A 51,179-nucleotide genomic window follows, 5' to 3' on the forward strand; every position below is an offset into this window, starting at 1 on the left:
ATCATTTTTATTGTTCCTGTTGTTGTTGTTCGAGTGATTCCAACAATCTTTGTTAAAGTGCCCACATTTTCTACACTTGAAATAATTCAGTTGGGAGGTTGTTGCCTGTGGCTTGCAGAATATTGGACCATTTTTCTTATCAAATTTGCCATTATTTTTTAAAGACTTTCTTTTGAAATGTGGATGCTTGGAAGGACTATGGCTGCTGCTAGGAACATCTTTAGCGAAATATAATTTGTTCTTCTTGTCTAGCTGCATATGTTGTTGCTCAATTTTCAGCTTAGTTGGCAGCTCTTTCAATATTAGCTTTTTAGAGTTCAACCAAAGAGCACTTTGGACAATCTTTCACAAAGATGGAAGGCTATACAAAATAGTGGATATTTGTATACGATTAAGGATTACATTCCCAATAATGGCCAAGTTCTTTGTTATTACCAACATTTTATTCACATGGTCAACTACATTTTCATTTTCTTGCATCTTACATGAATTATATTGCTCCAAGAGCAATTGAATGTGGGTTTCTGAGGTAGTCTTATATTTCTTTGAAATAACTTCAAATATAGATTTTGTAGTAGGGTAATCCTCGAATACCCTAATAAGATCATCATCCATGTATGTGAGCATGATCGTTCTAGCTAATATGTTATCATTTTTATATTTGATATGAGCATTTTTATCTGCTTAAGAAGCTTTGTCACTAAGGTCTCTCAGTTTAGTATTTAGGGCATTCTCGATGTCCTCTAAGGTCAAAACAAAAGGAATCCTTCTCTTTCAGATATGAAAATTGATTTCATTCAGTTTATCGATTTTTAGCTAACTTGGTAGCACAAACCCTACTAGACATTTTTCTGATATTTGCTATTATATATTGGCAAGATATGATAAAAATATATTCAACATCCAACAAAAAAATACACAACATAACATTAGCCATAAATATCCAAAATATCACATTCATAATCAAGAAATAAATTATATAAGGCATATTTTATCATGCAAATATCAAAAAATATGGAAGACAATCAATTCCTAACTTATTTCAGTCAAAATAAGATTTTATGGGGCAAACTGCATAAACTAACTAATTTCTTGCAAATTTAGAAAAGTCATCAATCAACTTTATGAAAAAATAGAAAAATAGAACCCTTAAAAATAATAAACAAAACTTTCTGAGTTAAATAGAAAAGTTCAAAGGTCTTTCTGTAATTTTTAGAAAATTAGGTCTCAGTTATTCTCCGACTTTTTTGGAATTTACCAAAAAATGAGGCCTCTATTTTGTGAGAATAGAGGACACATAGGTAATTAACAGATAAGAGTAGGGGCACTCTAGTAATCTTACGATATCAGGATATAATCAAAATTTACAAAAAACAAAAGGGCAGTTATGTAAATAAACCTTAACAGAGAATGGAAATATTAAAAAAGAAAGGGGCATAAAAGTACTTTTAATCATAAAAGGGTATAAAACCAAAAAGTCGATTTTCAAAACCCTAATCTTAAAAAAAAAAATTGTTTCCTCCATGTTCCGCCTTACCCTCCATCGATTCCTCTGCCTCCCCTTGCGAGTCTGGCGATTTTTTTCGATCGGTGTTGTGATTCTCGCCGAAGAAGGGCATTTTAAACACTCAACGTCGAAGAACTCATGCCCTTTCTTGGAAGAAAAGGGGGGCAGATGTTCCCTGACGCCGGCGAGTAGAGGGAAAGGTCACAAAGCAAGAGTTAAGGGGTTCTTCCGGTGGATGCCCCTCGACTAGAGCTGATTCTCACCTGAACGTCTCAACAAGTGATTCCCTCAGCACCGCCTGACTTAACGAGTGAAAAAAGATAACGGCCTCTGCCCTTAGGCTCAATGTCGAGAGGAAAACAGTGAGGGGATCTCCTCCACCTCCTCGTTTTAGGTTGCAAACAACATGGGTTGCCTTTTTTCGGTAACCTCTGAAACCTAAATCAGAGAAAGGATAGAGGTTTAACCTCCTCCAGCGTCTGTTGCAGGAATCAGACCTACTCCTCTGAGGGCAGTAATAGCCACCCGACAAAAGAGAGGTTGACTCTGCCCCTTGATGTCGGCAGCCACCACCCGGGTGAAAGGGCTTTTCTTCTGCCCTTGACGTCGGGTAGGGATCGACTTCTTTTGAAAAAAAATAGCCGACCAAAAAGATAGGTAAAACTTTATTTTGTTTTTAACTTTTTTGTTTTTTTAATATATATTATGGTTCACGGAGGGGGTTTTGCCTCCTCCGCCATGAGTCAAGAAGCATATCTTGATTCGGGGTCTACCTACACCTTAGAAAATGGTGGCAGACACCGACAACCACCTGATTAAGGTTTTTCCAGTCGATTCGGGGTGTGCCTGCACCAATCCACCTCTCTCCTCAACGCATGAATCCATGCGTGAACATGGCCATCCATGGTTATGTCTGACCAACAATCTCATGAATGAATGATACCTTCAGAGGTGCTTGTGACCTAATCTTTGTTCTCTTTTGTAAACACACTTGAGGCATATTTAGAAGAGAGAAAAACTCTCATAGGAAAATAAAAGTTTTCCTATGAAAGCTTTTTATATGAGAAGTTTTTAAAAAAGAAAGTTTTTAATTTTTTTTTGTGTAGCATGAGAATAACATAGTGAGAAAATGTGAAAAATGAGAGAGGAGGAGGAGGGGGGTGGGTGGTGATGGTGGGTAGTGGAGGGTGTAAACTAATTTTTTTCTTGTTTGAAAATATTTCTTCTGTGGAGGAATGTTTTCTATCAAAAAGTATACTTAAAAAAAACTCTCAGCTAAACAATTTCTCAAATTTGGAAGGGTTTCATTTCGCACTAGTTTTCCTGCATCTTTCTGGCTTTCAAACGTACACACGATGCCAATGTGCCATACGTAAGCCCTTGACAATGTGTCTTATCAGGCCATAAAAAAAATGTGTGCTAAACAAAAAATGAATAGGATATTCTTGAAATTAACAATGATAAAATAATTAATTTAAGAAGCATCAACAACAGAAAATCATGGTCATGGTTTCACAATGAATGGTGAGGATTGAAGTCATGGACGGTGGTAATTTCAAATCACAAAAATTAGTGTTTTGTCAAATCATCTGCTCCAAAAACGTGTACCTCTAAAGGAAAAAGAAAAAATTGTTGGCAAAGGTGGTCTTTGCCCAGGAGAAGCAAAAATGCCAAACAGCATAGACTGCTTTGCAAGATGGATGGCTGCTTCGCATGCTCCTACAAATTACTTTCACAAATTCTTAAACTGATTTTTGATGCTTCAAGCCATGTTCACAAATATGACAACACTGATGTGTTTTGATCAATTCACTAGGAATTGGGCTGTTGAATCACGTCTTTTTCTTTAAAAATATGATTAAACAGTCTTTAAATTTATGAAAATTTTAAGTCATTGATTTTTTAAGCTTTATAAAAACTTACATGTCACAATTGGGTGATTTAAAAACTTATTTTTACTAAATGTACATCACATCTGTGGAGTCGGATTCCAAAAAGATGAGTAAAAAACAAAAAGACAAAAAAAAAATGGAAAACCAAGACCCTTCACACCATTACCATTAAGAAGAACCAATTAGTCTTTCCTTCGAATGCATACTGTTTTTTCTTATGAATTAGTGAATCCTTCTCTCATAACAAAAAAACCGTTGTTTTCCATTAAAAACATAAAAAAAAGTTTTTTTTTCTTCTGAAACAACCTTTAGATGAATTATAAAAAATAGTTTTCCCCCCCCTTCTGAAACAACCTTTAGATGAACTATCACATTCACATTGAAGCACATGGACAAACAAAAGGTAGTGTGTAATTTTTTTTTTCATTTTCATCTTTGCTTTACCCCGAGCTTTTTCTTTGTTCTCGGTTGTATTCCAGTTTCATCTTCCTCCTCTCATTTCTTTTCTCCCATCGTTTACCCCACGCACCATAAAAGAGAAAAGAAGAACACAAAAACTTCCCAGACGAAGAAGAAGAAAAAGAAGAGACTACAAAAATTCCCTAGACGAAGCAGGAAGGAGGAAGGAAACGAAAGAAAGAGAAAGACCGATCACCCACGACGCGGAACCACCAAAATGGAGTTGATATAACTCTTCACCTCTCTCGCTATCACCTCCCTCAACATCTCCAATCCCTTCCTCCCCATCACCCCACCACCATTTTCCGATGACGCCCCGCTTACCGGCAGGGACAGGCTCAACGCCGTCGCCGAGCCCGGCACGTACTCCCTGAAGGCCGATACCCTCGCCCTCTTTTTATTTTCCTTGTCGACCTCTGGTCTCGCACCACCACCACCGCCAAAGAGGGCCTTCCTCTTGGGCGTGGACCTCCAGTGGTTCTTGACGGAGTTGTCCGTCCGTACCGGGAGGATCCCGGAGATGGCAGGATTCCGGTCTCCATAGCGCGCATTGGCATCGGCGGTGGTGCGGTCGTCGTCGTCCTCCTCCTCCTCCTCCGAGAAGGGGCGGAGCTCCGCCTGTGTGCTCAGCTGGTTGCACCACCTCAGTCTGCCCCCCTCACCTCCGATCAGTTTCTCGCTCCCGTCCGAGCCACTGCATGGCTCAGTGCCGCGCCCTCCTCCGCGCTCCGCGGCCCCCTCCCCGTCTCCGCCGATCGCCATGACCACCCGCTCTTCTTCCACCAGAGAGAGAGAGACCATGAGCGCTGATTGGACGGACCCGGTGGGCCCGCAACAGCCTGGACGACTCTTCGTGAAGAGCAAGGGGCGTTTTAAACTGTTGGACGGCCACGCCAGCTTCTTTAAGCGGCGCATCCGCGACCGTCCACGTGAAGATCGTGCGGCTGGCTTTTCCCGCCTGGAATGGACGGGGAAAGCCGTTGGGGACAGTTAACATGCGTGTCTGTTTTGGCGTTTTCCTCGCTCTGCCGCTTCAGCACAGCTGGACGCCACTCCAAACCCCCATCGACTTCCGCTTTTCCTTTTTTTTTTCTTTAATAATAATTTCCTTTTATTTCCGTTTAAAAAAGTGAGGACATCCCGCGACGCCAAACCAAAAGAATGCAGGTCTCGAACTTTTCCTTGATACCGAAATGACTAGAATATCCTTATTATGTGGGACCATCTGCGTCTTGTGGCCGTTCATCGGTTCATCAATGTGTAAAAGCTATAGTTCTCCATTGCCCGGGGTTCATACTTTATTTTTTACAGAGAAAGCTAGGGTTAGTCGGTCCGCTACCAGTTATACAATTGTACCATAGGGATTCGAACTTGCAACGTCTCAACAAAAGGTGAAGTTTACTAACAGATTCTGCCACACAAGTAAGGTTGCGCTCTTTTAGAATCACTCGTACGGGAACGAGAGAGTGATTATAAAAGAAAACGAACATTAGAATTGGCAACCGGTGATTTTTCATGACGGGCCGGGATGTGATTTCAATTCAAAATCACATTGATTCACTTTCATTTTTTTTAAAATACAGGGTAAGTTTGGTTAACTTCGACTGTTTAGTTATACACTGCCGGTCCCAAGCCGGGAGGGTTGCGGTAGGCCTAGGCGTTTCCTACTGAGCGATGCACTGTACTCTATAGTCCCGGAGGCAGTGATAAATGAGCAAGGGTTGCTAGGTCGTCGCCAGGAAGCAACGCGTCACACCGACGCTCGGGTGTGGTGTCAAATAAGCAAGGGTTCCCTCACTTTGTTGGACGAGTGGGGGTAAAGAAGTTAGTCCAAGATCATAAAATTAGGTTAGCCACTCAGAACATAAGGTCTTTAACTGGTAAGTTGGTACAGTTAGTAGATGTTATGTGTAGGAGAAAGATTGATATTTTATGTCTACAAGAAACCAAATGAGTAGGTGAGAAAGCAAAAGTGATAGAATCTTAGGGATATAAGATTTGGTATACAGGAATAAATAGGAATAGGAATGAAGTAGAGATTGTTATGAGTCGTGAGTTTATAGATAATGTAGTTGAGGTCCGTAGGAAGGGTGATAGGATTTTACTTATTAAATTAGTATTAGGTATGAATATTATTAATATTATTAGTGTTTATGCACTTCAAGTAGGTTTAGATGATTCCATTAAGCGTCAATTTTGAGAAGATTTAGATGTAGTACAAGGGATATCTTATGGAAAAAGGTTTTTCATTGACGGTGACCTTAATGAGCATGTAGGCATTAGTAGGGATGTATTTGAGAGTATCCATAGAGGCTATGGTATAGCAGAAAGAAACGAAAGTGGAGAAAGGATTTTAGATTTTGGTTTGTCCTATGATATGATCTTAGCAAATACTTGGTTTAGGAAGTGGGAGTCTCACTTAGTAACATTTAAAAGTGGGGTTAATACGAGTCAGATAGATTTTCTTCTACTTAGATAGAAAGACAGGGGTTGTTGCATCGATTGTAAGGTTATACCGGGAGAAAGTGTAGCTACAAAACATAGAGTCTTAATTTTAGATCTTAGAATTAGACAATGCCGCAAAAGGAATAGACATAGGATAAATCCTAGAATTAAGTGGTGGGTACTAAAAGGAGCTAAACAAGGAATGTTTGTAGAGCAGGTAGTTAAGGACGTTGATTGGTGTCTCGAGGAGGATTCAGAATCAATGTGGAATAAGATAGTGGGTGGCATGAGAAAGATGGCTAAGGAGGTATTGGGTGAGTCTAAAGGCGGTGCACCGCTAGGTAAGGATACATCGTGGTGGAACGATAATGTCAAATTAGCTATTAAGGTTAAAAGAGAGTGTTATAAAAATCTAAGTAAGAGTCGTGATAATGAGAATTTGGAGAAGTATATGATAGCAAAGAAGGAAGCTAAAAAAAGTAGTTCGGAACGCTAAGGATAAGGTATATAAGGAGGTTTATGACAAGTTGGATACCAAAGAGGGCGAGAAGGATATTTATAGGCTTGCAAAGATGAGAGATAGGAAATCGAGGGATCTGGGTATGGTTAGATGTATCTAAGATGAAACGCAAAGAGTTTTAGTCAAAGATGAGGAGATTAAGGAGAGATGAAAAGATTATTTTGATAAGCTATTTAATGAAAGTCATGCTCAGGATCTTGGAGACTTCTCCATTCCTTTTCATGCGATGAATCGTGACTTCATGCGCAAGATTCAAAAGAAAGAAATTGCAAAGGCTTTGAAGAAAATGAAATCAAGAAGGGCAGCTATCGAGGCTTGAAAATGCTTGGGAGAGAAAGGTTTAGAATGGTTGATAAATCTTTTTAACAAGATTTGGCGGACAAATAAGATGCCTAATGAGTGAAGGAAGAGTACTTTGGTGCCTCTATATAAGAATAAGGGTGATATACAAGATTGTACAAACTATTGTGGTATAAAACTCATGAGTCATACTATGAAACTTTGGGAGAGAGTGATTGAGTCTAGGTTGAGGAAGGTTGACATGATATCGGAGAATCAATTTGGTTTTATGCCTGGAAGATCAACTATGGAAGGTATACATCTTCTTAGACAACTTATTGAGAGAAATAGAGAGAGGAACATAGATTTGCATATGGTTTTTATTGATTTGGAAAAGGCATACGATAGAGTACCTAGGGACGTTCTCTGGTGGACAATGATGAAGAAAGGTGTTTCTCTCAAGTATATTAGTATAATTAAAGATATGTATGAAGGAGTAGTAACCAATGTCCGCACTTGTGGAGGGGTGACAACCAATTTTCCTATAACGGTTGGGTTACATCAAGGATCTGCTTTAAGCCTTTTCCTATTTGCTATAGTGATGGATGAGCTTACGAGATCAATTCAAGAAAATGTGGCATGATGTATGTTGTTTGTTGATGATATTGTTTTGATTGATGAGTCTAGAGCTGGGGTTAATGCTAAGTTAGAATTATGGAGACGGACATTGGAAGCAAGAAGTTTTAAGTTGAGTAAGAGTAAGACAGAATACATGGAATGTCGGTTTAGTAAGCAACGAAGTAGTGATGGGAGTGTAGTGAAGCTTGGTGAGCAAAAAATACCGGTGGATGATTGTTTCAAATATTTTGGGATCTATCATTCAAAAGTATGGAGAAATTGATGGAGATGTAAATCATAGGATAAAGGTTGGGTGGATGAAATAAAAAAGTACAACTGGAGTGTTGTGCGATCGTAGAATGCCATTGCGGTTGAAGAAAAAGTTTTATAGGATGACTATTAGGCCCGCTTTACTATATGGTACAGAATGTTGGGCTGCCAAGCGACATCATATTCAAAAAATGAGTGTAGCTGAGATGCATATGCTGAGATGGATGTGTGGAAATACAATAAAAGATAAGATTCGAAATGAGGAGATACGTAAGAAGGTAGGCGTTGCACCTATTGAAAATAAGATGAGAGAGAATCGTTTACGGTGGTTTGGACATATTCAGCGAAGGCCTTATGATGCTCCAGTTAGAAAGATGGAGAAATGAAAAAATATATTAGTTAAAAGAGGTCGGGGTAAGCCTAGGAAGACATGGATGGAGGTGATAGGAAAGGATATGAATGCTTTGAACCTCACCGAGGACATGGCATTGGATAGAAATGATTGGCGGAGAAGGATTCATGTGGAAGACCCAGAATGATTTTCTTTTTTTGTTCATATCGCCGACCCCAATTGTTTTGGGATGAAGGCGTAGTTGTTGTTGTTGTTGTTGACATGGTAAGTTTGGTTGAGTTTTTGAGAAGTGAAAATATTGTTCAAGAGATGACTTCTTGAGAAAATGGGTTTTCACTTTTTAAATCTCACTTTTGAGTTTCATGACAACTCAATTTTTATGAGGCTTCTTTTTTAAGGTTTTGTGTTAGAAAAGTTTTACGTGTAATTATTTTTTGGTATTGTTCAAATGAGATTTACTTTTTTAAAGTGCATTAACTTCCTTAAGGAATATAGATTTATGGATTCCGAGTTCATGGTTTTCCATAGACTTGGTGATGTTCCTAAAGTCACCCTTTTAAATACTTGCAGGTAGGGAATGGAAGGTGTTGGGCTCATTTTTTCTGTTGAGCTGAGCCTAGCTTGAGCTCAAGCTGAAACTCATATAATTGAAAAAATGACAGAATTTGAACCCCAAACTTATTGATTGCATGCCAAACACTTCAACCTTTTACTGTGATACAAAATGCATGTAAACATATTTATTATTAATCAACAAACCCATACAAGTCAAAACATTGCTTGTTTGTGTTTGGTTTGCCAAAATTATTTCACAAGTTCAAACGTGAGCAGTTGAGACTCATTTCCCAGCCCTGATAATAACATAACCACCATTTCAAGGTCAATTCTTGAATGGGTAATTTATATTGATCTCTGATGGATAACAATCCGTTTTCTCTCTGTAAAAAAACAAAAATTCCATTTTCTCACTTTGGAATCCACACAGGACCCTGTTGATCCAGAAATGTTTCAGCCTGACATGTTGGTATGCGGTTCAGGTCTGATCCAACTAGACCCAGCATAGGGAAAATTGGAGCCAGGTTGTAAACCAGACCAAGGTCTATATATTAATATCGAGACCGTGTGGGTCTGAACCAGATAGATAATAGGATCTAGTTCATCATGCCCCAACTCAGGTCCTATAGGATCCAATTCATGTCAAAATTGGACCATGCCTAGCTACTTTGGAGCTTAGCTACCCAGTTGAGTTCCTTGGGCATAAAACAAAGGAAAAAAAGGGAAAATTGTAACCCGTCTCCAAGTATAGACCAATGTTTTCAAAATCTGTCTGAAGCCTGAATTGGCTGATTTAGATCGAAACGGATTCAAAAGAAGGATCAATTTGACCCCTCCTCCAAAACTGGCCCATTTTGGCTCGGGTTATCTGAATCGATCTATTTGAAGTAGGATCGGTTCAGAATTGGTTATGGACAATTTATGTAAAGTTCAAACATGTACCAACGGGGGGTTCTGCTTGTCTGCAGGATCAGTTAGTGCAGGTCACGTTATGTTGGGACGTTGCAAGTTTGAACCCCAAATGGATATTCTGCTTCAAGCATCGTTTTTTGCTTTATGCTGACCCAAGATACAAGGTGAGTATCCAAATAAACCCCATACCGTCTTGTAATAGAATCATGGATCCAATCAACATCAGAGTATACAATAACTTTAATAGAAACTGGATTGCTCACAGGGGTGGATCTAACATATACAAGACCATCTGAAAGTGTACCTTTAATGTACCGGAGAATTCTCTTCACAGCTTTCATGTGCTTCATTTGAGGCTTATGCATAAACTGTGATACCTGATTGACAGAAAAGGCTAAGTCCGGACGTGTGAAAGTCAGGTATTGTAAAGCTCCAACAATGCTGTGATACTTTTCTGGCTCAAGAAAGTCATTATCAACCAGAGAAACATCACCCAATTGAGTGTGAACAATCATAGGAGTGTGCACAGGTTTGCACTGTAGTATACCATTGGGTTCAAGAATGTGTCTAGCTTACTTATGTTGTGATAAGACCAAAGTATCTGATCTTTGATCTACCTGTACTCCAAGGAAAAACCGAAGGGGTCCCAAATCTTTCATATAAAATTTACCATGCAGAATGGATTTTAGTTGTTCAATTTTCGTACCACCGTTCCTTGTAATGATTATATCATCCACATATACTACCCAAGAGATCATATCACTGTGCTGAAAGTATCAAACCAAGCTGGAGAGGCTTGTTTAAGTCTATAAATAGTCTTCTTCAACTTAAATACAATAGACCGTGCATCTCCTTCGGGCTATGTCACATGGGTGCGGGTATGGGTACAAGTGCGACACGGGGACACGGCTATATATATATATAAAGATTTTTTTTTTTAGTTTTTATACATTTTTTGCCCTAAAATAGACAAAAATAAGCTCGGTCAAAGTTGACCGAGTCCAAATGTGGATGAACTTGACTCCGATGCGTTGACCGAGTATGACACTTGGTTGACCGTGTCTGCCCTGTGTCTGAAGCCGCACCCGTGTCGGGGCGTGTCGACGCGGGTGTGTCGACCTTACAGCCGAGTCCGTGTGACTTGGCCTTCAGGATATCCAGGTGGGTGCTCCATATATACTTTTTCATACAAATCACCATGCAGGAAGGCATTCTTAACCATTGAAATAGATCCTACCTGTTTGAAACAACCAAAGATAGAACAATATGAATTGTGCCCATCTGAACAACTAGACTGAAAGTTTCATCAAAGTTCAGGCCATGTTTCTGAGTGTATCCCTTTGCCACTAATCTGGCTTTAAAGCGCTCAATGCTACCAACAGATTTGTGCTTAATCTTATACACCCAGCGACATCCAACTACATTCTTATTTGCTGGTCGAGGAACAATTTCTCATGTGACACTCATGAAAGGCTGCTATCTCATCATTCATAGCATCTACCCAACGAAAATTTTGACCGGCTTCAGCAAAGGATTTTGGCTCTTGAGTATAGTCAAGAGCAACTGAATACATTTGAAAATCCAACGAGAAGGATTCAATCATGGCACCATGTTATTGCACTTTCCAACACCAAAAAGACTTCCAGGTTGCAATAATGAATAATTTAAGGTTCTTCTTTTGGTAGCAATATCATATCATGAAAATGCTCCTGCAAGCATTCATATTCATTTTTATGCAAGGTGAAAAATGGAAGCTGCATTCATACACAGCCAAATATGCATGTATATGGGCTAAGGTTTCTTGATGATGATGATGATATACCCATCGACAACCATGTGCACAATCAGATAGAAGCAGCCACAAATTCATGAATGTGAATAATAGCATACGTGACACTGGCAGATTAGTTTGCAACATGGCCCTTCACCATTCTGGTGAGCTTATATACTTTTGCATTTTTGCATTGCATTGTTGTTACATGATGAGATTTGCAGGATGATTGCTGACAATGGTGGCATAGATGTGGTTCTCCAGTGTATCAGTAACATCTGTGTGCAAAATCACAAGGCTGCTGCTAAAGCTCTCTGCTCCTTGTTGTCTAAGGTTTCAAGTGTCATTCGAATTGGAATTTTTTGCTCTTACATTTTTCATTAGACTTATGTGTGATTCCTTGAAGGCCTAATTTTTTGGGACTCCCATAAGTTGGCTGGCAGTGACGCAAACAAAAATGCCATTGTTGAGAAGCAGGGACTAAGTAAACTGATTCAACTTTCTTCAATATTTGTCGAAGATCCTGCTGTCCTACAAGAGGTAGGTGGAGAATGAAATGTAGGGCAAAACCATGTAAAAACAACAAGACAGGGAGCGTACCTGGATTCGCCATTGTCCGTGTAGGTAGTTCGACGTTCTCCTCAGCCGGTCGACGCCCACAATGAGCCCAGGCCTAATGTCGACGGTGAGCAGGACCCGTTCTGCTGCGCCTGAATGCAGAACAATATTTTGGTAGGGAATTGTTACGAAATCTCATCATTTTCGTAACCCCAAACCTCTTTATATAATGGAGAATTGGGCAGTTACGTGAATGTGGTCTCTCCACATTCACGTAACTCCCACCCACTACCTCCATTATTCAGTCACTTACGTGACCCACTAACAGGATGTCAAACCGGGTCAGACTGTGGGTTGGACCCGTAACCCAAAATGTCCAACATTCTCCCACTTGACCCATTGACACCAACAGTGTAATAAATCGAGGTGTATACCGTTATCTCGATTTAATTCTTCATGTGGGTTCACATGCCACCCTTTATCACAAGGATGAATCGTATGAGTCAAGGATATGAACACCCCTTTATGAAATATCATATTTCCTTGTACTACACTACAATTCAGCTTCAGTGCTTAGGCATGTAAAGAAATTATCTTTATGAATAGGTTGGTCTCTCACCTATTCTATTGGTCCTTTAATATTGTTATTCTGCTATTCTCTCTAACCCATATGAGAGATTCTTTATGCAAAATCAACAATAGCTCAAAACCTTAGAGAATCAAAACATAAACACAAATGTGATTACATAATGTATTGTCATACATCAGAAGGAATAAAAAAGATCCATCCCCTTTACATGTTGGGAATACAATTCCGGTGTTAGCCCTTTAGTAAGGGGATCCGCAGTCATTTCCTTCATCCCAATTGTATCAATACATACCACATGATTCTCAGTCATTTCTTTAACAACAAAATATTTTAACTCCATGTGTCGACACGATGTTGAGCTCTTGTTGTTATTTGAAAAGGACACGGCTGCTTCATTATCACAAAAGATCTTTAGTGGTCTCTCAATAGAGTCCATTATACCAAGACCCATAATGAAGTTCCTTATCCAAATGGCCTGTGACGAAGTCTCGTATAGAGCAATAAATTCTGCCTCCATGGTATGAGCAGCAGTGGTAGACTGCTTTCCGCTTCTCCATGAGACAGCACCACCCGCTAGAAGGAAAATGTATTCAGTAGTGGATTTTCTACTGTCAATACATCCTCCTAAGTCCGCATCAGAGTATCCAACGACCTCTAGGTGGTCAGCTTTCCTGTAGGTCAACATATAGTCTTTCGTTCCTTGTAAATAGCGCATGATCTTCTTCGCTGCCTTCCAGTGCGCAATGCCTGGATTTGACTGATATCTACCAAACATTCCCACAGCAAATGCTATATCAGGTCGAGTGCAAGTCTGCGTGTACTGTAAACTCCCAACTGCTGAAGCATATGGGACAGCATCCATCTGAGCCTTCGCAATATCATCCTGAGGACAGTCCTTCAAACTCAATTTATCCCCTTTCACTATAGGTGCCGAACTAGGAGAAGAATTCTCCATCCCATATCTTTTAACAACCTTAAGGATATAGGATTTCTGAGATAGGCCAAGGACACCCTTAGTTCTGTTACGACGGATCTCGATTCCAAGGACATAAGTGGCCTCACCCATGTCTTTCATATCGAAATGAGAGGAAAGAAAGTCTTTTGTTTCATGTAAAAGACTCAAATCATTAGTTGCAAGAAGAATATTGTCAACATATAAAACCAAAATTATGAACTTACTTCCACTAGTCTTAATGTAAATACACTGATCAATAATATTTTCAGTGAATCCAAAGTTCATTATTACCTGATTGAACTTCTTATACCACTGGCGGGAGGCTTGTTTAAGTCCATAAATTGACTTATTCAATTTGCAAACTAAGTTATTTGAGTCATCTATACTGAAACCAGGAGGTTGTTGCATGTATACCTCCTCATCCAGATCCCCATTCAGGAAGGCGGTTTTCACATCCATCTGATGCATCTCTAAATCAAAATGAGCTACGAGGGCCATGATTATCCTTAATGATTCTTTAGTTGAGACAGGAGAAAAAGTCTTATTATAATCAATACCCTCTATCTGTGTGAAACCTTTTGCAACAAGCCTAACCTTGTACCTCTCCACATGACCTTTAAAGTATGTTTTGGTTTTGTAAACTCATTTACAACAAACAAGTCTAACTCCATCAGGTCGAGGTACAAGATCCCACACTTGGTTCTTTGCCATAGAGTCAAGCTCTTCTTTCATGGCATTGATCCAATGTGTTGATCTTTCACTTTCAATGGCTTCTGCAAATGTGAAGGAATTTTTATCAATGTCTATGAAATCATTTGACTCTTATAAATACACCACATAGTCCGGATGGATAGCAGATTTCCTAATTCTGGTGGACCTCCATACAGGTGCTACAGGTGGTTCAAAATGAACCTCTGTATCCTGTTGTTGTTGTATATACTCATCAACAACCGGATCTAGTTGGGATTGATGTTCATTGACTAGACTTTCTCTTACATTACTCGAAGGAACAATGATAGAGAAAATTGGGTCATTATCCTCAGCAGGTGTAGAACCTGCATCCTGCATTTCCTCAAAATCAATATTTTGAGATGCATCTATCCCAACAGAACCATTTTCAAGAAATCTTGCTTTATCTGTTTCCACTATCTGTGGTGTATGAGATGGACAATAAAACCTAAAGCCTTTCGATCTTTCTGGATAACCAATGAAGAAACCACTAGTTGTCCTAGGATCAAAAGCTTTTATATGTGGGTTATACAATTTAGCTTCTGCTGGACATCCCCATATGTGCATATATGATAAAGAAGGTTTTCTACTTGTCCATAACTCCTAAGGAGTCTTTTGAACAGCCTTCATAGGAACCTTATTCAAAATATGCACTGCAGTCCTAAGAGCTTCACCCCAAAAGGTTAAAAGAAGGTTTGAGTGATTCAACATCGCTCGAACCATTTCTTTAAGCGTACGGTTTCTCCTCTCAGCTACACCATTCTGATAAGCACTACCAGACATGGTATACTGAGGTACAATGCCTTCCTCTTTTAAAAACCGCGATAATGGACCTTCCTTTTGTCCCATCTCAGTGAAACGACCATAATATTCACCACCTCTATCTGACCTGACAACCTTAATAACTTCACCGGTTTGTTTCTCTACTTCTTTCTTGAAGTCCTTAAAAACCTGAAAGACTTCTGATTTTTCAGATAATAAGTAGAGATACATATACCGTGAGTAATCGTCTATAAAGGTGACAAAATATTTTTCACCCGTATAACACGGTGAAAAAGGGCCGCAGACATCCGTATGCACTATTTCTAACTTTCCATTGCTGTGTTTGGCATCTTTCTTATATGTGTTAGACTGCTTGGCCTTTATGCAGTCAACACATGGCTCTATATTCGTAAAATCAAGGGATCCAAGGATTCCCTCTTTTTACGAGTCTTTGGACTCTCTCTTTCGAGATATGTCCTAATCTCCGATGCCAAAGCAAATAGGATTGATCATCCTTTAGACCACGTTTATTGCCAATCATTGTGTTCTCAACGGAGTGAGATTCCTGAATTTGGAGTTGGTTCTTAATCGATACAAACCATCACACATATATGCAGAACCTATATTCATTGAATTTTTCATAATAATAAGTTCAGATTTTTCAAATTTAAACACAAAATCAAACTTATCAAGTTTTGAAATTGAAATTAGGCTCCGACTATAAGATGGAACATAAAATGTATCAACCAAATCCAACATGAATCCCGACTCCAACACAATTCTGCAGGTCCCAACGCTCTTGACATGTGAACGCATCTTATTTCCTGAGAAGATGCTTCTTTCATGCTCCGTTGGTTCCCTTTTGTTCAGAAATGCCTGCAAAGAGTTGGCAATGTGCACCGTGGCACCAGAATCAATCCACCAACTATGCAATGAAACATGAATTAGATTGCACTCATGAGAAACGAATGACTTATTACCTTTATTTTCGAGTCATTTCTTGAACTTCAAACAGTCCACCTTCTTATGCCCCTTCTTTTTGCAAAAGAAACACTTTATAGAAGGGCCACCTAGCTGGGGTTTGGCTTTCGCCCGAGAGTTTGAACTCTCCCCAGTGGCTCTCTTCTGATTCTTCTTTTTGAAGGAGCTTTTCTTTGGCCTCGACCTCTGTTTATCCTTATGAGAGGCCATATGTGCACTTGACACCCTCTCACCCTTCAATCTCTCATCTTCCTCAACACACTTACTCAAGAGGTCATTAAAAGACCACTAATCATTATGTGTGTTGTAGGAGATTTTAAAGGGTCCATACTCAGTAGGTAACGAGGTTAAGATCAGATGGACTAAAAATGAGTCAGAGATGGCGAACTTCATGTCATTCAGTTGAGTCGCAATATTTCTCATTTCCAAAATGTGCTGTCGGATGTGACTGTCACCAGCATATTTCATAGACACTAATTTGGACATGAGGGTACTGGCCCTTGCCTTATTAGAAGTGACAAATTGAGCCTCAATGGCTCCCAGAAATTCCTTCACAGTCCTACAATGAGGAATTGCGCCTCGAATGTTCTTAGCCACCCGAGATTGCAAAAGCAACAGGCTAAGTCTGTTCGATCGCTCCCACTTCTCAGAGGCACCCTTCTGATCGGCTGTGCTCTGCTCATTAAGAGCGAGAGGTTCGTCAATTCTAAGAGTCAGATCTAAATCCATATAGCCCAAAGTGAATAACACAATTTCTTTCCAATCAGAAAAATTTGATCTGTCTAAGATAGGGATACTACTAGAACTGTCGATATGGAAGGAACCTGATAAATTAAAGGAACGAAAAATGGAAAGACATTACTATTATTGCTCATACGAGACTAGTGTTGAAAAGGTAAAAGTGAGACCCTTTATTTTCACCTTTTGTGAGACAAGCATAGTTGAGCCATTATCGTTTCACTTTGGTGAAAACGATAATACTCATAATTGCTCTGTCTCTTCAATTCTCAAGGAATTGACTATAGTTGGTGAAACTAGTAGATCATGAATCCAGAGGCAATTCAGCATTGTACCTTTGGGTACGAACATGCTTCATGGGCTGAAATGCACATCTACTATCACACCCTGTGTAAATTTGGAACACAACGACCTACCTTTGGGTAGAATCGATGTTTCATAAATTCACACATAATCATAATTACGAATCTTAATACGGTCCAAAGAATCTTTAATTAACACGACTCAGATCACTTTGGTGATTACATGAATCGGTTAATCAAAATCTTTTACCGAAAAAACTTATTTGTATTATGAAGCACACCCATGCACACATTTTAATGCATGTATATTCATGACATAATATCAGTTCATACTACAACAAAAATGCATAAACTAATTGTCATAAATTTAGTCATAATTCATGCTTAAAATCATCATGCATAACTTAACCAATGCTAAATACATGAATTAACATGCATAAGTCATACATTATTCAAAATAAATACTTTATAAAGCATGAAAAATAACAAAAGCATGCTCATATGGGTAAAACCCAGGGTCCACATGTAGGAACCGGTCTAAAAACACTATGAACTGGTCTGAAACCGCCCTGAACCGGTCATCTAAGGTTCCGAACCGGTTCTGAACCTTATAAACCGATACATAATATAAACAAAAGTTCATAAAACCCTATAACCGTATACCAAAATCCCTGTATTTCTTTATATCTATGAAAACAGGGTCTCAGCATCCCGGAACCGGTGAAAAACTGGAAAGAACCGGTCAAAAATGGCTCCGGACCGGTTCCGGAAGGGGTCAGATCAGGTTCCTGATCCGATTCAGTCTCAATAGTGTTTGGATCCTGTTTTTATGGATCCAACCCAGTTTTAAATGGGATCCGGGTCTAACCCGACCCATACTTAATACGGATCAGACCAGGCCCGAACAGAACCCGGGTTAGACCCGGTCTGAAACAGGCACTGGTCAGACCCTGTCTAAAACAGACCCGGGTCGGACCCGGTCCAAACCGGATACCGGGTTCGACCCGGTCCAAAATGGACCCGGGTATGACCCGGTCCAAACCGGATACCGGGTTCGACCCGGGTACGACCCGGTTCTTAATGGGTCCGGATCGGACCCGATCCAAAATCAGACCAGTTAGACCCGGTCCAAATCGGATACCGGGTTCGACCCAGTCCAACATGGACCCGGGTACGACCCGGTTCTTAATGGGTCTGGATCGGACCCGATCCAAAATCAGATCGGGTTAGACCCGGTCCAAAATGGACCCAGGTCAAACCTGATCCTTTCCGGATCAGACCCAAACCCGGTACTTTTATGGGTCCGGGTCAGATCCAAAAGGTAAAGGAGCAGACCCGATCCACCCAAAAGGGTTTGGATCGGGTCTGTCATCGGGTCTCCTCGCCGGACCCGATCCGGTCCCCTTTTAAAACCTAAACAGAAACCCGATGGTTTCTGTTTCAGTTTTAGGGAAACAGAAAAGGAGGTTTTCGGTTTCCCCTTTTTTTGGTTTCACGGCGACCCACGTCGCCGTCACGGCGACCGGCGCAGTTGCCGGCGACCTGCATCACCCCACGGTGACGCCGGTCCGGCGTCAACCTCCCCTTCAGAAGACGTCGACCCACGGCGACGATGGTGGCTGCCATTATCCGGATGCCCTAAAATCCGCCGGCAACATCCTAGCAGCGCCAGCAAAGCCATCGGCGACCGACGGCGACCAAACGGTGGCAAGCTATTGCCAGCACCGGCTACTTGCTGGAAACGACTGCAGACGCCCCCGGCGACGGCAACTCCAGGCAGTAAAAAAAAGGGGGGGTTTTGAGGCCCCGAACGCCGGCCATCCGGCGTTCAACCACGGCAACATCTTTGGCAAAGAACCTGCCGACGGCAAATCCTCCCTGCAGCCCAACGGCCACAGGTATAAAACAATTATATTTTTTTTTAAGGTTTGCCAAAATAGGGAAAAAAGATGTCGCCCTTTACGGTGACATTTGCCGGTGATGACTGTCGCCCCACAGCGACAGTCTGCCGCTTACCGGTGGTTGTCACCCCACGGCGACTCCACCGACGCCAAAACACCGAAACGGCCTACGCAACCACACGCAGCGGAAATGCGTGGCCGTGGGCCCATAACCCAATGTAGGGCGAAACCCTGTAAAAACAACAAGACAGGGAGCGTACCTGGATTCGCCATTATCCGTGTAGGTAGTTCGGCGTTCTCCTCAGTCGGTCGACGCCCACAATGAGCCCAGGCCTAATGTCGACGGTGAGCAGGACTCGTTCTGCTGCGCCTGAATGCAGAACAATATTTTGGTAGGGAATTGTTACGAAATCTCATCATTTTCGTAAGCCCAAACCTCTTTATATAATGGAGAATTGGGCAGTTACGTGAATGTGGACTCTCCACATTCACGTAACTCTCACCCACTACCTCCATTATTCAGTCACTTACGTGACCCACTAACAGGATGTCAAACCGGGTCAGACTGTGGGTTGGACCCGTAACCCAAAATGTCCAACATGAAAAGCTCTTCATAAAAAACAGTTGAGATTGAGAATATCTTGTTTTAAAATTTGTGAAACTGGAGGTCTAATAAATTGATGAATTCTTGGTTGCATGGGTGCAGATCCTGTCAATCATCTGTGTTCTTTCACTAAGGTCTCCTGAGAATGCAGCCAGTGCAATGGAAGCAGGGGCTAGTGATCTTGCAATGGAAGCAATGATGAAGTTTCCTACTGCCAGCCAGATGCAGAAACAAGCATGCCTGATGATTCGCAATCTTACTGTTCGCAATCCTGAAAACAGGCATGTGCAAACTTTCTGGCAGTGGCATTTATTTACAGGAATAAAATAAACTAATACTTGAGTTTTTGGACAAAAACAAACTTTCTTGTATTTAAGTTTTTCCTGATAATACTGATTTACAGGAAATTTTTTAATCTAGTCTACAAACAAGGTTTTTATCATATAAATTGAGTTTTTACTGGAAATTTGTATATGTAGGGCCACCTTCCTAAATAATGGCATTGAAAAGGTCATACGGCAGGCCAAACGCAACCATGTGAGCTGCAAAGATGCTGCTAGTGATGCATTGAGAGATCTGGGACTCGACGACTATGAATCCTGAACTTATGGCTTTTGATCAAGAATGCCTTGTATTACTGTTTTGTTTCTTAGCTTGGTGGTGTTACTTCAGCCTATTTAGCAAAAGAATAGGAAAAATTAAGCGATTTCTTTTGATCACCAAGAGTACAAATTTGATCTAGAAGATGAAATTCTTATTGTTGAAATCCTTCATCCTTTTATTTCGAAGGATGCATATTTCTGTTAGACCGCAATATAAAGAATTGCTTTTATGGTTTGATGAGACTTTAAATGGGTTGGCAGGTTCAACACTAATGTCGTGTTTGCCAGGATTAGAATAAAATGTAACCACTCACACACCTCTCTCTCTCTCTCCCAAACACCCTAGCTTCCATTTTCCATTCTAACATCCGCCTCTTCGTACCATGAGGGCTCTAAGGGAAACCATGGTTTGTCACCTGACATGATACGACTGCAATTCAAAACCTACAGTGGGTGTCCCTTACCCTCATGTCCCCCCCTGTCAAAACTGGGTATTCTCCTTGGGGTGTGTTTGATTGCTTGTCCACGTTTGGACAGAACAATGGAATATAACATACATAACACATGTCTTGTCCTGTAACAACTGTACTATGTCCAGTATTTGTTTTAACTGGACAAAAAGTTTTATTCCTTGTGTTCGGTGTTTGATTTATAATTGGTCGGATAACTTCATTTTGGATTGCACTACTTGATCCATCCCACCATACAGTGTTTTAACATGTTTATTGTGGATTTTAGCATCGGATATGGATCTTGGATTGTATCTAAATATTTGGGTAATTTGAAGAAATAAATAAGAATTCAAACTTTTTATATACAAATGCAGAAACCATAAATAAATCATTAAACCTTAAAATGCAAGAAAATAAATCATAAATAAACAAAAAAAACTAAACTATAAGAAAAATAAACCATTAACTATAAAAAGCCCTAGTTAAAATCTTAATAAAAAAATAGCCTAATCAAATATAAGAAAACCCTAATCAAATTCACTATATGAAGCCCTAATTAAAGAAATTTGATTTGAAACTCTAATCAAAGAAAAAAAACCTAATCAAATTAAATATCAAACACCCTAATTAAAGATATTTGATTCAGAGCCCTAATCTAAGCCCTACACACACACAGAGAGAGAGAGAGCAGGCCTTTCGCTGTTTGGCCGCTGCACATATATATATATATATATATAAAGTGAGAGAGAGAGGGTCGGGGCTAGACCCCCCTTCCCCCAACATTTCTTTTTGTGTTTCCCCCATCCCTGTTCCCATCATAATGGTGGGTGGTGAACGGTTCACCGTTCCACGTCCTTTGCGTCCACTATTTGATGGGCGCAGCATCCCGCAGGATGCACCATCAAACACGCCCTTATTGGGTAGGGGAGACCTCAAGGGTTTTATCAACTTGAGCCCTGCCAATGTGTGGTTAGAGATGAAGGAGGGATGTTCCCTTGGCCTAGCTAAAAAAAGGCCTCTTGGTCCCAAATCTGGCCTGGACTTTGGCCCACTTCTTTTAAATATGGAACCTAAAACTGATCCCCCGTCCTCGGCCAAGTATTTTGCACCTGATGGAGAGCTAGACTCAAGTCAATCCCGAGCCATGGTTGTTCAAGCTCGGCTCGAGATCGAGCCAAGCTTGAACAATCAATTTTTCTTTATGAGCTGAGCCAAGCCAGGCTTGAGCTGGAGCCAAGCTTGAACAACCAATTTTTCTTTATGAGTTGAGCCAAGCCAGGCCAAGTTCGGCTCGAGCCTGGCTCGTGTGCATCCCTATTCAAGGGTCGGATACCAAATGACAAACCCCTATTCAAAAGAATTTTGGGAGATTTGGTGTCCGATGCAAAACACTTAAAAATCACCATTAATAATGATCTTCAATATCATTTGATTCAACCCCCCCCCCCCACCCACACACACACACAAACTACCCAAGACAAAGGACTCCTATCTCGTTGCTTAAGGTCAAATGAAGAGAAAATTGGGGAGATCATAATTTTTTCCTTCCTTTTTTTTTAGGCCAAGAGCAAACCCACCCATCACTGATCCCACATTGTCACACTGCTCCTTGGTAAAACCCTTGAGGTTTCCCAGGGAGTACATGCAGCCAGGAGGCATTTATCTGAGATTAGTGTCATTAGCAATTTGGCACAACCTTGCAATGACACAGTGACCTACCTAACCGCGCAGTCAATCACGGCAGTGGCGGAGCCAGGGGTGGGCAGTCGCCCACCCCAGAATTTGAAACCGAAAAAAAAAATATTGTGCCTCCAGCGATATTTCGTAAAGAAACAAAGAATCTGATTTTAACTCTTGTATGCTAATGCCTACCGCTATGTGTGTTTTAATTTGTCTGGTGTGTGACAAACAGAAAATAAGTGTATGTTTACTTTTAATCCAGCAATCAGTTCGGGATATTATCGTCGGTGATGTGTTGTCATTTAGATGCAGTTTGTTTTAGGTGGCGAGCACTCGCCCAGGACAGCAATCAGCAAGTGGTGCTGACACGTTTATGTCTCCCTGTGGCAGCGGTATCACATACACCCTAAGCTTCCACCTAATCTAGACCCGCGTCTGTCACTCCCCGAGTTCGAATCTACATTCAACCGGGTTCTGGATTGTGCATTTTAAGTTTTAGAAGCTGCTTTTGGAAAGCAGCCTAATGTTCTGGTTCCTTGCTGTTTATTTGAGTTGAATGTATGCAAGACTGATCTCAAATGATTTGAGTATATTGTGATAAATATTGCTGATTTTTTTTACATTGATAACCAATAGATTTCAATATAATTCAAAGACTTATTTAAGTTTTATCTCTTCACCAACGACTGTGCCTCCAACCAAATTTTTTTGGCTCCGCCATTGATCCGAATAAATGGATCATCCTTCAAGACCATAGCATTGTCCCCGAGACCCGAGGTCTGCCCACCCAACGAAAAACTCATGGCTCCTTTTGGAGTTGGGGCATGAGAGTTTTTGGGTGTACTAGAGATTAAGGTTTTGAGAGCTCTGTATCTCACCATTGCATTTCCTCATACTTTGCTAGTAAGTTTTTCATTTCTCCTACGCTCTGTGGGCATAGGATGAATGAAAAACCACATAAATCTTATGTCTTCTCTTTACTTCATTCTCTTTATCTTGTAATTTGCTTTGTTCTGTACATAGTGTGAGCAGCTGGAACCCATGGGGGTAGGAAACAATGCCGCAGTTACTCCAGCTTTTGACTAGTGAAAGTGCTTGCTGATCCCATTTTAAGGTTCACAAAATAGGTGATGCAGAGATTCAATCTCATTTTTGACAAAGATAGCAACACTTAGCTAGGGAGAAGCCAAGACACTGAAGGCAATCTTGAGTAGGTAGCTTCCCTCTGCAAGCTAGGTAGAATGTCCAGACTGCTCGAGGCATGGATCAAGTATACCAGGCATGTTGATGCCAGCATTGCTGAGTGTACGAGGAAGTGCTGTTGAATCTCCTTCCATAGGAGTGTGCGAGGAAGTGCTGTTGAATCTCCTTCCATAGGAGTTAAGGAATGGACCAGTCGGCCTTTCCATAGGAGTTTGCAATGCCATGCAATTTTTGGATTCTCTCAGCTGCTTGTTATCGCAGCACTTTCTCAAGTTTAGTGAAACATGAGAAAGTGCAAGCTGTGATTTGTGATCATCACTTGACAACGCACCTTCCTTGAATCGTATAAAAGTTGGTCGCAAGATTGACCTTATGACCAACAATCACAGCTTTTGGATTTTAAGCTGCGATTGCATATCTCACCTGTGACCAAAGCAAAACGTGACAAAGTTTGAGACCCATTGAGGAAGTATAGAGTACCTCTGTGTTGGCATGGTAACGTACAAGGCCTTCCTTGACCGTGAGATGCAACTGTGTGTAGATGAGACCTTAGCTGGAGCCAGGTAAACCTTGAATCATGGGGTCGCAAATCCCTTATTTTTATCTTCTCCAAGGTGCATATTGTATGAATCCCCATCTCTGTATGGTATGCCGACTCTTGGTAAAATAAACTTCGATGAGCGAAATACTGCTGGAAGGGCGCTATATACATCTCAAAGTTGTCACCAGTAGAAAAGTGACACATGGAACAAAAAGAGATGTAACACAGTATGATTGGTGAATTAAGATGGAAAGACGGCCCCTGGTAATGCCTGCAGTGTTTGATTGCATCTCACTATATATATATATATATATATATATATATATATATATATAGAGAGAGAGAGAGAGAGAGAGAGAGAGAGAGAGAGAGACGTGGCCAGAGGACCATAACAAGATATACCTGTTTGGAAGACCAGAAATCTTTGATGATGAGCTACAAGAAGCATAGATCAATGACAGGACAGTAACTAATTTTGTAAAAGTGGGCTACAAATCTCTAATTTTGTAAAAAACAATGTTCCATTGAATGTACAAGAAACAGCTACAGTAACTCTTATTGCCCATAAACTTCACAATTCTGGAAATGTACTCAATGTAGTATTGACAGGTTTTGAATGAAGGGACATTCTATCTCTCAAGGATTGACACTTCAAGGTAGTTGATACAGATCCCAGTGATCCGGTAGCTTTAATGATACACGTCCAAGAGCAAGTGATTGCATGACGCGTCATTGGTGCCTTCTGCACTTTCTACCCACCGCTCTGCAACACCTGTGACATGCCAAAACCACACAGCCTCTGGAACCCAGACCATGGCAACCAGGGGTAGAGCATGACATCGATTCATCCTTACTCCCTCTTCCCAAGGTTGTAGCAGGGACATTTTGGTACATACTCTTAAATTCCCATTGCAGGTCTCCTCTTTGATCCCACTGAACTCCTTGAGTTGCACAGGGAAGACCATTATAACCAACATAATTGCAGACCTCATTGTATGGCCTTTGCATGGCCTGACATTGAGGAAGTTGCAAACCATATCTTCCTGGAAATGTTGATGAAGAACCAACCTCAAAATTCGGACACTGAAACCTTCCAGGATCTCGATAAGGAATGTCCCACTGAATCCGATTATGATCATAATTGCAAGAGCCATTCATGGCAGAATGGCCTTTTGCAGCTTCCTGTTTCTTTCCACCAGCAAAGGTTAGAGAATCCTGAAAGCATCTGGCCTCTGATTTGGATGCATTCCTTTCACCAATGCCTTTCTTTGTCTGATTTCTGAGACCAATATCATGCCTATAGCTTTCTTTCTGGAAGTGGGAAGCTCTGTTTCTCATTCTCTCTGGAGGTGGCTGGGTTTCTGCTTTGGAAGCATTTGACTTCCCAGTCCTGTTCTTTACCTGAGATTCTGCTGAGGCAAGGGCTTCTCCTTGATCCATGTGAGGCATTCGGCAATTTCTTCTGGCGCCAGCATCACTATTCTTATGACCTTTCTGGGGAGGCCTTGTAGAATGTCTTTTACGTTTAGAACCTACTAAGTCATCTCTTGGTTAAAATATAATCAGTTTCATAAAGCCTTTTCTCATACCAATTAGAATATAAAGTCAAGAATCCATTAAAATGGATTATTAACAAAATCGAAAGCTCCCTTATGAAGAGATACGTATCAAACTCACCTCATATACTAGTCATAAGAAAAAATCATAAAAAATCAACCTATCCCCCTATACACAGCCATATCCATGTAACATAGAACATGAAAGATTGTATTTATGGCATGCAGACAGCTACAAATGCCTACATGCACTCATTACACATTTGTATGCCAATGCACATAAAAAATAAATAAATACTTGTGCTTGTACTCTCAGTAGAACAGGGACCCAAATGCAACTTCACAGATTAGCTACATTCTTTCATGATATGGTGAAGTTAGAAGCCCGTGCACATGCATGCAAGTATCTCTGGCTGCCAAAACCAAGCACACAAACACAACTGAAACAGCTTCAATGGAGAATATGCCAATGCAGTGTGTATGCAGGGATAAATATATGGGCTTAATGCATATAGTGAATACCTTTGCATTCACAGAAGGAAATGATAGGGTCCAAGCAAATGCATGTCTTAAAAATGGTTTCACGAAAAATGCTTTGTACACCAAAACAGGATCATGTTAACAAAATAGCAAACCTCCATTAGCACGTGGTGCCTTTGAGACAGCTCTGAGATGTCTTGCTGTAGCACCCCTTTTATGTTTTTCTGCCAAAACTTTCTTTCTCTCTGACTCATCAGGCCAACGCTGAAATAGATACAAAAAATAGATCGTTCATATGCAAAAGCTTCCAGGCACATGTATGTCTAAAATTCAAACCAACCTGTCTAAAGGTTTTCAATCTGTAAAGGTTGCGGCCCTTCACAAGCAAAGGAAATAGTGGTGGCAATGTCTTAACCCCTGTGCTCCATAGTATTTCAACCTTCTTGACCATGGAAACAATGATCAGCACATGAATATTAGTCAAAACAAAATCATTCTATCACTGGATTCAACATTACAGTGAATGTGTGTTGCTGTTTAAGTGCTCCATAACTCTCCTTAACTATTCTTCCTGCAATTGTCCGCTTTCCTATAGCATGGCCACCCCCACCTCTCGTGGCTACATCAAACCTGTTTCATAATCCCATGTCCCTTTCTAAGGAAGCAACTAGAAAATCAAGAACCCTGAATGGTTCTACCATGTGCAAAAGATAGCAGCTTGAACATAAGTAAATACTTTTCATAAACTCTTTGGGTGAACAGCACAACATCACCTGTGCAAACATCACCTGCAAAAGTAATGGAGAAACAAGGCAAATGAAGGCAAAAAAATGAGCCTCATGGTTCATATTAAGAAGATACAGGGAATAGCATACAGATTTGACTTACCTGTACAGTTAATCACGAAGGATGACTTTGAATACAGCTTTAGACCATTTCCATCTTTTATCCTGAGTAGATTTAAGAAAAGGAGGTTCATTGCGAAATCCAAAAGCAAAATTAAACCAGTATGCAGCATTGATGCATGGTGAAAGTATAACAGTGGTGTTCACCATATCCACACCCTTCATGCATAATCAACTGAAAGCGATGAAAAAAGCCACACAAAAGGCCACCTTCCGGACATTGTGGCTTAGTGTTTGATGAATGATTGGCTAATCAAGTGACCATAGACTAAGTACCATAGCCAATGTATAAGTGCCATAATTGTTCAACAGTTGGCAGGAGAAATAAGAACACAACCTTTCTTGACAGACAGAAGGAAGTCATCATAGAGAAATGACCTTCCTGAAGTTAGGATATAGGCAGGAGAAATAAGAGCACATCCTTTCTTGACTAGACATCAGGGAGCCACCATAGAGGAATCATCTTCCTGAAGTTAGGATATATATATATATATATATATATATATATATGAGCTTTTTAGATGACAACTGACAAGGGCAAAGCAGCTATCTTCTGAAGGTATCATAAAGGTGTGAAGTTTATATAATTGCAACCTCCAAGTACTCTTGGCAAGATCTTGAAAGAAAAAAGTTGGAATTGCTAATGCTGAGAAGCACTTGTTGAACAGTAGCCAACCAGGCACATTGACTGTTGAATTAAAGATGTCCCAGTCTTACCTCCAATGCTCATGAATTCTCTGTATGAAAATTGATTTTGTTCCTGTCAACCTAAGTCCGTGCTTTCGCAAGTATGCCTTGCACTCTTCTAATCTTAGCATATTCAGATCATGCCCTCCTACAGAACAGTAAAATCTCATGATATCAGTGTGACAAAAATTCAAAAACTTAACAAAAATAAATGCATCATTTCCTTGTGTAAGCAATACCACTATAATAAGGCCCTACAAGTGTGATAAGAATTCAAACATTATACAGATTTAAAATATGAAAGAAAATCATAAATCTCCATGTTGAAAAGGACACTTTATGTGCAGAGATATCTCAGTTGTAGAGGATTTTGCAATTGCATGATATGATATTTCTTGGTAAACCTTAGAAGGTCAAAAAATGAATCTTAGACTTCTGGGATAGACATTCAATACTTGTGACACCAGTAAGTTTGCAGCATCTATTTAGCTAGAAAAAAGAAAAAAAAAAGCACATTGCTTATGCCATTTCAGTTAGCTAAGTTAGGTTCAATGTCTCTTAAGGTTACAGGGTCCTTATGTTTTTCAATTTTAATTCAGATGTGATAATATATGATAAGATGTGACTTCTGGTTCACTTAGCTTGCTCATGATAAGTATGCAGCTTTACTTTATCAAGACATTGAACTTTTTCATCTAGAGAAATGAGTCACAAGAAGTTCACAGAGTCATCACAGCATCAATTCCTTTTAGCTATTGGGCATTGTCTCAAAAGGATTCAGCTGATGAAGAGATGGCCTTTGGTAAAAGATCCCCATATGCAGCAACCAAGGAATATTTGGTGTGCGTTGCTTCTCCCTATAAAATTATGTAGTTGGAAGAATATAGATTCTCTTTGATGAGGAAACAATTGCTTCGATCTTTTTTTTTCCTTTTTACTTCTCATGAGTCATATGGGGCACAAGCCGCACAACCAAATGAATCATCTGAGATCTAATACATTACTGCATGGAGGGGGCTTTATGGGTTTATCAATGATTCAAAAGATGTTCTTTTCCTTTGAAAAAAAAAACAAAAATATATTGGAGCCTACTTCATAAGGAAACCAAGTTCCCCTTTGAGCAACATCCACATAAAACTGTTCCAAGTGCAAACGTTAAGGGAAGATATCAACTTGGAAGAATTATTGGATTACCAGAGTAGCCTTGTTTTATCATCTCAAAAAAAGGCGGTCGTCTCAAAAAACAGAGTAGCCTTGTTTTAGAAGCCCCTTAAAGTAGGCCATACGAAATCATTCTGTTATTTGCTAAGTCACGCACACTTAGCATGCATGTACTACATTGACACGACATGACACTCGATACAATGTTCATGAACATAGTCCAACCTTCATCTATTTCTCGATTTTGTTTTTTTTTTAGTTCTTCATTTCTTTTCTCTTAAATTTTGTCACTGATTATGTTACATTTCAATTTTTAATTTGGATTTATTATTTAATGTTTCTTATGATGGCTTAAAATTGATGTTCAAGAATTTGCAAAGATATTTATACCTTATTGCTTTAGAATAAGATTTTTAAATGCATACAATCATGCACATGTTAAATTGTAATCCATTATCATTGTAATGTCCATATATATTTTATATATATAAAGAAAGATACATATACATATATATTTCATATATATGTATATGTATCTATCTAATTATATATATAAATATATATCAGCCGTAGGGGTATTTTAGTCTTTTTCTCTTTTTACGCATATTCATCTTTTGAATATATTTGTATTTTTTTTCTTTTAATTTATGTACTTTGTGTACCTTGGGGGGCCCACATATGGTCGTTGGGCCCCTCCAATACATGTGGAGCCCCTCCAAGGCCCACTAAATGCTCTATAAATTGAGCCCCTCTCCCTTGTATTTTTTCATGGCTTTGGGTCAAAGCCCAAGTGTTCAATAAAGTTTTTATTCTTTAGTGCATTTGTGAGATTGATTGGGTTGTGCTTTTGTGCACAAGTGTTCTTATTGTGCATGTGTGCACTTATCTTTCATCAAGAACATTGGGTCTTGATCATAGTATCTTGTTGAAGATACTTTCACATGGTATCAGAGCAAGGTTGGAGAAAGAAAATCGAGTGGGCTCTCACACTTTTTTGGTACCTCAAAAAACGTGCCCTCAATTTTTTGGCGATTGGCGTGGATTCTCTTATTCAACCAATATTTTAGAGGCCTCTTCTATCAAGAAAAATCTAAAACGCTCTTGTGGTACGTAACTCTTTTTCCTCTTTCTCCTCTCTAATGGGTGAAAAAGACTCTCATTTCTCTCTCGGTTTCAAACTTAATGGCTCCAATTATTACGTATGGGTCAGAAACATGGAGGCTCATATTAAAGGAAAAGGGCCTTGGGGTTATTTCCAAGGCTCAATTCTGAAACCAGAGCCTAAAATTACTTTGATGGAGAGAGGAGAAATAAAGATCCTTGAAGGAGAAGAAAGAGCCAAGGCGCTTAAAGACTATAGTAAGAAGCATGAAGAATGGGAGATGAGGAACTTTAAAATCCTCTCATGGATTTTCTCACCCATTGATACAAAAATTAATGCCAACATTATAAAGTTCAAAAAAACCTCTCAAGCATGGAAATACCTTGAAAAAATGTACACTTCAAGGGATTTGTCCCACAAATATTACCTTAAAAAAAGGGCCTTGACCCTTCAACAAAACGAAATGACTACTAGAGAGTATTTTGCGGAGTTGTCTTCCATTTGGGATGAGCTTGTCATGCTTGAGCCCAAATGGAGCGGAGAGGCTATTGAGCTTAGGCATAAACAATTGAAGGAAGATAGTTTCTTTAATTTCTTGAATCGCTTAAGCTCGAATTCGAACAAGTTTGGTCTTCTCTACTATCCGCTTTCACTTCCCCCTCTACTGAAGATGTAATTACTAAACTAAGTGGGGAAAGAGACTCGTATGGGTATAAGTAAGAATAACCCAAGTGTTCTAGCAACACCTAATAATGAAGAAAATGAAGGTGTTAATGTTGTCTCAAGACCGGGGAGCAACTTAAGGACCTACAAGCCTCCCCACTTCAAGAATCAAAACCAAAGTTCAAGTGGTCAAGGTAGAAAGAGGGATTATAGCAAGCTTGTGTGCCACTTTTGTAAGGAACCGGGGCACATCAAGCCGATTTGCCCAAAGTGGAAGAAGTTGCTAGCTATGGCTACCACATCCCAACCTCAAAAGGAAGAGTGTTCATCATCTTCAAATTGAGCTCTTTCAAAACAACAAATTGTGGATGCACTTCAACCTCTTCTCAAGGGAGCTATTTCCGGAGCCGCTATGTCAACCTCTTCTCCTCCCGGTAAAACCTTGTAGCTTTTAGATTCGGGTGCTTCATTTCACATGTCTCAAAGTATTAGTTCTTTTTCCGAATACTCAAACAGTCTTTTTCCATCCTTTGTTTCAACCGCGGATGGAACATCTCTTGAAGTAAAAGAAATTGAAAATTTTGAAAAACAAGGGTTCTTCGTTCCAAAAATTAGATTTATACCCGAATTAAACTTAAATTTGCTTTCCATTTCTCAACTCTCAGATCATGGGTGTGATATAAAATTTTCTTCTAACAAATGTTGGATACAAGATCGCCAATCCGTGAGGTTGATTGGGGAAGGCTCTAGGAAAGGTGATCTATACTATGTCGATTCCCTTCAAATTTCAAAGAACATGTTTTGTAATGCTGTCCAACAAAAGGATATTAATGTATGGCACAAGAGACTTGACATCCAAATGTTGTAAAAATTTCTCATTTACTTTTTGTTAAAAATCTATGTAAAAGTGATTTCACTTGTAACGATTATATTCTTGGGAAAATGAAAAATTTACCTTTTTGTCAAAGATCTATGTTTACAACAAGACCTTTTGAAATTGTCCATTCAGATGTATGAGGACTGACACCTGTTTTATCAAAAGGGGGTTTTGCATATTATGTCATTTATGTTGACGACTACACGAGATATTGTTGAATATTTTTTCTTAAACACAAATATGAAGTTTTTTTTTTTACTTTTAAAACCTATCATATGCTGATTAAAAATCAATTTAATGAAAACCTAAAAAAATTTAGAACGGACTCGGGTGGAGAATACCTTTCAAGTGAATTAAAAAATTATCTTGAAAGTCATGGTATTCTCCACCAAAGATCTTGTTTAAAGACCCTCAACAAAATGGATTAGCCGAAAGAAAGCATAGACACATAATAGAGACAACTCAAACTCTACTTATTTCTCAAAACATCCCAAAAGGTTTTTGGGCCGAAGCTGCCTTAGCATCTGTCTATCTGATAAATCGACTACCTTCCAAAAATTTGAACAATATCTCTCCTATTTAAATATTGTATACCAAAGAACCCGACTATAGTCGGTGATAATTTTTTGTTGCAAATGTTTTGTTCTTACTGATAAGAACGACAAGCTTTCACCGAAAGCTATTGAATGTGCCTTTCTTGGATATTCTGAAACCCAAAAAGGGTTTCAAAGTTATGATGTCAAGAATGATAAGTTATGTGTTTCCATAAATGTGAGTTTTCTGAAAAATGTTAACGATTTTGAAAGGAGTGAACCTTATAAAGAAAACATGGATTACTCTTTTTTATTTGAGTTGTTAGCACAAAATGATGATAGTGATGATGAACTCACTCATAACGATGCTAATGATAAAGAAGAAGAAAATATTTCCTCCCATCCACCTATTTTTCAACATAGTGATGAAGGGGCATCGAGAGATCCTATAACATATACTCATAGAGACAGAAACAATTTTAGAAGTGCAATTGAAAAATACAGTGAACCTAGTGGCCCCACTTCAATAAACGAAGAAAACCTACGAAGAACTGAGAAAAATAGAAAGGTGCCTTCTAGGTTCATCTCATATGATTCCTTTACACCTAAACATAGAGCTTGTCTTAGCGCCATTCACTCCTATGTAGAGCCCAGAAACTTCGAAGAAGCCAAAAAGAACAATGAATGGTTAAAAGCAATTAAAGGTGAGCTTACGGCTCTCAATAGGGCAAAAACTTGGGAATTTCAAGATCTTCCCAAGGGTAAGAAAACAATAGGGTGTAGATGAGTATTTAAGGTAAAAACTAAGAGCGACGGATCTCTTGAGAGATATAAAGTTCGGCTAGTTGCGAAGGGATATAGTCAAGAATACGAGATTGACTATGAAGAATGATGAAATAGAACATCTATCAAATGGCCCGAATGATCACTGTCAGATGCCTCATCACTGTTGCCCCAATTAACAAATTGAACATCTATCAAATGGATGTCAAAAATGATTTTTTAAATGGTGATCTTAATGAAGAAGTATATATGGATGCCCCGCCTGAAATAGAGACTCCCAAAGGAAAAGTGTTTCGTCTCCGAAAAGCACTGCATGGTTTAAAACAGAGTTACTAGTCGAGAAAGCGGGAGCGGGAAGCGAGGCACTTTCAAAATTTTAGGAAGCGGGAAAGCGTGGGACCACTTAGAAGAAAATTCTGAATCGTCTCGGAAGCGACCTAGGAAGCGAACCGAAAGCGACCTAGGAAGTGAACCAGAAGCGAGGGGGAAGCGAAAAAAATGAAAAAAATGGGGAAGCGAGGGGGAAGCGTGGGGGAAGCGTGGGGGAAGCTTGCTTCCCATAAATAGGAAACATGCTTCCTATAAAAGAGAAGCACACTTCCCAAAAAAAGGGACGATTCCCCTCACGCTTCGGAAGCGCGACGTTTTGCGCTTCTAAAGCGTACTTTCCCTTTTACCTAGGCGCTTCCGGTAACTCTGGCTTAAAATAAGCCCCCAAGGCTTGGTATGATAGATTTAATTCAGTAATGTTAGAAAATGGTTTCTCATCCTGTTTCACTGACACTGCTCTGTTTGTTAGAAAAAATAATGCAGGGATAGTTATTCTGCTTTTGTATGTGGATGATATGCTAATAACTGAAAGTGATACTAAAGGAGTTAAAAGCATAAAATCAATCCTAAAGGATAGATTCAAAATGTCTGATTTGGGATTTCTAACCTATTTTTTGGGTATTGAAGTAGCATACTCTCATAGAGGGTATTTTTTATCTCAAACTAAGCTTGCCTCTGAGATTCTTGACAGGTCAGGTATTACTGATGATAAAGTTTGTGAAACTCCTGTTATACTAGGAACCAAAATGAAAATTGATGATGACATTCCTCTCTCTCTGATCTCACTCCCTACAGGCAGCTTGTGGGATCACTGATGTATCTGAGTATTACTAAACTAGATATTTCTCATGCAGTTCATACTACAAGCCAATTTCAACATGCACCAACATCGGTTCACATGAGTGTCATTTTGTGGATCATCAGATACGTAAATGATACACTAAATAATGGAGTATTCTTATCCTTTTCTTCTGAATTGAAATTAATTGCTTATACTGACTCTGACTGGGGAGCTGACCCAAAAAATCGTCACTCCAATACTGGTTTTTGTGTGTTTTTAGGAGACTCGTTGATCTCATGGAGATGCAAGAGACAATAAAAAATGTTTTTATCCTCTACTGAAGCTGAATATCGAGCCATAACAACTACTACCATGGAAATTGCATGGATTCATCAGCTATTAGAAGATATGAGGATCAATGTTGAAGGGCCCACCAAGCTATGTTGTGATAACAAGAGTGCAATTTATATTGCCAAAAATCATACATTTTATGAGCGGACTAAACACATTGAGATGGACTGTCACTATGTTTGTGAAGCATATCTCAAAGGAGTCATAGATTTTCCGTATGTAACTTTAGAATATCAGTTGGCGAATTTCTTCACCAAAGCTCTGTGTTCTCCGCGATTCAACTCCCTTCTTGGCAAACTTTTGGTCATCATGCCCAAAGTTTGAAGGGGGGTGTTAAATTGTAATCCATTATCATTGTAATGTCCATATATATTTCATATATATGTATATGCATCCATCTAATTATATATATATATATTATATATAAAGAAAGATACATATACATATATATTTCATATATATGTATATACATCTATCTAATTATATATATATATCAGCCGTAGGGGTATTTTAGTCTTTTCCATTTTTTTACGCATATTCATCTTTTGAATATTTTTGTAATTTTTTATTTCTTTTTTTTTTCTTTTAATTTATGTACTTTGTGTACCTTGGGGGGTGGCACATATAGTCGTTGGGCCCCTCCAACGGTTGGGGGGGTGGCACATATAGTCGTTGGGCCCCTCCAACGGTCACATTTATGACCGTTGGAGGGGCTCCAACGACTACATGTGGTGCCCCTCCAAGGCCCACTAAATGCTCTATAAATTGAGCCCCTCTCTCTTGTATTTTTTCATGGCTTTGGGTCAAAGCCCAAGTGTTCAATAAAGTTTTTATTCTTTTAGTGCATTTATGAGATTGATTGGGTTGTGCTTTTGTGCACAAGTGTTCTAAGTGTTCTTATTGTGCATGCGTGCACTTATCTTTCATCAAGAACATTGGGTCTTGATCATAATATCTTGTTGAAGCTTTCACAGCACACATGCATGCACAGGCAATATGCATGTATACAAGTATTTATGTTTACATGCAGTCATCTCCATGTGTCTTATTTTTCCATAACTTTCATGTCACACCAAGCATGTTTATGTTGTGTCCCATGCCCGTGTCCTTACCTTTATGACATAGGTTGTTCGATGATATGGCACCAGATGACATCCCTGTTGGGATGAATGCACTGTTCGTAGGTTATTCTATACTTCCACAGAAATCAATTTGACTCTTCTGCTATGCAGACTGGGAAGGTAGGGAGATTTCCTTATAGGAATCAGCTAGTTCAATTGCCATTATGGTGAAGAGAATGGTATGTGTCGGTGCATGAGGAGCTTCCATGCCAGAACATTTGAAAGTGTGGTTCCTTATATTTTACATGGAAATGGTTTTGGGCAGGATCAGTTCCTGCAGAGACAGCTGCCAGTTGAGGAACTGGGTGTGCACATAGTCTAATGCAGCTATTCCAAAATAACCATATGCAGCATAGCTTTGGATGGTAGGGACAGTTGTACTCATGCAGTTGACCATTGCGGCATTGCCATTGTTCAGTATGTAGATCAAATCTCATCTTGTACACAAGACAATTTAGTTTATTTAAATTTCTACCACTACCTAGAGCAAGGAATGGTGTCTGTGGTGTCTGGTAGCAAAAACAGAAACGTAAATAGCTTATATTTTATGGAACCTCTACCCGTATAAAAGCAAAATATTTAAGAACAATACAATGGATAATGAATTCATAGTGAAAATTGTTGAGAATAGGTGGTTTTAGGTTAAGTTCTCTTATATTAGAGGTTTTCTGAATTTTTACTCTCATAAGGACTTAGATGTAATTTTTCCTTTTTGCCTCTCTCTATTTAATATAGAGAAAAGCCCTAATCAAGGTTAACGATATTGAGTTTCTCTGTGCAGCCGTCTCTCTCTCTCTCTCTCTACACAGGTGGTTGCTCCTTTCTACATGGTATCAAAGCCCTCGATCTCGGGAGCGTGATCACGAAGAGGACTGATCTTCACCAAGAAAAAAAATTCAGACTGCGAGAAAAAAAAATATCAGGTTCGTTGTTGCACTAGTGTAGAAGATCTGATAACAAATCTGGGATGTTACCCAGATCTGTCGTCAGATCTAAAGATGGATGTTACCCAGATCTGTCGTGATCTCCTGGAGTTGTAAACAATTTTTTTTTCTGTTTTTTTTTGTGGGATTTTTTTTATCTCCTGTCGTGATTTTCTGGAGATTGACGAGTTCCTACTGATGCGTACCTGCTGTGATTGACGTGCCGTGATTGACTAGTTCCTGCTATTTGGGTCACGCAGCAGGCTTCTGTGCTGCTGCGTTGCAGCCGTGAGTTGTTGGTTGTTCCTGCTGTTTGGGCCACGCAGCAAGTGTCTGTGATACTGCGTGCCAGCCGAGAGTGTCATGTTTTCTGTGCTGATTGCGTGACTACCGTGATTCTGGATTTTTTTTTGTTTGTTGCGTGTGATCGAGATATGATTGATCTATTTAATTGTCTTTTGAAGACTGATTGGCAGTTATGCTTTATATGTTTGGGGAACAGCAGTTGTCGTATTCATCTGTGTTGCAACTGAATATTATTGTTGGTCGTGGTCTATGTCACATGGGTGCGGGTGCGGGCGCGGGTGCGGGTGCGGGTGCGGGTGCGGGGATTCGGCACTTCCAAAAAACCCGGGTGCGGGGGTGCGGCAGGGGCAAAAATGTAATAAGTAATATATATATATATATATATATATATATATATATATATATATATATATATATATATATATATATATATAAAAGGGGGTTGGGGAATAGGCGGGGTTTTTTTTTCAAACTTTGCAGCTGTCAACAGCTGACAGACAGCTGCTGTCAGCAGCTGTGCTGTGAAAAACTTACTTTATGCTAGTCTGTCAGCAGCTGACAGACTAGCATAAAGTTTTTTTAAAAAAATTTCGAAGCTCATTCGGGCAAAAATTTTATTTAAAAAATGGACATTAATGATCCTGGGTGCGGTCAACGCACCCAGGATCGAGTTGACCGCACCCGCACCCGCGTCGAGTCGCGTCGACGCGGGTGCGGCACCCTCCTAGCCGAATCCCTGTGACATAGGTTGTGGTGTGTTTGGGTGCAGCAATGGTCGTGACTCCCTGCTGGGGTGAGTTGTGTTTCGTGTTGTATTAGTTTCAGCTATCCATTTGTCGTGGAAGCAGCAGGAGTGATTACCTGCTGGTTGTGAACCTTTTTTTTTTGGAAACAGCAGGGCTGATTCCTTACAGTGGTGGAAAATTCTACTTGAATACTTGTTGTTCTAGTGAGCAATATGGCTGAAAATTCGAAATGTGATTCGAAAATGAAACAGATTGGGGAGTATAAGGCTTTTTCCAACCCCTTCTCGTATGGCTCTTCCGTTAGGTTGAATGAAACCAACTATGCCCGATGGTCTAGAACTTTTATGATGTCGGTATCTGGACATCGTCGAAAACACATTTTGTTGGAAGGCGAACCCACTGAGAAGTTGGGAAAATATGTTACTTGGGATGAAGATAATGACATAGTTATGTCATGGATCATGAATAGTGTCGAACCCCATATTGCAGATTGATTGATCTACTATAATACAGCCAAACTGATGTGGGACAATCTTCGTGATACATACTCACAAGAAACAAATGTGAGTCGTATCCTGCAAGTCGAACAAGAAATATATAATTTGCAACAGGGAGATCAGACCTTGGCCCAGTACTATGCTTCTGTCAAAGTTGCGTTTGAAAGACTTAATGCTCACAGGCCTCTTTATTGCTCGAAGCAAAAGGATCATCAAGAACAAACCATGGTTGTTCGTTTTCTTACAGGTCTTTCTTCAGATTTTTCTGTTGCAAAAGTTCAAATGTTGACTGGATCAGATGTTCCCACTCTTGCTGATGCTTACAATCGTCTGAGTAGACTTGCGATCTCTCTGCCACAGTCTCAGCCTGTAACTCAGTCATATGCTCTTGTTGTCCCATCTAGTTATGGGCGTGGAAATATTCAGAATATCAGAGGACGAGGACGTGGACGTGGTATGGGAGGCAGAGGAAAGCTTCAATGTACATTCTGTGGAAAATCTGGACATTTAGAAGATCGTTGCTGGGATAAGCATTGTCGGCCAACATCTTCTTCATCAAAGTCATATACTCCTAAAGCAAATGTGACTACTCTCGAGGCAACAAATGTACAAAAGAATATCGCTGAAAATGAAAGTAGTATCACCCTTAGTCGTGCAGAATATGATGAGCTGATAGCTCTTCGACCTTTGAGTTCCACTCCTCCTGTAGCTGGTGTTGCATATTCAACCGGAAATCATCTTCATCCAACTGATAGTAAGTGGGTTATTGACTCTGGTGCTTCCAGACATTTGTGTGGAAATTCACGTGTTTTTTCAGATCTTAAGGATATTAAGGCTCAGCTTGGAGTCTCCTTAGCCGATGGGAGCTCCTCCCCGGTTGTTGGTTAGGGAAATATTTTTATATCCTCCTCATTACAGTTGAATAATGTTTTTCATGCTCCAAACTTTTCTCAAAGTTTACTCTCTGTTAGTTGCCTTATAAAAGAAAAAAATTGTAGAGTAATATTTGATCCAATGGGTTGTCATTTTCAGGATTTGCTGACGGGGAAGAAGATTGGTGGAGGCTATGAAGAAAATGGAATTTACTACCTACATCATCCAATGGGTTCTGTTCATGCTGCAGTGGAACATTCATTCAGTCCTGTTCAGTGGCATCGTTGTCTTGGTCATCCTTCATTGTCAAAGCTTCGGTCGGTCTTTCCTCAGATTCCTTCCACCACATCATTTCAGTGTGAAGCATGTCAGTTGGGCAAGCATCATTTTGTTCCCTTCTAGTCAGAGTCAGTCTAGTAATAAAGTTTTTGAACTTCTGCATGCAGATGTATGGGGTCCTAGTAAGATTCCTACTAGGACTCAGTGTCGTTATTATCTTGTTATTGTTGATGATTTCTCTAAGTTATCATGGGTATTTTTAATAAAAGAACGATCTGAAGTTCCAAGTCTTATCAAATCCTTAATTCTTGAAATAAAAACTCAGTTTGAATCTATTGTCAAGATTGTTCGCACTGATAATGCTCTCGAGTTTAAATCAAAAGGTCTGTTACAATTTTACCAAGATCATGGCATCCAACCCCAAACTTCCTGTGCCTATTCATCTCAACAAAATGGGGTGGCTGAGTGAAAACATCGGCACCTCCTTGATGTTGCCAGGACCATTATGATTCAATCTAATGTTCCTGCGTTATACTGAGGTGATGCGATTACCACTGCTTGCTATCTGATCAACCGCATGCCTTCGTCTTCTGTGGGTGATCAAATTCCATTACATATCCTAAAACCTAATGCTCCACTTTTTCCTTTATCACCAAAAATATTTGGATGTGTTTGTTTTGTACACAAACTTGGCCCTGACCGTGATAAATTAGCCGCTCAAGCTACAAAATGCATATTTATCGGTTATCCAAAAAATCAAAAGGGCTATCGATGTTATGATCCTATTTCTCGTCGAGAGTATGTCAGTGCGGATGTATCTTTCCTGGAATCCTCTTCATATTACTCTATTTTTGGTTCCCCGCTGCAGGTTGATCCAGCTGAGTCTTTTCCATTACCTATACCTCCTTTTCCTTTGGAATATGTGCCCTCATTACCGAACCAAACTTCATCCTCTTCCAAATTTAATAATCCACCATTGGTATATGTGCGTAGAGCTCCACTTCCGCAAGAGCCTTCATCTTCTTCTTCTCCTAAGGTAAGTTCTACTGACAATTGTGATCTTCAGGATGATGATAACAGGCCTATTGCTCTACGAAAGGGGACAAGACAATGTACCTTATATCCCATATCTCATTTTGTCTCTCATGCCAGAATTGGACATCAGATGAAGTCTTTTATCTCAGCCTTATCTGCTGAAACTATTCCTCTAAACTATCAATAGGCAGAACGTGATACTCGCTGGAAGCTGGCTATGCAAGAAGAAATGACAGCTTTAGTATCTCAGCATACCTGGGATCTAGTTGATTCTCCAGCAGATGCTGACATTGTTGGATGTAAATGGGTATATACAATAAAGTACAAATCTGATGGTTCTATTGAAAGGTACAAGGCCAGATTAGTCGCAAAAGGGTATACTCAGACATATGGAATTGACTTCTTTGAAACTTTTTCTCCTGTTGCACGGATGGGTACCATCCGTCTTGTTCTCTCAGTAGTTGTTCAGCATGGTTGGAGCTTGTGTCAATTAGATGTGAAAAATGCATTTCTATATGGGGATCTATCTGAGACCGTTTACATGCAACAACCTCCAGGATTCGAGGTTGAGGGGGAGTGTCAGAAGGTGTGCAGATTGAGAAAGGCGATTTATGGCTTGAAACAAAGTCCTCGTGCATGGTTTCAAAAGTTGTTTGACGTGATGTCAAGCTTTGGCTTTAATAGATCAGCAGCAGATCATACACTTTTTATAAAGAAAACTAGCTCTGGCATAGTTGTTATGGTGGTATATGTGGATGACATCATTCTTACAGGAGATGATGTGAAAGCTATTGAAGCCACAAAGGCTCATCTTCAAAAACACTTTGTTACAATAGACCTTGGTTCACTCAGGTATTTTCTGGGTATAGAAGTTGCTAGAAGCCGTGAAGGGATGGTTTTGTCTCAACGGAAGTATGTTCTTGACTTATTAAAGGAAACGGGCATGTTGGGAGCTAAACCAGCAAATATTCCCATGGACCATAAAGTTCAGTTGTTTGAAGAAGGGTCAAAACCACTTGATAGCAAAAGTTATCACTCCCTAGTAGGGAAGTTATTATATGTAACTGTGACCAGACCAGATATTGCTTTAGCAGTAAGCAAAGTTAGCCAGTTTATGGACAAACCAACTGAGGTACACTAGAATGCAGCCATAATGATTCTCAGATATCTAAAATCCTCTCATGGAAAGGGGTTATTGTTCAGGAAAGGTGGAACTCTGGAGATAGTAGCCTATTCTGATGCTGACTATGCTGGATCTGTAGTAGATAGAAAGTCTACCACAGGATTCTGTGTGTTTTTGGGAGACAACTTGATTTCATGGAGAAGTAAGAAACAAAATGTGGTTTCCAAGTCGAGTGCAGAATCAGAATATCGGGCTATGGCCCAAACAGCTGCTTAATTGATATGGGTTCGCACTGTTCTTCATGATCTCCAGGTGAAGGTTTCCTCTCCAATGACCATGATGTGCGATAACAAAGCGGCAACATATATAGCAAACAATCCTGTCTTTCATGAGAGAACAAAGCACATTGAGGTTGATTGCCACTATGTAAGAGATATGATTCAAGCTGGTCATATCACTACAAAATACCTAAAGTCGGATGACCAAGTTGCAGATATGTTTGCAAAGCCTCTTGCTAGGCCAAATTTCTCCAAATGTTGTAACAAGCTGAGCATGATTGATATCTATGCTCCAGCTTGAGGGGGAGTGTTGAGAATAGGTGGTTTTAGGTTAAGTTCTCTTATATTAGAGGTTTTCTGAATTTTTACTCTCATAAGGACTTAGATGTAATTTTTCCTTTTTGCCTCTCTCTATTTAATATAGAGAGAAGCCCTAATCAAGGTTAACGATATTGAGTTTTTCTGTGCAGCCATCTCTCTCTCTCTCTCTCTCTCTCTCTACACAGGTGGCTGCTCCTTTCTACAAAAATGACATCCTTTATCACAGTTTTTGAAGTGTACATATTTTTTCACAGTTGACCAATATTTTCAGATTCAAATACATTACCAAGTTTTTCCAGTTCAATGCATACTCATCATATTACCAAGTTTTTCCAGTTCAATGCATATTTATCATATTCATCTCCAACCAGATACGGAGCTACATACTGGCCAGGGTGGACAAGTTCCCACCCAGACCTGGAAATCCTCAATAAATGGGTTTGGGTCAGGGTGGGTAGAGCACACCCTAACCCGAATGTTGTGGCCTTCCTCCTTGCCCCCCTAACCCACTCTCTCTCTCTCTCTCTCTCTCTATATATATATATATATATATATATATATAGTGATTGGTAGCTGCTCACATGTTAGGTGCTAAATGGGGTTTTCAGTCTTTTTTTATTTTATTTATAAATTCTGACAGTACAGAATCTACAGATGTGATCTATGTAATTGATTTTATAGGGATCAGCTCCTGAAGCGTTTGATTCTGACACATGGATAGGTTTGTATAAGGTTCGAAAAATCAATGGTAAAAAATCTTTGTAAATTTTTGAGGCTCCAAATATCATTTTTTTCATCGAAAACACATGATCCAGGTATGGATTCCTCATAAATCGACCATGCCCAACACATTTATGGGGTCAAAACTGTAAAAAAAGCACCGAAAGGGCAGAAAAATCCATTTACCACCTAACTTGTGAGCAGCTACCAATCTCTCTCTCTCTCTCTCTCTCTCTCTCTCTCTCTCTCTCTCTCTCTATATATATATATATATATATATATATATATATATATATATATATATCATAGTCACCTGTATTGTTAAAGGTAATTTCTTGGCAATGGTATATATCGGAGAGATTTTCAAAAGTTGATAAATTTCGAGAGTTTAAAAAATTGAAAAAAATATAAATAACAAAAAACCTAAGAAAATAATATTTTTTGTATTATTTTTCTTTAAAAAATATAAAGAAACATGTTCTAAAGGTTTTAAAATATAAAAGAAACAAAAAAATAGGAAATACAAACTTTAAAAATTTCAAAAATATCGTGATATTTTTATTTTTCAATATTTTGAAAATATCGTGATATATTCTTGATATTATCAGCAATCTTGAAATTGCCGATCATATCGTGGTATATTCAAAATATCGATGATATCAATGATATATATATATATACACACGAAAAGTAGTAGGTGCTTAATCCATCCGTGCTTGATCAAAATGCACGCATGCTGGCCGTCCATCCCGCGCACATGATGGACGGCCAGCACACAAAAAATGCAAAAAAATGACAAAAAATGTGCAAAAACGACAACAAATGTGCAAAAACACCTTTTTGGGTCTTTAGCGGCACTTAAACGCCGCTAAAAAACCCCAAAAAGGCCACACACATCTTTTTTGGATTTGTTTTTAGCAGTATTTTTAAGCACTGCTAAAGACCTAAAAACATGGTTTTTCAGTGTTTTTTGCGGAGAAATAATGCTGATTGTCCATCGTGCATGCGATGGACGCTCAGCAATAGTGTGTTTTCATCATGCACGTATTGATTAAGCACATACCACTCACTATATATATATATATATACACGAGCCATTTTCATTAAGAAACAACCTCTTATTGATTCCTCTCTTGCCGCTCGTGGTGACTTCTTAGGGTAATAGGGTTTAAATTAAAAGTAACCTAAAATTTGTAACATAGTAATGTTGGCGTTCTTTAAAACAGAACCAGAATGTGAAACAGGAATACATACCGGTAAACGCCATGGATGAAACAATGGGTGGGTGCTCGGCATTCTCCTCAGCCTATCGACGCCTACGATGAGCCCAGGCCATCATATCGATGGTGAGCAAGACCCTAAACCCAAAATTAGAAAGAAGAGGACACCCCTTGGTCGTTCTCATCATGCAACCAAACCCCTTCTTATAGGCTTCTAAGAGAGGCCTGTAGTGAGAGGAGTGGGTGGAAACCACTACTAGTGGTTACCCTGCATGGGAAATTGCAATAGCTGCCTTATAACTCCCATGAGTCATGCTCCACCCCATGATGTACCAATGTCAAACCGGGTCACATAAGGTTGAATTTGATCCATATTCCAACATTCTCTTACTTGACCCATTGACATGAAAAAACACTATATCAAGGTTTTACTGTTATCTTCATTCAATTTTCATGAGGGTTCACATGTTATCCTTTATCGCAAAAATGAATCATACGAATCATGGAGATGAACACTTCTTTATGAAATGTCATATTTTTATGCACTATAATATAATTCATTTCCAGTGTTTTGGTATGTTAAGATTACCTTTATGAATAGGTTGGTCTCTAACTCATTCTATTGATCATTTAATATTGTTATTCTGCTATTCTCTCTAACCAAATGAAAGATCATTTATACAGAATCAACAATAAACAAAATTATAGAGAATCAATTTAGTTTCACATATGTGATCACATATAACCATAATGTATTGTCATACATCAGAAGGAATCAAACAGACACATCCCTTTTACAAGTTGAGAATATAATCCCGATGCTAGCCTTTTAGTAAGAAAAATCGCAGTCATTTCTTTCATACCGATTGTATCAATACATACTAAATGATTTTTAATCATTTCTTTAACAACAAAGTACTTTAACTTCATTTGTCAACACGAGGTTGAGCTCTTGTTGTTATTCAAAAATGACATGATTGCTTCATTATCACAAAAGATCTTTAGTAGCCTTCCAATAGAGTCCATTATACTAAAATTCATAATGAAGCTTCTAATTAAAATGGCCTGAGATAAAATCTTGCATAAAATCAATAATTTTTGTCCTAATGGATTTTAGAAATTCCTTCACTGTCCTACAGTGAGATATGGTACCTCGAATATTTAGAGTCACTCACAATTGCAAAAGCAACAGGCTAAGAATGTTCGAACACTCTCACTTCTCATAGACATCCTTTTAAGCGCTCCCAATTCTCATAGACAACCTTCAAAGCGGTTGTTATATTCTTCGTATGAGTGGAAGATAAATCGCTCTATACAAGATTCATATTGAAAAGGTAAATGTGAGACTCTTTATTATTCACATTTTATGAGACAAGCATAATTGAGTCATTATCATTCCACTTTGGTGAAAACGATAATACTTATAGTTGCTTCGTCTCCTCAATTCACAAGGAATTGACTTCAATTGGTGAAACTAGCAGATCATGTAAGCAGAGGCAGTATACCTTTGGGTACGAACATGTTTCATGGGCTGGTATACACATCTACTATTGCACCATGTATGAAGTTGAAACACAATGACCTGCCTTTGCATAGAATCACTGCTTCATAAAGTCACACACAATCATAATACTGAATCTTAACACAGTCCTGAGAATCCTCAATTAACACAACTCAGATCACTTTGGTGATTATATGAGTCAGTTGATCGAGATATTTTACCGTAAATATATTCGTATTATAGAGCATGTTCATGCACACATAATAATGCATATATATTCATGACGAAACATGTATTATATCATCAAAACATACAATTCATGCTTAAACGCATATGCACAAATAAATTTTGATGAAAACACATCACAAATGTCATAAATTTAGTCATAATTCATGCTTAAAACATTATGCATAACTTAAATAATATAAAATATATGTATTAGACATGCATAAGTCAAGCTTCCATGATAATAAACACTTATAAAGCATGAAAAAATAACAAAGCATGTTCTTTTATGTAAAACCAAAGGGCCCTCAAGCTAGAACCAATCCTTAACTGCTCCGAACCGGTCAAGTAAAGGCCTGAACCGGTCCAGAAATGATGAACAAATGGCTTATAATCCCTTAAAATCGAATGAAAAATCCCTGTTATTTTACTGATACATGAAAACAGGGTCTCTTCATCTCGAAACCAGTGAAAAACCTATAGGAACCAGTCAAAAATGGCTCTGAACCGGTCTCAGAACGCACTGTATCGGTTACAGAACTGGTTCAGGTGTAAATAGTGCATGGACCCCATTTTCAGAGATGATCTGATCCAATCAGGATCCAGATCCAATACCAATGGATCTTGGGTTGGATCTCCCATTCTGGATCCAGACCCATAATGATCGGGTCCCGGATTCGATCCAATGATCCAAACCTGATTCAGATCTAGATCTATTCCATACAAGGATCTGGGTCGATCCAAGAACCCGATCAGGTTCAGACCCGAAACCGCCCAGTCCGACCGATATGTAATGGATCTTGTCCGAATCCAGATCCTAGGTCCAGTAAAAACGGATCAAACCCATACCCTGAACCCAAATGAGTTGGGTCTGATCCCGGACCCTGGATCTGATCCGTGAATTGAGTACAGACCCGATCCACTGGATCCGGATCTGGATCGGGTCCTCACCAGGACAAGTGGAGACCCAATCCACCCGGTCCATAACTTATCCGGGTTTTAGGCCTCCACAATCTTAGATCCAATACCCGACCCACAAGGATCGGGTTTGGAATGGGCCACTAGTCTGGTGGGGTTTGGGTCCAGATTCGACCCGCACAAAACATAACACCCAATAAAACTTGCTTTCAGTTTCTTAGAAACCGTAATGCATCAGATGACCCACGTCATCGTACGGCGACCTGCATCAGCGATGCTTGTGGCGACTTCCCCGACAACGCCACCAACGACACCCTCTCCACTGGCGAAAGGTAGGGCTCTGTCTCTTTTTTTTATAGATCTATCGCCGGTGGCGACACCTGCCGCCGAGGCTAGCTGTCGCCACCTGTGACCAACCGACAAGGTCGCCGACGATGGTGATCGGTTCCCCTGTCCGACGATGCCCCCGACGAAGCTACCCAGTTGGGGAAAAAGAAAAGGGGCACGTCGTCAATCGTGAACACATCTATCACCACCGGCCTCGACGGAGCCTCCGTCGGCACTGGCATCGAGAAGTGCTCCACCACCTGCCCGACCACCATTGGGTCGAGTTCCACTATACATTGCTACAGTGGAACCCGACTGGTGTTCGGTTTTTTAAACCGAATGCCTTCGGTTTTTCAGAGAAACCGAAGGGCATCAAGTGGACCTACGATTACCAGCATCGGCGGTCGGCCAAAATGCCTCTGGCGACGGCGACCCCCACATGGCTGACGGTCTCCCTCCGCCATTGACGATTAGTAAGGCAAAAAAATTTTTTTTACATAGGGTCGCCAGGGCTGCAGTCGCCACTGGCGGCCGGCCAAAGCAGCCGACAGCGACGGTCGATGGATGGTGATCAGTCGCCGACTTAACCACCATTCATCGACGGTTGCAAAGGCTGGAGATGGGTAAAAAATACCAAAACCCTTGTTTTTTTCCCTTTTCATTTGATATCTGTTTGCAGGCAGCCACTGTTGGCTGCCATTGCCGTCCGCGGTCGGCCACTACAGCTGACGATGATGGCCGATCGACGACAACCAGCCGCCAGTGTCTGCTATAATAGGGGGTGCACAGCTGCTGCCGCGAGGCCGCCTATCCTTTATGCAGTCAACGACAGCAGCCCAATGCGAGCGTCTATCTGCAGAAACGGGAACCTACCGGTAGGGATGGCAGTGGACCGGGGGAAAGCGGGGCCCCGCCTCGCCTCGTTTGGACCGGGGATGAAGGGTATGAAACGGGGATGGAGGCAGGGACGAAGGTTAAAATCCATCCTCGTTCGGGGATGGAGGCGGGGATGGACGTACCCTTTTCCCCGCCACGATCCCCGCCTTATCCCCACCCCGTCCCTGCCACTTTTCCCCGCCTCATCCCCGCCCCGCCCCGCCCCGCCCCGCCCTGCCCCGCCCCGCCTCATTCTTGTTTGAACCGGGAATGGAGGACATGAAACGGGGATGAAGGCGGGGGTGGAGGTTAAAATCCATCCCCGTCGGGGATGGAGGTTCTAATCTTGAGGCGGGGCGGGGGTGGAGACCTTGTCCCCCGCCCCGCCCTACTGCCATCCCTACCTACCAGTGTCCCATTGCCGGTTATGTCATGGTCCCCTCTTTCTGCTAACTAATTTATTTATTTGCATAGGGGTTCACCTGTTGCCATCGCGACAGGCTCTGGATGTTGCTGGCAACAAGATCCCATCATTGACGATGATCGACTGCAATCAATTTTCGGTGTAAGGTGGGTTCGGATGGGGTTTACCTCCTACCACCTGAAACCAAAACCGTGACAACAGGATACAAGCGAGTGTCGCACGAATGCCAACACACCCACATGTGCAGCGGACTAAGTGGCATGGGCTCATAACCCAATGTTGGCGTTCTTCAAAATAGATTCGAAATGTGAAACAAGAATACATACCGGTAGACACAATGGATGAAATGATGTGCGGGTGCTAGGCGTTTTCCTTAGCCTATTGACACATATGATGAGCCCAGGTCGTCATGTCAATGGTGAGCAAGACCCTAAACCCAAAATGAAAAAGAAGAGGACACCCCTTGGTCGTTCTCATCATGCAACCAGGTATAGGCTTCTAAGAGAGGCATGTAGTGGGAGGAGTGGGTGGAAACCACTGCTAGTGGTTACCCTACATGGGCAGTTGCACTGACTGCCCTGTAACTCCCATGAGTCATGCTCCACCCCATAATGTACCCATGTCAAACTGGGCCACATCAGATTGGTTTCTTCCCAGTCCGCCATATATATGTGCCCACCCTAACTTGGATTTCTGGCTCCGCCCTTCTCCAACTAATTGCATTTTAGTAGTTGTAGTTTAATCAGATGGCTCATTTTCATTACTCAAACACTCAATAAATAAACCTATACGAATTAAAATCCGAGATGATGAAATCCAAGTAGGAACATAACTCTGCACGTCATGTCCAGAAATGACTTCTTGCTAACTACCAACCTTCACTAAAAACCGAACAAGCACCAGATATGCATGAAAGAGTAAAACATAGTTCAGAGAAAAACGGGTTCAAATCAAACAGGTCGAAGATTCTGTTCGTGGTAAGCCCCATAATCTCCAGTTCTCGATAAAGACCCAGTCTACCTAACAAATCTACCAGTTTTTCAGTTTGTTTCCAATCACAGAGTTGCATCAGGATGCAAAACTTTGCAAAAACAATGGAGCAGATAACTCAGCGAATTCAGGCTAAACACAAAGCATAGGTGAGTGAACAACCCAAATGCTACAAAAAGAAAAAATAGATTTAATTACCATAGAATCAATCAGATGGACCCAAACGTTTTTCATAATGAATCAAATTAGAAGAAACAAAAAAAATCCACATTCCCGAAATATCAAATCAAAAAAATGGAACGAAAAAAGAAATCAATTACTGCAGAAGAAACAACACAAGCATCCATCAACATAACCAACAAGACCAATAAACCCAAAACCACTCCTCCCCAACAATTAAAAGACAAAGACCCACAAATATCTGAGATGCCCATATCAGAAGAACCAGTAAAGAAGACTTCTCTCGATGGGATTCAAGGAAAGGCGAACGGAAAAGGATCACCTTGAAGGAGGCTTATAACCTTTCTGCAACGACCAACTTCATCCGCCGGTAACGGCTCGGAGTCTCGGTCCTCGGATTTGGAATCGACCTCTTCGTCGCTCGACTCGATGTCGTACTCGTCATCGCTGGTAGACACGCTAATCGCGTCGATTTCTTCTTCGTCGGACGAAATCTGATACAGAGATGGCGACGAGGAAGAGGAAGAGGAAGATGATGGCGGTGGTGGTGATCGTGAGGAATTGCCAACCATGGGTGATGCTTCCGGCGGAGCGATGCGAGAGGTGTCGAATGGCTGAAGAAAACTTGTCGACATGGGTTGGGGCAGTACACGAGTTTTAGAGTTATTAAAGACTTTAAAAAAATTGGTTTAATTTGAATTCTTTATGCAGCGGCGCTTCATGCTAAGCATACAGCTGCACTACTACTGTTGACCGTCCATCTCAACATTTCTCGAGATGAATACCACACCCATCTCAAGAAATGCCAAGATGTATCTATTCTATTCTGCATCTTTGAATGGTTCCCAACATCTTGTTCAGCATATCTCAGATTAATTTCATCGTTTTTAGGCTCAAGGGCCAAGGGGTTTAGCGTAGTGGGATGGGGCCTAGACTGCTTGACGGGCAGTTTAGGTTCAAATCCCATGGCCTTCACCTCACCTCCGTGAGCAAGCCAAAGCTTGGCGACTCCCTGGGATAAGCCCTCAGAGTTTTACGCTGACATAAACAGAGACCATAAGTATGGCAGACTGCGCCACTGCGGCTAGGTCTCTGCCCCTGGAGTGGTTTCTCTGAGTAAAAAAAAGCTCCATTGTTTTTATACCATCCATGTCTTTTTTTTCTTTTTTCTTTTTTTTTTTTTTGGGGGGGGGGGATCTAAAACCTGCCATTCACTTGGGCGTGAGTTAGAAATGTAGAGTGACATGTTATGATCTTTTTGAAAGGGAAGAAGGCGCAACTAAAGCATCTTCGAACCTTCGGATGCACGACATACGTCTGGATATCACCTCACAACTGAGATAAACTCAGCAGGAGAGCAACCAAATGTCTATTCCTTGGCTACTCCTCTAAGAAGGGGTACAAGTGTTACGACTGCAACTCGCAAAAACTCTATATATCCCGAGACGTCAGCTTCGATGAAAAACAACCCTACTTCCCTTCTAAAAAAACTGATGCCAGCAATCAGGGTGAGCCAACCACTCCAGCACCAAGTGACTACGATGACTTCATTCAGTGCATCGTAATGCAAGAGAAGAGACCTCTTGATCTCACTGTCAGTCAACCAATCAATGACAGGAACGAACTTCCGCCCGGTCCTCCATCTCAGGCCGCCGAACCTCTTCGAAGGTCAGAAAGAGTCACTCGACCTCCTACACGGCTCAACGACTACGTGTCTCATATCGCTTATTCCATCAATAAACAAGTCTGCTATAAAGGCCTCACACCTCGGTATGTATCATACCTATGCAAGATCAGTCAACATCGCGAACCTGAGTCATACGAAGAAGCAATGAAGGATTATCTCTGGGTAAACGCCATGAAGGAAGAACTGACCGCTCTCAAGAAAAATCATACCTGGGAAATTTCTC

At 40.3% G+C, this 51,179-nt stretch overlaps 3 protein-coding genes across 3 annotated transcripts; 1 reads left to right on the plus strand and 2 right to left on the minus strand.

Annotated features, from left to right (window-relative positions):
• Nucleotides 1-2,871: 2,871 nt before the first annotated feature.
• On the minus strand, nucleotides 2,872-4,817 carry LOC149816179 (uncharacterized). Its single transcript, XM_089987564.1, has one exon. The coding sequence runs from the start codon at nucleotides 4,771-4,773 to the stop codon at nucleotides 4,051-4,053; it is 723 nt and encodes a 240-aa protein (XP_089843690.1). The 5' UTR covers nucleotides 4,774-4,817; the 3' UTR covers nucleotides 2,872-4,050.
• A 5,872-nt stretch (nucleotides 4,818-10,689) lies between these two features.
• LOC149816180 (uncharacterized) lies at nucleotides 10,690-20,302 on the plus strand. The gene is made up of 5 exons (XM_089988061.1): nucleotides 10,690-10,693; nucleotides 11,750-11,913; nucleotides 12,013-12,120; nucleotides 19,802-19,980; nucleotides 20,179-20,302. Exons 1-5 carry the CDS (start codon nucleotides 10,690-10,692, stop codon nucleotides 20,300-20,302), a joined length of 579 nt encoding a protein of 192 aa, XP_089844187.1.
• A 4,280-nt stretch (nucleotides 20,303-24,582) lies between these two features.
• On the minus strand, nucleotides 24,583-49,904 carry LOC149816181 (uncharacterized). Its single transcript, XM_089988063.1, has 8 exons — nucleotides 49,592-49,904; nucleotides 27,836-27,953; nucleotides 27,102-27,163; nucleotides 26,950-27,001; nucleotides 26,732-26,843; nucleotides 26,554-26,652; nucleotides 26,369-26,477; nucleotides 24,583-25,709 (listed from the first exon to the last, which is right to left on the minus strand). Exons 1-8 carry the CDS (start codon nucleotides 49,902-49,904, stop codon nucleotides 24,907-24,909), a joined length of 1,668 nt encoding a protein of 555 aa, XP_089844189.1. The 3' UTR covers nucleotides 24,583-24,906.
• Nucleotides 49,905-51,179: the final 1,275 nt, after the last annotated feature.

The sequence above is a fragment of the Nuphar pumila genome, chromosome 14, assembly GCF_984573655.1.
Source record: "Nuphar pumila chromosome 14, dmNupPumi1.hap1.1, whole genome shotgun sequence".
NCBI lineage: Eukaryota > Viridiplantae > Streptophyta > Magnoliopsida > Nymphaeales > Nymphaeaceae > Nuphar > Nuphar pumila.

Bases quoted from the DNA above. Each gene is read 5' to 3' on its own strand.
- LOC149816180 (XM_089988061.1), top strand. The intron at 12,121-19,801 runs GTAGGTGGAGAA...GCATGGGTGCAG, and splicing joins ATCCTGCTGTCCTACAAGAG to ATCCTGTCAATCATCTGTGT. The intron at 19,981-20,178 runs GCATGTGCAAAC...TTGTATATGTAG, and splicing joins GTTCGCAATCCTGAAAACAG to GGCCACCTTCCTAAATAATG.
- LOC149816179 (XM_089987564.1), bottom strand. From the start codon at position 4,773: ATGCGCCGCTTAAAGAAGCTGGCGTGGCCGTCCAACAGTTTAAAACGC.
- LOC149816181 (XM_089988063.1), bottom strand. From the start codon at position 49,904: ATGTCGACAAGTTTTCTTCAGCCATTCGACACCTCTCGCATCGCTCCG. The intron at 26,844-26,949 runs GTATTTACTTAT...ATTATGAAACAG, and splicing joins ACCCAAAGAGTTTATGAAAA to GTTTGATGTAGCCACGAGAG. The intron at 25,710-26,368 runs GTTTGCTATTTT...ATGACTTAGTAG, and splicing joins GGCACCACGTGCTAATGGAG to GTTCTAAACGTAAAAGACAT.